The 72,089-nt window shown below is 40.5% G+C and overlaps 1 long non-coding RNA gene across 1 annotated transcript; it reads right to left on the bottom strand.

Annotated features, from left to right (window-relative positions):
- Positions 1–46,390: 46,390 nt before the first annotated feature.
- Positions 46,391–68,476, bottom strand: LOC122237597. The gene is made up of 4 exons (XR_006216172.1): positions 68,429–68,476; positions 58,313–58,406; positions 50,876–50,987; positions 46,391–46,573 (listed from the first exon to the last, which is right to left on the bottom strand). It is a non-coding gene; the product is annotated as an uncharacterized LOC122237597 (long non-coding RNA).
- Between the last annotated feature and the right edge of the window lie 3,613 nt (positions 68,477–72,089).

Raw genomic sequence — 72,089 nt, 5'->3', positions numbered from 1 at the left:
ACTGTTGAATAGTCTTAAGTTTTCGTTGTTTCCTCATTGAACACTGACAAAATGACCCATTTCAGGGAGGGAGGATTCCCTTGGGAGAATCTGAAGGATTTGTCTGCAGAACAGACGTGACCTGCTCCTATAATATCCAAACTTTACCCCCCCCACACACCGAAGCATGTATTTACTTGCACTGTTAATTCCCAACATTTTGGTATTTTCCTCCTTTATAAAAACATGTCGAACTCTTTTTTCCATTGCGCATCTAGAGTACTGTCTGCTCAAACTCTGTGTCTATCCATCCTTCCATTGTTCCTTAGTGGAACACTGCCTTCATTCCCGGTGGTCATATGTCCTATTGCAGGGCACGGTTTTAACCTCCTTTGCTACTAAGGGTGGCCAGCGAGGTATAATTTAAGGGGATGAATGGAATGTGGGGCAAAGTTCTTTGAGATAGCAAACTAACTGACGTGAATCCATTTGGTCTTCCAGTTCTCCTCCTCTCCTCCGCCTTCCTGTCTAGAAAATATACTTGATGGCTGCTGAAGGACAGACATTAGACAGTAAAAATGGCAGAACAAAGTTGGACTTTACATATCTAAGGACTTTAAAGAACGTCATCCCAGTCCTGGACTGTGCATGTTATACTAGTAGAAAAGCAAATAAACAATGTGTTTAGGCTACTGAGGCTGGTATCTGATAATGATAGTCAAACAGAGTCCTTAGGCAAACGTGTTCCCATGGCCGTGGCTTTCTATTATGCTTGCTGTAACTTCTGTTTCTCACATGAAACTTGTGTTGAGTAATCCATGTTTTTTGTCAGAAGTGCTTCGCATAGTTCTGACAAACTATTCTGTACTATGTAGCGTGGTGAGTTGAGTTTCCTAATGTCTCTGAGACGATGCACTCATAATTCAAACTTAGGTCTGACTCAGAAACCCAGACTTCAAGTTCTACTCAAATACTTCACATATTCACTGCATTTTATTACATTCTATTATATTCTATTTCATGTGATTTAACCATGTGGCTTAAAATAACATAGCACAAACAGCTTCACGCTGGCCTCACCTATATTTAATGTGCTTACCTTTATCAATGAGTCCAGAGATGCTCAAATAAACTGGGCAGAACGTTCTGGAAAGGCGATCTTAACTACACGTGGTCCCCACCCTGCACAACCACGAATAGATTGTTTTCCTTCTCCCACCTGGTCACAATGCTATGACCTAACCCTATGAGCAGGTCAATGTATTTTACCCACCATTCATCGGGAATGACTTTTAAAATGATAATCACAACATAGCCAGTGAATTTTTTTTCTTTATTCTAAAAATCGATTGTTCTTATTTATAAATGGCATATAAATATATCATTTTCTGGCACCATCAGGTAGAATGTTATATATTGTAACTGAAACTCCCCCACTTACTACATGTCTAGTAATAATACACATCCATGCATACAATTACCCATATTTTACCAAACTTTACTTATAGCGATTCCTAGCAGCATTAGCTAAATCAGCACCATCATCCCTCACCATATTATTTTATTTTATTCTTATAGTACTTTCTACATCTTCCATAGTAAGCCTTTGTCAGTCTGTCTCTCCTATGAGATTTTAAGTTCTAAGAAAACACTGACTTTGTCATATCCATTTCTATATGTTCAGCATGTAGGACAGTGACGGGCACGTAATAAGTGACTATTGCTGATATGCTCATGAAATGAATCATTGCAAACATCTGGAAGACTGTATTTAACAAGTATCTTTTGGTGTAAACACAGTGAGCTCCATTTTATCAGTAACAAAAGTAAGGTGGAGAAAATTGAAGACTCTTGCCCCATTTCAAATAAGAGATAAGCAGAAGTTTAGAATTTGAGCCCAAATCTCTGTCTGAAAAATCTCTGTTCTTTGAATTGTATTGGGAGCAGAACTATCCGGAGAGCCTCGCTGTTAATGTTCAAAGAGCCCTTTCCTTTCTCAGCTGTTTATCATGCTATTCACACTCCTTTAGTTGTGACATCTGGCGTTACACAACTTTTATCTCTTGCTTGATATTTCATCATTAGTGCCTCTTTCCACCCTCTTTCCTCTCAACCCTGAAAGGGTTATCAAAGGTGCCTCCCTGCAGGCCCAGCCGGCCCCCCACATGCACCGCTGTGAGCTTCCCCTTCTTTTCTTGACAAATGAACTAAATTTGTGAGGTTTGGACTTAAGCCTTACTTTAGCTTGGCATTCTCTCCTTTCTTTGACTATCTATAGGAGCTAGGTTTTTGTCTTGTTTTGTTTTGTATTTTTCTTCTGGTCCTCATTCCCCTTCATCTGATCTATGTATGGTCTATATTGTTTGATTCTGTAGATGATACCAGACACTTAGCTTTTTGAGATGGATGGATTTATTCTCTATCTTCGGAGTTATTTTCCATGGCCATTTTATGAAACCAAACTCCTCCACACAATCAGAGCATTGGTAATGCAAAGAACGTCTCCGTTTCCGCTCTGTGGCCTGGAGATAACCGCCATTAGCTGTCTTAACTTTTATGGCAATTGTTCTGCCATTTTGATGCATGTGTGCCTCCCTTGGCATCTTGTGGGTAGGGCTGCCTCCACTTGTTTTGGTGGTCTCTCTCGTATTGTAGATGTGTTCTTAAACTGCGGTTGGTTCCCTAGATTTTTTTTTAAAAACATTAAGCTTCCCATCTGAAGAGTGTATTCTTAGCTGTAATCTGCTTTTCTGATCACAGAGTGGCCTTCTAGGGTTTGCTAGTCTGTCTTAGTCCATCTGCTTTCAAATTAAACAACGTCCCCTGAAACTGTGACCTTGTGAGTAATTACCAAGAACAGGCTTCATAGCCGTCATCTTAGTCACTTAAACAAAAAATCCTCCACCTCTGAAGGAAAGAAAAATACCCTCTAAGTAGCACCTATTCTCTCAGAAAAGCACGCAGCATTTGGATTAAGGTGTCTTCTTTCTTAGAAGGTGAATATATATCACTTCAACCTAATTCTTCACCTAAAACTGTTCCATAATCATGCATCCATTTTCTCCTTGAAGAATGTGATTCCTACACATCTGTTTATGCCTAAAATGAAAAGCCCACCATCTGGAGTCACTCGAGTCCCCTAAATCTTGCCGAACATCAATGCGCTCTCTCTGCCCTGTTGGTTCGTTTTCATGCTGGACCTTATGGTCCCCTCCTCCTCTCTTCAGCCATAGCTCTCTCCTCCCAGGGGTGCCCCATCCCAGCTCTTATGTGGCTCCCACCACTGAAAAGCCGCCTGTCCCTCCTCCCCAGCATTCATGCTAATAGTGTATTTAGTTCCTCTGTGCATCTTTTTTTTTTTTTGAACTTAAAGGATTTCATAATTTACTAGTACATTCATCACATTTTAATTCTCATTGTTGAGTGACTGAAATATCACAATGTAAACTTATTTAGACACAGTTATTTAACACCCAGAAAGGAAAGTATATGTCCATATATCTAGATAGATAGATAGATAGATATATTGATGACATATAGATATATGGACAGATACACACACATATGTATATACACACACACATTATATATATATATATGGAATATATATATGAAAATTATATATATATATATATATATATATATATATATATATATATGTGGAAATTAGAATGTGTATTTATAAATCATCCCTAAATATCTAGGGGAAAATATAAATCATTTTTATCATTTTTAAATCTGAAATATATTGAGGGTTATATGAAAAAATGTTTTGATCTACAAAATGGATAAGTAACAACATTTTAGGCTATTCTTCATATAGGTAATTAATGTAAGTTATTTGTGCAAGGAAAAAATGTATGTACCAACTGAAGTATATAGGTCAGGGTGGATTGTGGGAGAAGTATAAACCAGAAACCTTTCCTTTAAAGATGTTTTAAAATTTAAATTTGAGTTTTTTAACATGCAGTATTTTTTAATTACTGCACCCAGTGAAAGGCTAGAACTTACAAACTTGAGATCAAGAGTTATATGCTCTATTGACTGAGCCACCCAGGCACCCCTAAACCAAAAATATTTTTGGCAGTGATTGAGCTGATATACGCAAGGGCATGTGCCTCCGTGCATCTTCTACTCCTCAGCTATTTCCCCTCTGACCATGAGGTGGTTGCAGAAGTCACTGCTTCCTCATGGTCCCCTGGTGGTGCTGCCAGATCTTTTCCGGCGAAGCCTCCCTTTCTCTAGCTTGGCTGAAGAGCAAGGTTAATCGCCAGTCTCTCTCTTACTTTGGCTCTCTTGTCTCTACTCCTCTTTTTTTTTTCTTTATCCCTCTTCAGCTTGCCCTGATTTTTCCTCTTGTTCAGGGCCCCCACTTTGCAGCAAGAGCCAAAGCTCGGGAGAAAATGCTTGACTTTATCCAGTCAAAGCCCTCCACAATTTCCATCCTCACCTTTGCAAGCTCCTCTTTCCGGCTCGCTCTCAACACTGGGCTCCAAACCTCACAGTCTTCTGGCCATTCCCCCCTAATTCTGGCCCCAGGATGTTCTGTTCAGTTTTCAGGCCCTCCCACCCACCTTTTAAGCTCAGTGGATCTGGGTCTATTGGCCATTTTAAAGAAGTGGAACGTGGGGGACAGCCTTTTTTTTAATATTTTGTTCCATGGTCTGCAGGATCACAATCTAAAAACTAAACAAACCTTCCAACAATGGCAACCGTAAGAAAGCATTTTATTTGCAATTTGTTAGAATACAGATCTCAGGGTGGTACAGATTTCTTCCTTCTTTAAATCAATGTAATGGAATTGGTAAATGAGCAGACTTAGTAGTAAATTCTACAGCCCTTGACAAACTTCTGTTTAATCCCTACAGCTATGGCATCAATTGGGTCAAGGAGTAATATTTCCAAATTTGCATTTCATTTAAAAGAGAGAGCACATGCCAGAATTTTCTCCCACATCTGCTCTCCCAGCCCGATCAGTTCTGCAGCCTAGGATTACAATAAGGCCCGATCATATGAGAAAAACTCAGGGAAGCTGTTCACTCTTACTAAGCTGTAACTTTTAGAAATTAGTCTTTAGGTACAAGATAAAAAGGACAAGAAAAAAATAATTTTACTTTACATATCATGCCACACTTCCCCCTAATAATCATGTCATTTTCAATCCTTCATGGTTATTCAAACAGGCTTTTGAAGATAAAATAGACGTACAATCAATTAAACAAAATTTCTGAAATCTCCTTGTAATTACTGTATTCTCACCTCTTTTATATTGTTTCTTCTGCCCTTTTGATGTGTTGAAGACTCCTCTTCCAATTTTAATTGCTAGTTCTAAGTTCATTGTCACTATTGGGTAACTGCTACATTGAATCAGCTGTCTCCCAAGGAGAGAGAGGTAATTCAGATTATCTCTGCTATTTAAGGAAATACTTACCAGGAAGCGAATTCTACTATCATGTCTTTTAAAACATGATGCTTTCATGTTTGTAAAATTTTAAACGTTAAAGTTCTGTTTATTATGATTATCACCCCAAAATAATCCCTTTGGGAAAGCAGTTGATAAATTCTGCTGAAACTGTGTGCTATCATTAGTAACAATGGGATTTCTCCACGATCCCCCTTTCTTGTAGCAAGTATGTATCACCTTCCACATTTTATAAAAACCACATGTAAGTTACATGACGCAACAGGTGGATATTTCCTCTATTTAAAAGTTGTAACAAATTTTAGGACAGGTGGGTATTTCCCCATAATTTATTTAAAAATTTCAAAGTCTCTCTTGTCGCAGCATGCAGACTGTCCCTGATCTCTTGAATAAAGTGGTGATTAATTTCTGAACAACGTACAGGATCTGACTTCAGCCCAAAGAAACGAGCGATTATTGATGTGTCCAGCTGCGCCATCATGCTTTCTAATGATCTTGAGTCTATCAGTTGATTTCCAGATGCAAAATTAGGCTCTCCAAACAAATGTGTGGCCACGTTGAATGTAGAAGGTCTGTATTGGGGATGAGGCTTTTCTCTGTTTTACACCCACGTGTCCTGTGAACCACCTTTCCCTTTCTCTGTCCGCTCTGACCGCATGCTCCATGAGGAGTTCATTTTCCCCAAAGAGTGCCTTAGATGACAGTCATTAGAAAGATGTGAGACTTCTTCCAGCTCTGCCAGCTTTGAGGCTTGGTTTCAATCGCTGTTAATGAAGGTATGATTTAGTGGGTGGACAAATGAGTATCAGGAAGAAGGATTAGACTTTACATGAGTTTCCTAACCAACCTCCATAGAAGCTTGTTATGCATCTCAGCTGATCCGTTTGATTCCATGTTTGGAAATTATCCCTGAGAATAAAGGGATATTGAAAGTCCTCAATCCTAAGACATACTCAGGCATTTTAAAAATAAGAGCTATACGATTTCAGCATTATTTTCCCTCAATTCCAAAGTTATGTTAGTCTACCATTATGGTAAAAAATAACTATTCTTTTAATGCCAGTGAGGGAATAGTATTAATATTTAATGAAGTAGAGGTTTCTGGGTAATGATAAACTGTATGTTTTCTAGTAACCCCTCAAGACTTTTAGAAAAGCCATAAGAGAAGCAGAACTTTCAAGTAGAGGGCACCCACTGCAGATATGGAAGGATGGATTGCAGACCAAATAAATAACCCTGCTTCCATAACAGTGTAGGAGAAAAACCTTCCTCCCCTCCATCCTCGGTGTCCTGCAAACCCCACTCTGACTTACTGATTTCACGAGTGGTAAGAGGTGTCTAAAAACACCATCATAGTGAGAGTTGAGGAATGATAATAAACTCAGTTTTAATGCCCGATAACTCAGCAAACAACAGCAAAAAACTTAGTAATAACCATAAACTATAAAGAGCCACTGTTGGCCTAATAGCCCCCTGCTATTAGAATTACCTTCAGAATGATCTTTCCATGGGGGAAAGAAGGCTCGCATGCTTCTGAGCCTGTGAAGTCGGGGCACTCACTCACCTCAAGTAGAGTCACTGTGAGCCAGTGTTTCTGTTCTGCTGGACAGGAACTGGTAACCAAGTGTTTGCTAGAACTCTAATTTTCCTGGTATGGGTCTGGTTGAAATGAAAGAAAGACTAGATTTCTGTAGGCTTGGAAATGGACTAAATTTGTACAGGGAATTCTTCATTAAGGAAATGCATCGTTCCTTCGGGGTCGGGGGGAAGCTTTGCACACACCCGGGAACTTTGGTATGTGAATGTTTGAACACACAGCTGCAAGAAGTATGTGTTTGAACACGAGAAACAATTCTAGGTTTGTTCTTTCTAGAACCAGAAGTCAACATTGGATATACCACTGTTACAAACGAGATATTTGTTGGAAGGATCTGAAAATAGGGATAAGCTTCTCACTCTCCAGCTTCAGGAAGGAGAGTACAGTGCCTTAGTACAGAGGACACCAAGGATGGAGACAGTGGTCCAGGTGTTTTGGGGAGGAGACATGGTCAAGCATGGAGCAAGCTCTTATTTTCAAGAGAGTTCTCAAAGCAGATTATTTTGTGGGTATTTCTGAAGCCTACAGTCAGGATGCAAAGTGTGAATACTCTTTCTGTCAAGATTTATTTCCTTCTAGAGATTGGATCTTGTTGGGAAAAATTGTTAACTAAAGACTATTGTTTGTCTAGATGTGGTCAATGGATAAAGGACCTATTGAGGTTTGTCAGGAAGCATCAGTACGAGAGAGATACTATATCGAGTTACAGCTGCCTAGATCAGAATAAGGCTTACTATTTTATTTCAGAAAATGGCTAGTTGAATTTCTGAATTGGTTTTTTGGTATGTGTTAGCCTTAAGGAAATGTGCAACAGTCCATACAGGTTTAATTGGACATACAAACTGAGCTCCAGTGAAAAGCTCACAGATGATTACATTTCTACACACAGGAATTAATCGTCTTGTGGTTCTAGTTGACATTGGGGGAAAATTGTATTATACTTTGTCTCCCTTCCTAGGTTTCTAAGTTGTGAAAATGTAGACTCTTATTTCATTCTTTTACTGGTGATCTAGTTGTCTGGAATACAAAATTGAGAATGCAGACATGGCTATTGAATGTATGCAAAATAAACGTGTGTACATCTCACACACACACACACACACACACACACACACACGGATACATATCTATGCCCGTTTTTATGTAAAAATCTCTGCAGCAATAATGTGATTAGGGAATTTCTTCTAATAGTATTTCAACAGGAGGAAGGAGATACAAATCTGAATGTAAAATTTTAATCACATATAACCCATAGGGTAAGACATACGAACCTAGAGATTATGTCTTTATTTTTTTGTGACCTGATCCCTGAACTTTAAGTATGCTTGTAAGTTTTTCATGGTACAATTTAATTTATCTGTGTGGCACAGTCTTGTGTGGAAACGTTCTGTGGCATCTTTACTTCCTGATAATATTTGTGTGTGTGTGATTTCAGTGGGCTTAAATTGAAGTAATAAATATCAACCCAAGCATCTCTGAGAAGTCATTCAAAATTCAGAGTTTTGTAATGGGTCGTGCAATTTCTAAAATGGTTTCTGATACTGGATTTTGGTCATACTAGAAGCCAGTTGTTGGGGTAAAGCTTCACGGTGTCATGCTTCTCTGATCTATATGTATGCACCTTGAAAATCCAAGGGAGTGTGTGTGGTGTGTGTGTGTGTGTGTGTGTGAGAGAGAGAATGTGTGTATTCAGTCAAAGGATGGCTCAGAGGCCTCAGGAATGGAACAGTTGCTTACTCCCACCCCAGCGCAAAGGGGTGGCCTGTGGTGTGAAACTGCCACTTGGCTGAAGAATATGAATACGGACAGGGTGGACGTTTCTAGGAGAGAGAGAAAAGATCAGAAGAGAAATTGCACGCAGTAAGCAAGTGCACAACCACACTACTCAGTGACAACATGCAGGAGGAGAACATAGGCTCAGATCGTGGTTCACTTCGAAGAGAGTTGTGCATTCTCTCTGCCTGAGCTCTTCTCCCCTTACAGACCTTCCTGTCTGAAGTTCTTGTCTGGGTCTGTGCTCTCATGTTCTTTCCCCATGTCTGGCCCATTTCCATCTGTCAGCTCTCCCCAGGAAGCTATTCTCTGAAAGCTGAATCTACCTTGATCCCCTCTAACCTTCTTCCCAAACACACATCCAGTTACCCCATCAATTAGACCACTGGATCCCTTCTTGTCACTGTCATTCTTGTCTAGAGCCAAGGCAGCTTCTTAGCTACCAGTGACTCCTGAATCCATTCCTCCAGCCTAAACATCTCTGGTGAACTCCAGAATCAGGCATCCAAACTGCCCACTGGACATCTCTGCTTGGATGTATAGTAAGCATCTCAAATTCAACATGCTAAAATGAGCGATTCCTGCCACTCTGTTTTCCAACCTTTTCCTTACTTAGTCTTGTTGCCCAAAGTTTTTGAAACCAAAAAGTCTCAGGTCATCCTTGGCTTCCCTCCCCTTCTCTCCTCCCGTATCCTGTCCACTGGGTAGTTCTTTGTTGAAAACAAGGATGGCTGGTCTTAGCCCCCATCGAGATTCTAAGTATGATGTATAGATTTTAGATCTCTTTCTAATGGAAATTTGACAAGTCCTATCATTTGCAACTCAGTTCTCCAAAACTGTTTAATGTGATAAAATTTGAGGACCAGCCTGTTACTGGTTAGCACGTGAGTTAGACATTGTTTTTAGCGTTTAAAATATTCCACATGGCAGGCTTATGTTGAATTAGGTTTTAAACACTCAGAGGGAATTACGTACTTTAGATCTCTATATATTTTGACAATATGTATGATTTTAAAATGATATAGCCTTCAGAAATTGTGAGGGCAAACACTGTTACTATATGAATGAAATTACCCAGGATATGTAAAGTGAGTATGTAGTATGCGTTATAGATGCTATAATCTCTCCATTGCAATGACGTCTTGCTTTGACATTATTTCTGTTAGAGCCAAATTGAGAATTAGAATTTCTATCATGTATCTTTTTCAAAGTTTTGGGTTACTAAAATATCCCATGATTCTATTTTCCATCCCTAAAACAGTAATAAGACAAGTGGTCATTTGGGAAGATATTTGTCTAAAAAGATATAACTAACAGAACTGTGGAATTTGTCTGGATACTACATTCACTTGTTTAAGGTAAAATGTACAACCTTTTCCAATGGCAGTGTAAGTCTGTCTTTCTTTAATAAATCTATATGCAGACATTAACCACTTGTTAATATAATTTATACCTTTAAAGGGTAGCACTCACTTGCAGCTCTGTGAGTGTTCTTTGTTGGTAGTTTAAGGAATTACTATGGATGATGCTCATAAAACACCCCAAATGAGGCCAAGGCCTTAGTTTCCCTATAAAGTGTGAGTTTGTTTCACGTGGAAACGGATTAGCGATGTACGACAGTTGTCCTTGAACCCAGGATTTCAAAGTGTCCTCACCTTTTCCATGGTTCTACTGCGGGAGAGTAAGGAACAACCAACCCCAAGATTAAAGTGCCTTCACTGGGGCTCCTATCTGCTTACCCTCTTGGGTATTATAGATAGTTTAGGAACTGGTTCCTTATTTCAAGGGAAGACTGAATAGTAACACTAACACCAATAACAAATATGTACAGTGTAGTCTTCCAAAGGCTTATATACATGTACATATACATCTAAAGCCCTCTTCTAAAGGCTTTTGACCCATGAACCCATTTAATCTTTGCATCAACACTTTGAGGTAGGCAATATCATTTTTACCCACTCTACAGATGAAGAAACTGAGTCCAAAGAAGTTTGTGACACCTCACAGATCCACTCATTTACCAACAGACAGATCTGGGTTTCCAAGGCAAATTGACTGGTTTTTACCATTTTCCCAAGTTTCCGTTGGGCAAGGTAAGTTCTGGAGAAATATGACGTTAGTTCACAATGCTGTCTTGTATGCTTAAAATTTGCTAAGACGAGTGTGGTTTTCTGATTATTTAACTTGATAGAAGGATATAGTTAGAAATTCTAGAGAAATGCATATTCCTCAAGCAACTGTTTTGAAACCTAATCATTTTGTTGTCTAACGGATACGCAGTGACTCATTGTTGAGTTTAAGTCACAATTTGATAGCAGACAATTTGAGATTAAAGTTGCTACCAAGTTGCCCTTAGAAAAGTGACTCCCATGAGAAATTTATGGTTTAGATTTCAGTCCTGTAAAAAATTGGATTTCTACCTGTTTTTAGAATAACTGACATGGCCAGTATTCATCAGCTGCCTGTAGAACCATGCACATCTGAGCTCAGGTCAACCTGGGCCTGGGGAAATCACTCCAGACTCTTGAGAAATATTTTTGTTTGTGGGTTCCTTTCGTTCACATTTGATTCACAGAACATACATGTTTTCTTCTTCCTGAGGGAGGTAAACTATTTATCCCCTCTCAGGAAAAAATAGTGGCTGAGAAATCTTAATTCATCAAATATTTGCATCCTTAACAAATGCAAGCATGGGAAGGCTTGCAAATAGCAACTGGCCAGAAATAATACACAGTCTTCACACTTGAGAACTTAGTCTAGAGATTCTTTGTTGTAAAGGCATTTATAGATGCACAATGAGGATTTTATTTACCCTGTATGAACCTTGGAAATTATTTAGGCAATGTTATATGTTCACTTTTGTCAGAAAACATCTTCCCTCTACAGATCGATCAATCGATCTAATTATATATAAATATATATAATTATATGAGATCGATCGATCTAATTATATATAAATATATATAATTATATGTCATACTGTGTGTGATACATAGTATATTTTATATAATATCCAGAGTTCTCTTATAGAAATATTTCTACAATTCCTTTTTTCCCTTTCTTGGCTAAAAAAGATTTTAAATGCTTTTAAAAATAGACAACCTACCAATATTTTTAAAGAGATTTAAACATCACAGACTGGAATAATATGATATTGCCCACGGAGCAGTTTAAGGTGCTTGATTTATAAAGAAATAAGTATTGAAAAGGCACCAAGCCAGAGACTTTCCAGAGCGGACCGTCCCCCACTCCTGCTTCTTTTGTAAAGAGGGAGAAAATGAGGTCGATTGGTACCTTTTGATAAATTGCCTACAGTGAATCATGGTGAGGGATAAAGTGTTTCCGTTTTTGTTTTTCCTTGAAAGAGGTGGCATTTTAACTAATAGGCGTAACTTCAAAGCATTTAAATATAAATAAAAGTGAATTTGCACATAGAAAGAGAGAAGAAAGGAAGAAGACACAAGCACCAAGGGAGTTTTTACATTAAAAAGAAAAATTCGCCTGGGTAAAATGACGGAAGACTGAAGTGTGGCTACAGTTCCTTAATGGGAAAAGCAGGTTTGAAGGAAAGTGGAAACAGGAGTCCAGAAATGGTCTCATCAGTGAAGTGAGGTGATCGCTGCTGAGAAATGAATCGGCAGGTGGATTTTAGCACTAAGGGGAAAACTTCCCATAAGCAGAAAATAAAACAAATTTGCCAGAAGTAAGCTTTTTAGAAATGTTTACCAAATGTACATTTAATAATACAAGCTGCATTGATTTTATTTTGTTCATTTGTATGGAAGAAAGGCTTTCACAGTGTGTTTGCTAATACAGAGCAATAACATAAAAGCTGATACGCTTTTAAACATGATCAGACTTGGGGGACCTGGGGGGGGGTCAGCCAGTTGAACTTCAGACTCTTGATTTAGGCTCAGGTCATGATCCCAGGGTCATGAGATCCAGCCCCATGTTGGGCTCTGCGCTAAGCATGGATCCTTTGAGATTCTCTCTTTCTGTCTCTCTGTCTCTCTCTCCCTCTCCCTCCCTACATCCCTCCCTCTGCCCCTCTCCCCAGCTCATGCATGGTCTCTCTTTCTCTCTAAAAATAAATAAATAAAAATAAATATAATCAAACTTGCTCTCCTCAAAGACTATATGCTCAAATCTATGGCAGATCATGGACCTTCAGTATACAGATATTAAATTATTGTTTTTGGCAAAATAAGAGGAAAACAAGTTTCAGAAGATAATCATATGACAAAACATAATTTGGCCACTTGTAAATAAGCAGATCCTTATGTAATTTGAAGTATGAAGTTAATTCCCATCCTAGACATGATAGCAATATCCTTTTCAGTGGCTATGTCTTATTTTATTTAAAAAAAAAACTATATATATATATATATATATATATATATATATATATATATTCTACCTTAGGAATCTTTGTCTCTCTTACCCTGGTCTGTTCTCAGTTGTGTTGGGGAAAATGAGTTAATTGGACCCCGTTACCCAAAAATCCACTGAAAAGGTTTTCTGAAGATGAAAGAGATACACTTTTTTTCTTCTGTAAATAAATATAAATATATAGAAATCCTCAACATTTCTGGAATGGTCCTTGAGAGTACAAAAGACTGAGCAAGACTTTGGTGAAAACATTCCTGAATGTTAAATACTGAGGAGCTGGTGTACCAGTAGTCAGTTACCAAGTCGAATACTTTGCATTGACCCATGTCATAGGCATTTCACTTCTGTCCCTTCAGAACCTCAGAGAGGCAGCAGGTACACAGTTTATCCTCTTCCAAGTATTATTCCCAGGACTCTGGCCCCAGGGAGAGTGAGTTAAATGAGGTCCTGCCCTGGTGAGGCCAGCATTCCCTCAGGATAAAGAGACCACAAGCAATACAATGAATCCAAGACACCTAAAATACATGTCAAAGTGATTTAATATTTAAATTAAAGATTAGGATAATTTTAAGGAATTTTGTTCCATTCCTATTTTAAATAATACAAACCATGTTGTTGTCAACTCCCTCCCCACAAAAAAACAAAACAAAACAAAAAAACCCAAAACAGGAGGTAACAAATCAAGGTGTTTGTAGTGTTTATAATGACTCCCTTGAATATCAATCAATCTTCTTTAAATTGATGAAAATCACATCACACTCCTACTTGGTTCAAACCATGAAGAATCGATAGGAGTGCCATGTTTTTGTAATTTATGTTCATATCTAATATTCTATCCTTAAGGAAAGAAATAACCTTTCCTAGCATTCTCTGCTTAAATCTTAAAATAAAACTTCCAATGGAATTAGCACAATTTGCACCCTGTAAGTTGGACACTTGCTAAGACTCAAGAAGCGGGACCAATTAGTTTAAATATCCCTGGCGCTAGTTTAACTTCCTCAAACTGAATGCAGGACCTGACAGGAGATTGAGACAATTGGTGAATAAAAACTGGCTAAAATAGTACTATTGGGAAAAAAAAAATCTTGTAAGAAAAGCTGAAGATAAATGATACCTTTGTTTTTATTTTTCTATTTTAGAAAGAGGGTGAGAACGAGCAGGGGAAGGGCAGAGGGGAAGAAAGAGAATCTTAAGCAGGGGCCACACTCTGCATGGAGCAGACGGGGCTCAAATTCACAAACCGTGAGATGGTGACCTGAGCTGAGGTCAAGAGTTGGACGCTTAACCAACTGAGCCCCCCAGGCGCCCCATTTTCTTTTAATTTTTAAAAAGTGTTTATTTAAATTCCTGTTAGTTAACATACAGTATAATATTAGTTTCAGGCGTACAATACATGATTTGTTTTTAATGTTTATTTTTCAGAGAGAGAGAGTAAGCAGGGTACAGGCACAGAGAGAAGGGACAGAGGGTCCCAATCAGGCTCTGTGCTGACAATATGGAGCCTAATATGGGGCTCAAACTCACAAACCTTGAGCTCCTGACCTGAGCTGAAATCGAGAGCCTGATGCTTAACACACTGGGCCACCCAAGCGTCCCTGAATGGTACTTTTTTTAAATCGAGAGAAACGTAGGCTCCACTCAACTACAGACTTTTTCTATTGTTATTCCTTAAGATTAATTCCTCCTAATAGTAAGATTTCAAAAGCTGATGAAATTAACAAAGATTTAAAGTCCAAGTGTGTGGATTAAAAGCTCCAGGACCAATTTCCGTTCTAGCCCATGATTGAACTCCATTCATTATGAACACCTATCTTCACTACTCTTAATAGGGAACATGAGTTCTCTTCCCTTTGATGGCTTTTTTTTTTTTAAACTTTTATAGCAAGCCTGAAAGCTTGGATATAAAGCTCTGAAAAGGTTGGATATAATACTTGATGGATTTTTGGGACACTATGCTCTGTCTCAGTTTTTACTGAGAATTAAATCAGGCCAGAAATAGTTGTCTTTCATATTTTTCAGATGGCAAGAAAGCAGGATCTAAATAACGTGTGTGGGTGATTTTTCTCAGCATATTCAACGTCCGTGTATTGTGAAATATCTGTCCTATGCAATTTTAATTATCTTGCAACTAATTATATATATGAAATAATTTCTATTTAAAGCACAGTGCCTTACCAGGTCCTGTTAAACAGAGCGTAGGTCTCTTTCTTGCCTCCTTATGATACACATAATACTCAAGCCACAACTTCACCTCATGACACAATTTTGTAACCAGTTAATGCCTGTGGAGATCACTTATCTACCCCTTCATTTATGGTTTTCAGGAGTGAAACCTGGAGAACATAAATGTCTGTCTTTGTTACTCTTCTATTATTACCTGTCTTGTGAACCCTGCGAAGATCCTTCAAGTGTTCATCGTTACCAAGCTCTTGCCCAGGTCTTTGAAGGGCAGTAGTTGGTGACAAGGGCCCGTCGGGGATCATGGATGGCAGGGGAGTAATGAAAATGTTCATATTTTCATTCGGGTTCATAATGTATGTTTGGAAAGTGAGAAATGAAATTGTTTCCATACAAAATAACAATATTAACATCTTCTTGGTAGGTTGAGATACTGGCAAGATAGGCTTTAAGGGCTGCAAATCAATGATTTCCAGCTAGGGGTGCCGGGGTGGCTCAGTCAGTTGAGCATCTGACATCAGCTCAGGTCATGATCTCTTGATCCGTGGGTTTGAGCCCCACCTTGGGCTCCGTGCTGACAGCTCAGAGCCTGGAGCCTGCTTCCGATTCTGTGTCTCCCTCTCTCTCTGCCCCTCCCCTGCTCATGCTCTCTCTCTCTCCCAAAAACAAATAAACATAAATATTTTTAAAAATTATTTCCAGCTGGGAGGGGGAAAATATTTGATTTTTGTATTACCTGAAGGTGGTCTGGGTTACAAATAGCAGAGAAACGCTGATCTGGATGGTCTGTGCTTGGATATCATGATAAGGACTCTTCAATATTATGTTCAAATGAAGAAAAATGATTTACTCCAGAACTTTTTAATTTCTACTAGTGATACCATATATCATATTTTTTTTTGCTTTGTTTTTCCTTCCATGGTAAATTTTCCTGAATATCTCCTGGTCCATTTTAAAAGCATGAATGTTCTCATTCTGTTTGCTCATATTCCTCCCCTTCCTCCTCCTCCCCATCCTCCTCCTCCTTCTTTTTCTTCCTCTTCTTCTACTAATGGAAGGGGTGTGTTTGGGATTAAGTAATGAATTCTTCTCTAATTTACCAAATGTATTTAATGTTTTAAATTGCACGTCTGTGTTTAATTCTGAGATATGATACAGAGAACAATTATATGTTGTTTCTGCCCTATAAGGGCTTTAATAATTTGGTGGGGTGACAGACAAGTAGTCACAGTAAAGGATGTGTAGTTTCGAGCTGAGTTCCGGTTCTCCGAGAGCGTAACGCAAACCCGACCCAGCCCTTGACCATGAGGCGCTGGGTGGTGGGGCGCTGCCTGGGATATCCCCTCTGAAAAGCCTTTCCTCTACCCGTGACATTTGACCTGGAAGCGGAAAATAGCCAAACCTCTTAGCACAGAAACTTTGTTTGTAAATATAATGTGTAACTAAAGTATATATTCTTTCATTTCTAAACCAGAAATCATCACCAACTTACCATAGATACTCAGGTTTTGAAGTTTCAATTTAAATGAAGAGCCTGGAAATAATGCCCTAATTTCAGAACGGCAACAAGTGTAAACATTTGGAAATATCTAGACAGTAATATGAAAATACTTTTGATGTCAACGAGGAGTACCAAGTTATTGCTTCTTTGGTTTGCTGTCTACCTAACTGAAAGGAATACTGAATTTTAGGTAAAGCTTAGTGAAAATAAGTGCGTAATAATCCCCCCCCTTCAAGTTCACATGCCTCTTGAATTCTATCCACAGGCCTCTTCAGGTAAACAATCTGACACAAAAAACTTAATGATTCCTTTTAGCTGAGTTTACTTGCCTGTGGGACTTCCACAATTTCGATTCAGTATCTAGACGGTTACCTTGTATGCAGCACTGGGATATTCTGAATAGTTTTATTCATCTTTATGTTTGTACTTGGAAGACTGATATCCAATATAGAGGTCCAATACCCATGCCATTAAAATTCCTACACAAAATATTTTTGTCCTGGGTGCCTGGATGGCTCAGTCAGTTAAGCATCTGACTCTTGATTTCGGCTCAGGCCATGATCTCACAGTTCCTGGTTTCAAGCCCTGTGTCAGGCTCTACACTGACAGTGCGGAGCCTGCTTGGGATTGTCTCTCTCCCCCCCTCTCTCTGTACCACCCCGTTGTGCTCTCTCTCGCTCACTCACTCACTCTTTCTCAAAAGAAATACGTAGACTTAAAAAAAAAGTTTCCCCTAGACAAATTACAGAAACTTACTTGCCACGATGATCAAATTGTAGGGGAGACATCCAGACTATATTTTATTGTAAACTTGGTGTAGTCAATTGAAAAATAACCTCGTTTCAAGAGTATTATAAGACATCAGGTCCTCTGATAAAGAGAAGTCCTGTTTTATTACTGAAGACAATTCTTAGGTTATTTTAACCGTGTGACATGTCAACATAACAAGTTAAAAGTATTCATTATTAGAACCGCATTTATTGAGATTCTGTAAAGCACCGAGTGCTACGTTAGATATTTTAAACCTCACAGAATGCCAGGCCAAGATGAAGGAGCTATTTTACAAAGGTGGACACTGAGGCTCGCAGTTTTCTGGCTCCCATGGTTATTCTGACTCTTGGTGTGAAGGCATTTAGTAGAAACCATGCACTGAAATTAATTCTGTTCAGGGGCACCTGGGTGGCTCAGTCAGTTAAGTGTCCGACTCTTGATTTCAGCTCAGGTCATGATCTCACAGTTTGTGGGATCAAGCCCCATGTCAAGCTGTGTGCTGCCTGCTTGGGATTCTCTGTCTCCTTCTGTCTCTCCTGCTTCCCTCTCTTGCTCATGCTCTTCCCACCCCCCTTCTCTCTCTCTCTCTCTCTCAACAAAAAAGAAAAGAACATAAGCTGCAAAACAGCACTTGACAAGGTACAAAGCTCCTTCTCCCCTTTCTCCCTGTACTTTGGACACAAAGGCCTCCGGGTGGAGAAGATCCTTATGATGGCAGAGTCTTTCTTCAAGCACCTGGGGGATGTGCTGGTTCCATTTCAAGTTCCCTATAGTTAATGTCAACATTTTGTGAGTACTTGAAAGAACAGCTTTCAGAGAGAACTTTGTTGATTTACATTTATGTAAATTTAGTTGATGGACTTTGTGGTTGAGACCCTCCTCTGAATTGCCACTCTCTGTCTTCTCTCCTACATGAGAAGGCTGGATGTGGGGGACTAAGAATGGTGGCGGGAGGGTGGCTTCTCCCCCTCAGTCTGCCTTTCTCAGCCCCGCAGTACTCAAGCCCTCACGATAGACAGTTCTTTCTCTTTCCCTCTTTATTCATCCTGCCTGGTAGGATATCCCGTCAATTCTCTGGGATAAACATCAGTTAGAACCTTGCCTGTGGGCCCCAAGTTGACATATGTTACTCCATAATTAACTTTTGCTCTTTTGGATGATACTTTCTTTAACCAAACATATTAACCCCCACCTCCAACTGTTCTTTGTTTGAGTAAATGTACCTATCAGTCTAGTTACAAAAATCATATAGTAGGAATCCTTTAATTTTTTTTTTTTTTTTTATTGCTCTTTCCCCTCCAAATATCCATCCACAATCCTGGAAGTTCTGCCACCGAAAGATTTCTCAACACGTGAATTCTGTCCATCTCAGCTACCAGCAACGTACTCACTTCTCCTCAAATGCATGGATTTGAAGACATGTTAATACAACACCTACCCAATAGACCAGATATTGTTCTAGCCCCAAGAAATTCAACACTGAACAAAAGCGATGCCAACTCTCATGGGGTTTACAATAAACGTTTATCGATGACCTTCTATTTGTATCATGCATAACAATAATTCTATTGGAGGGAAAAACACTGCAGTGGTGTTTTGTTCTCAGTATCAAGTTCTGGTATTAATTATTCTCATTTCTTTGAATGTGAGAAGGTGGAACCAAAGTACTTTTCAGTTATCTCGCTGACTCTCACTGACTAGGTTTCAGGTAGGCTGTGATGAATTATTAGCACGTGAAACAACCACGGTACAGACACTCACAGCTTTTGAACTATTCTTTAAGGAATTATAGCTCTTGACTTGATAATATTAGTGTTCTCTCTGCCCTCATTACTTGCATTATGTGTCATTTATGATAACCATCTTTGTAATATTCCTTTCTCTGTCGATTACAACGTGATTATTTTAAAACAACTTGTATTGTTGCATATTCTCAAACTGTGATGTTAACAAAAAGGTTTTAGGTTTTCAAATGTCAGTCAACCTAGAAAATAGGCCAGATTTCACTGCTTGAGATCAGAAAAACGAGACAAAAAAGTAAGATAAAGTTTTCAAAAGTTGTCTAAGAAACTTAGACAAATATTTTACCAGAGTTTTTTGTTTTTTTTTCTTTTTTTCTGGCAACTAGGTAATTTAACAACCATTAGGATTTTGACGAACGTGTTTTGGGTTTTTTTTGGACAAATTTCTGAAGCTAGTAAATTGGTAAGGTAAAAACTGTTATCATTCAAGACTATATACGCTCTAATATTTTGTTTTTTACTGAGTTTCAAAATACTTTGGTTAGTTCTGGAAATGATGGAGCAAGCAACAGATTAATTCTTAATAGATGATCAAGGAGAGTTCCAAAGCTTAATGTAATTGATATTGTTGAAATGAGGAAAATACCAGAAATTCAATTTTTTAGCTGTATATCACTATGTGAAGTATAATTTTAATCATCAACCTTCTCTTTGCACAGTCCTGATGAAGATTGTATTTTCCAAAATGCACAGGACCTTGACATGTATAGGATCATTAAAAGTTCTTCATATAGCAAGCATTTTTCATTTTTATTTGAACACGTATTTTCATAATCTCTCGTGTTACTATTTTCATTGATCAACTTCTTCATCTCACAGGGTTATCTTTTGGGGGTGATTTGCTACTTTAACAAAAAGTGTATCCGTTCTAACTGCATCAATTTATATGAAAATACCACTTTTCTAATTTGTAAAAGAGAAAAACGTGGTAGAACTTCAGCAACCCGTGTCCTAGGATGTCAATATCAAAACGTGAAGCAGAACTCCTCTCCCTCCCTCAATTCCTAAGTATTATTTGTATTGTTATTCATCATCCATTGCTCTTAGATGCCTTCACCCAGTGCCTGGTGAGTATTGACAGCGTCATAATTATCTATCAAATGAGTGAAAACATCAGGCACTGACGTTATTTACACTTCCAAAGAACTTGCATTTACTTTGCCAAATGCACAGGACACGATTGTAAGAGGGGGGTTGCGTATTATTTCATGACTTTTAAACCAAATCGCTAAAGCACAACGCGGTCAGCGATGTAAGTCACTTGATGGGACACGATATTTTCGTCTTTGTTTAGTCTTCTTGCTACAATCCTCGCGTGGTGCTCAACAAATTCAGGAGGCCCAAATAGGAACAGTTTTCTTTCTGATCAGTATTCATTTCTGCTCACGTTCTGTTTTTTGTTTTTTGTTTTTTTTTTATTCTCTTTACGAATTGTGTGTGTGTGTGTGTGTGTGTGTGTGTGTGTTGTTGTTGTTGTTGTTGTAATTTTAACCAACAGGAATTACGGTGTTAAGTTCTTGAGAGCTTTCTCTCCAGCAGCTACTTTATGGCCCTCCCTAATTTGGAGGATGCCACCCTGCTAGAAATGGTGAAAAGAAAGCTCTTTGGTGCTTCCTCCCCCTGCTGGCTGAGTTCCATATTACAGTCTGAGGTCTTTGTATTGTAAATTCATCTGACACAGAAAGCTTCTAGGACCCAAGGGTACTCCCAATTTTCTCTTGGTATTTGTTTACTTTCAAGTTCTTCCTTCGTAAAACAAAACAAAACAAAACGGGTTTAGTGCTATGGTCGCCTTGTTTGCCTCTCGATTCAAACAAACCTATGTTAAAATAGCATAATAATAGAAGTCTCAAAAAATGTGACGATGGAACGAGCAACAAGGGATTGTTAATTTTATTAACTTAATAATTACATTCTGATCATGTCAGAAAATGTCCACATTTTAGACATGTATGTTTCTGTGTGCAGGAGTGGAACAGGATGCCTGGTGGCTGGTATTTGCTTCAAAATACCTTATCAAAGAACAGAGAAAAGAAAAAATTGATACTTGGATCAAAGGTACTATCACCAAATTTTGAAAAAAAAATTGATTCAGAGTAATCGGTATATGGGATTTCTTATACCAGTCACTCTAACTTTTTGCCTACCTGAGTTTATCTTTCAAATTAGAGTATAAAACATGTACTTCAGTGTGATTATTAGGAAACATCAACAGCTCTTCCCAAGTAGACATAAAATTCGTGTGCGTCTGGGACTAGAGAAGTAATTTAATTCTTCCCAAAGCTGGGAATATAAAACATACAAATAGCAGAGATATGGTCTTGGGTTTGAGGGTAATTTGGACATTTTGCTAGATTTAAAATGCCCCAGGCACCAGCCATTCCCTCAAAGTCGGTTCGCAGCTACATTGTGAAGCCAGATCAGAGCGAAAGGAGCCTCTCTTAGGAACGAAACAGGAAAGTGGGAACAGAACGCAGGGCACCAGGCCTGCAGAGGACAGGGAAGGGGGTGCAGAGTGGCTACAACACCCGGGGAGCTCACATCAGACCCCAGGTCACAGCCAGGGGGCCCTGCTTCCTATTCACCTCACTCCTGTACAAATTTATAATTTGTTTCCATGTTACACATTATGGGGTTTAAATATACATTTCATCCCAAGACGTTCATTTAAACAAATCCAGAGCAATGCAGTCCCTCTTAGAGTGACTTGCAAAGGCTCCTTGCAAAGGATTAGAAGTAGCATTTGCTTTCAAAGACGTGGAGGCTGGGATGCCTGGGTGGCTCAGTCAGTTAAGCATCAAACTGTGGCTCACGGCTCAGGTCATGATCTCATGGTTCGAGCCCCACATCTGGCTTTGTGCTGATAGTGTGGAGCCTGCTTGGGATTCTCTCTCTTTCTCTCTCTCTCTCTCTCTCTCTCTCTCTCTCTGTCTTCCCCTCCTCTGCTCATGCTCTCTCCCTTTCTCTCTCACAATAAATAAAAAAAAGAGAGAGTTTGAGAGAGAGAGGGGAGGGGCAGAGAGAGTGGGAGAGAAAGAATCCCAAGCAGGCTCCGCACTATCTAGCAGGGAGCCCGGCTCAGGGCTCCATCCCACGAACTGTGAGATCATGACCTGAGCAAAATCAAGAGTCAGACACTTAACTGACTGAGCCACCCAGGAGCCCCTCCATCATATTTTTGTCCGCATTACGTATATGTCTTAAGCATTGCCCTCAACTATTCTGCCTTGAATGGAGTCAAGCTCACAAAACACCTTTCTCAAGCCGCAGAGGCCTCTCTGTTAGATTTACTTAGACAAAGCCAGGTGTAAGCAGCCTCTTGTCGTCAGTAATAAGTACACTGATATAGAAACTGCTTTTCAGAGTAAACGCTGCACTTTTGTGAAGTGTCTTGTATATCTAAAAGCCTTGGATGTCTATAACTTGCAGAAGCTTAATTAGAGTTCTATTTGGAAGAACTGGAGGACATATTTTAATTAGATAGCTTTAAAAATATTTCTTATTCCAATCTTGCACTCACACAGGATTCCTCAGGTGCTGTGTTTCTAACTTGCATCTAAGTCAGAAAACAGGAGTGAATTCGAGAGCACTGACGTGACGGGTAATATGAAATGATAAATTCTGCTTCTTTGGGTGGTTACCATCAGCAGCAGCTGAAGAAAGAGAACGCAGGTACCTTCCTGTGAGTTAATAATGATTTCAAAATAAAGGAGTTTCAAAATCTTCTTTTTCAAAAAAAAAAATGTAATGTTTTATCTAATTTTGAGAGAGAGAGTGAGGGAAATAGAGTACGAGTGGGGGAGGGGCAGAGAGAGAGGAAGACACAGAATCAGAAGCAGGCTCCAGGCTCCGAGCTGTCAGCACAGAGCCTGACGCGGGGCTTGAACTCATGGACTGTGAGACCATGACCTGAGCCGAAGTCACACGTTTAACCTACTGAGCCACCCAGGTGCCCCTCTGCTTCTTTTTAAAAAACATATAAATGTAAAGGTCAAGAGATTCAGGTCAGGAAAATTGAGTTAATCCTTCAATTTTGCATAACTGAAAAGTTGCTGGGAAAATAAAACAGTAAATAACAGAAAATAAAATAAATAACTGAAAATAAGAACACTTTTTAAAAACTGAGGGAAAAAGTGACATTGCTAAACAAGCTTAAGTTAGAAGTCAGCATTATTCATTTTTTAATTAACAGAAGAAATGACTCAAAGAAATTTCTGAGCTGACAAATACACACGTGAAAATTTTGTGGTAAATTATTTTCATATGATGTCGGTAAGTCTTTCATGATGAAAGCAAGAGGGATTATTTCTAGGTGTTTGAAAATACAGTGTTCAAAACCTGTTCTGTGCATGTGGGTTGTGTGTATACATTTGGGTCAGAGCAGCGACTGATAACATCACTGGGGCTGAATGCCAGAGCAAAATATTCAGTATTTTGAATTTGAGGCAATTACTCCAGAAAGGAGATAAAACCAGAACTCCCTCATGATGGCAACTTTATTTCTGAGGCACAGATTAGTTTAATCCTCTTCTCTATTTTAAAAATATTCGAGGGGCAACTGGCTGGCTCAGTCGGTTAACGCTCAGGTCATGATCTCACAGTTCGTGAGTTCGAGCCCCGCGTCGGGCTCTGTGCTGACAGCTGGAAGCCTGGAGCCTGCTTCAGATTCTGTGTCTCCCTCTCTCTGTGTCCCTCCCCATCTTGCACTCTGTCTGTCTCTCTCTCTCAAATATAAATAAACATTTTTAAATTTTTTTTTAAATTTAAAAAATTTTAAAAATTAGAAAAAACTAATGAAGAAAACTCTTTGTTTATTGCAAGAGGTATTTTTTTCTTTAAAAAAGAATAAAACAGACTTGCTAACTACAATCAGCCTGGTGTTAAGAGGATGATAGTCTTGAGAAACTTTTTCCTTTGGTGTTCTCCAATTAAACGCTGATACCTGCTTAATCATTTAATGTCGAGGAGGTCAAGATTTGTCTGACCAACACAGGAAGGCGACTCTGAGGGTAGAGAGCTTCTAATGTTAAATCACAAAATCACAATCCTTTGAGGACGGAAATGGCTCCTAAGTAAGTAATGGGAATCTTTTTGTGAAAACTACAACATTGAAGGAGTAGCCTACGTTTTTATTTAAAGGTCTCCTTGTTAATGGATCCACTAAGAAAAGCTTTTCAATTATAAGCAAGTCATGGAGGGGCGCTTGGGTAGCTCAGTCGGTTAAGCAACAGACTTTGGCTCAGGTCATGATCTCATGGTTCCTGAGTTCGAGCCCTGCATCCGGCTCTGTGCTGACCGCTTGGAGGCTGGAGCTGCTTCAGATTCTGTGTCTCCCTTGCTCTCTGCCCCTCCCCCACTCATGCTTTGTCTCTCTCTCTCTCTCTCTCAAAAATAAATCTCTCAAAAATAAATAAACATTAAAAAAATTAAAAAAAAATAAGCAAGTCATGAAATATGCACATAAAAACACTACCAGGAAAAAATACCCATCGAATTATGTGTTAGAGTTTGGGAGTCTGGGGTCTGGAGGGGATTCTTGGTTAAATTTCTATCCGTCCACCTCAGTGGCTGTTTCCGCTGGCAGATCATTTCACTTCTCCGTGCCTGGGTGCCCTGCACTGTAATATGAGGATACGGGTGGTGGGATACTCCCCGGGTGTTGTGAGTATTAACTAAGTTAATATATGTGAAGTACTTAAAGATCTGGCACATAGTAAGTCCTCAGTAGCTGTGAAACCCACTTTTTAATGATGCGTTCCTGTACCAAGGGATATCTGTACCAAGGGTACCAAGTTACTTGTAATTTGTACCAGGTACCAAGTTATGTGATGTTGAGTTATGCCTGCATTGAGAGGTGTTGGCCCTTTTATACTGTAAATACAACTCTTCAGTTGCCTGTTGCCCTGACTGTCCACTTAGGGCAAGATTCTTCTCCCTTTTTGGCATTAGGCTTTTGTGGAAAGTGAGGAGTAGACCAGCCCTACCCCATCTGCAGGTGAAACCCTTGTTACACCATTTCTTGCCTTTTAGTTTTTCTCTGTACGATTCATCTAATGCTCGGTAGATTTTATTTAACTGTCAGGCACTTCACCTCAGAAATTGGTGTCCATTCGGTTTCTGTATCTCCAGGACCTCAGCCAACACTTGGGGAATGCATGTTTTTGTATGAATCACACAGGTTTTGTGAATGAGTAGAAGGCAATAAGAGATCTAAGGTATTAAAAGTCCCCAAAAGTTGGGGCCCCTGGGTGGCTCCGTATGTTAAGCATCTGACTATTGGTTTGAGCTCAGGCATGATATCTGTTGGTGAGTTCAAGCCCCGTGTCTGACCCTACGCTGATAGCTTTGGAGCCTGTTTGGAATTCTCTGTCTCCCTCTTTCTCTGCCCCTCTCCCCCCCACTCACCAAAATAAATAAATAAACATTTAAAACTGTTTGCCAGGGGTGCCTGGGTGGCACCGACTAGTCAGTTAAGCGTCTGACTTCAGCTCAGGTCATGATCTCACAGTTCATGTGTTCAAGCCCTGCGTCCGGCTCTGTGCTGACAGCTCAGAGCCTGGAGCCTGCTTCGGATTCTGTGTCTCCCTCGCTCTCTGCCCCTCCCGTACTCACACTCTGTGTCTCTCTCCTTCAAAAATAAATAAACATTCAAAATTGTTTTAAAAATTTAAAAAAAAATAGAAGTGCCCAAAAGTCAAGAAATCTCAAGAACTGAAGACTGTGCTGTCATTTTCCTCTATTAATTCAAGTTCTAGTAAATGTTTACTTATTTGTATGCTGATCACTGGACGAAGGGGTTGCAGACGTTTCGTTATCTGACCAGTGTTTATGACCACACGTGATGCTATGGAATCTATTACTAGTTTAATCTTTTCCTGAGCTGAGTATGAATTGATTTCTGTGAAAGTTTTCTTTCTTTTTAATATGTTCTGCACGTTGCGGGCAATAGTGTCGCAAAGCCAAAATCCTACCTCTTTGCCTCCTCAACTGGAGCGGGGAGTCGTGGCACCTCAGTGAGAACAGGGGAACAGAGGAGGGACCCCACCCAGCTCTGCAGGGAGAATGTCATCTTCAACAGGGAGCTGGGATACAGCCCATAGAGTCGCGTTGGGAAAAGCGTAGGGATCAGAATGCTAGTGCTCGGGGTTGCATGGTCAGTGTGTCTAAACCACTTAATCTGTTTCTCCATTTCCCCATCCATGGTGCCCCTGGAAATGGTGTAAGGAACAGAGAGTTAATAGATTTCATAAAAATCTATGGACTCAGTGGCCATACAAAGATAATTATTACCTTTATAAACATATTCTCATTCTCCATTTCTGCTGAGTCTCCTTTATTGCTTTTTTAAGGTCTATAGATTTATTTTGAGAGAGAGGGAGTGAGGGCCAGAGAGAGAGAGGGAAAGAGAGAATCCCAAGCAGGCTCTGCACTGTCAGCACAGAGCCTGATATGGGGCTCAATGTCACAAACCGTGAGATCTTGACCTGAGCTGAATTCAGGAGTCAGTTGCTTAACTGACTGAGCCCCGCAGGTGCCCCTGCTGAGTCTCCTTTACCATATGAGCTTAGATCACGAATCTTGGTCTGCTGTTAAATTTGGCAAGCCTGGCCTTGTCTATATATGGACTCACCTGTGTGAAAATATGAAAGGGTCAGCTGAATTGAATTTCAGGAGAAAAAGAAACTTTCCCTGGATGGCAAGATCATCCCATCTGCTTGTGATGCCTTTTATTTAACATGAGGCCAAAGGTGCCTCTTGTTGTTTTTGGTTTTTTTTCTCTTTCCATAATGGAAGCTACAGCTAAAACCACAGATGTTTCTGGGGAAAGGTAACCCCGTATCTCAAGTTCTCCAAAAAGATACAGAAGTCTCAGCTCTTCTGAAGACAGCCAGCTGGGGAAGACCAAAACTGAAGACATCATGAGGATACGTATGGGAAGGAAAGAGTAATGAGCAACAGGAAATGGGGGGAGGGAGTAAAGGTGGGCCATCTAAAGGTGTTGCCTTATCAGGAAAAGTACCATGTGAGCCAACTCTTGGGGAGGCCACTGTCACGATTTTTGACCTCCTACAAAGGAGTTAATTCCCCCTCCTTCCCTGTGTTCTGCCCCTTTCCTGTGCGGTGCCCCACACACCGCCTGCCCCAACGTTCAGTAGAGGACACCCTTATATCAAAACCCTCATGTGCGTTCATGCGTTCCTTCAGACGGGATTTGAATGTCTGTGAAGTATCGGGTGCTGGGCTAGGTGCTAGGGACCCCGAGACAAATTACACGGACAGGATTCCTGACCTCTTGGAGTTTCAAATCTGGCAGCAGAAACAGATGTTAGCATTCTTGGCCAACACCCCACGTGCTCGGACGTGGGTCCAAGCACTTGGTCTGCATGGACTCATTCTGTCTTCACAGGAGCCTTACGGAGCAAGTCACGTTCTTCTTATCATCACCCCTGCTTTACAGACGAGGAAAATGGGCCACAAAGGGTTTGTACAGCTCGTTCAGATTTATATTGCCAGTAAGCAGAGGGACCCAGGCAGGTTGTGCTCTTAAGCTGTTCTGTGGGGCCTCAGATTTCAAGATATAATCAATAGAGCAGCCTCACAAATAGATATAATGTGGCATGTTTTCTGTTGTGGAAACAGGTGTCAGTAGCTCACTGTGGGTGAACAGTTACATTTTTATTTGAATATTTTATTTATTTTTAAATGTTTATATTTGAGAGAGAGAGAGTGCATGAGCAGGGTGGGGCAGAGAGAGAGGGAGACACAGAATCCAAAGCAGGCTCCAGGCTCTGAGGTGTCAGCACAGAGCCAGATGCGGGGCTCGAACTCACAAACCGTGAGATCATGACCTGAGCCAAAGTCCAAGGATTAAGTGACTGAGCCACCCAGGCTCCCTGATTGGAGTATTTTAAGACGCAGAGTAATTTTATGTTCTATATCATCAGATCTTTGCAAGCACCTTGTGGTATAGAAAAGGCAGATTTGTGAATTACAACACAGCTGGTAAAGCTAGAAATGCTGTTTCCTGACCCTAAATCTACTATCCTTCCTCTGGTGATTTTATTTTGTCTTGCCTTTAATTTCCAAACAGTACGCGCATTATGCCAGTACCAAATGAATTAAGTACAAAAGAAGTCTTGGGGATACCTAAGGATTAATCTTTATGAGAAACGCGACCGCAAGGCAGAGAAAGAATATGCATCAAACCTCAAAAAAGACTAGCTAAATATGTTAGCACTTAATACATTTGCGGATCTTGTCACGAGTGTCCTTTCTGAATATAAAAATAACAACCTATAAGATACCTTTAATGACTACTTTATAAAGGTAGATCATTGATACTCATGAAAAGAGAAAAAAAAATGAAAAGAAAAGAAAATCATCCTGCCCAGACTCCGATTGTTGACCTTACAACCAAAGCATACTAAACACTTCATTTCAAAAGCATATAAATCAGGTGGAGTGACAAGAAATTCTATAAAACTACCTGCTTTGCATAAACACCCAGGAACCACTCTGGTAGCTGTCCTGCTTTGTCAAATACAGAAAGCCCTTTCATTTCCCTCCCCCCGCCATGTATTTATTAAAGTAGACATTGAATTTTAGTTTTTCAAGTCTTTCAGAATTCTCCTGTTAGATACAGGTTGATAGCCCTCCGGAATTACTTCTTTTTTTTTTTTTTTCCCACTGATTAAACGAATGCCAAAAAGTACTCCCGAGTAATATAGATCAGCAAAAATAATGAGCAAATTCTTTATGCCAGACCCTAAGGGTAAGAAGAAAAATACCACCCTTACCACCAGGAGTTCACACCTAGGAAGAGACATAAATAAGCAAACATAATTTTGCTGCACTATGATGAGTGCTGGAGGCGGAAAGAACGAGGGTTTTAGGGGCACCTTGTTTGTCAGAGTCGAGTGGTCACGGGAGATAAAGGTGGCAGGAGAAAATGGCACGGACGACCTACAAGGGAGGTCGGGCTGACATGGGAGGATGAGTTCATATGATCAGCCAGGGGAGGACAAGGGTGGCTGAGGGTGTTGGGGGTTGAGATGGTCCAGGGTTTTAAGCGATGGCAAGTTCAACGCCAGGGCAAATAGCATGGTTTTCACGGGGAGATCTGTAGGTGTGCACGTCCGGAACAGACGACACGCGTCACACTAAAAATTCTTAATCGTCTTCTCACAGGAAGTCGGGTGGAGGATAATTTGAAACATGAAAGTGAAATAGCAAGATGTTTATTTTTAAAGGATCACTCTGAAAGCATGGAAGATAAAGGCTGAGAGGAAGGACGACGAACTTGGAAAAGAAACACGCATCCATGAGGAGGCCTCTAGGTGCGCTCTCCTGAAACCTTGGCTCACATCAGAGTCAACAAAAAGGAAATACTTCTATCAGCCGGCAGTGCGCCGGGCACCCGTGCCCCAGAGTTAGTTCTCTCGGCTCTACCTCCTCACTGCACCGGTTTGTCTTTAGACCAGCTTCCCATCTTGTTGCAAGCAGGTTGAGGGGTGTTGCCTTGACACTGAGAACCATGTGGAGTCGGATGCTCTGGGCTGACATCTTGTACTTGTGCCCAAGCCAACTGTGGTAGAAGGAATGGCATTGCCACCCCTGGCTGCGACCAACTGGGATGTGCCTCTGCACCCAAGGATGAGGACAATTCTGTAGCGACATGGCTTCAATGGACACTAGAAGCAAATTAAGATTGGGGCCAAGGGGTGGCTCAGTCGGTTAAGCGTCTGACCCTTGGTTTCAGCTCCGGTTGTGATCTCACAGTTGGTGAGTTCCAGCCCCGCATCAGGTTCTGACTGTGTGGAGCCTGCTTGGGGTTCTCTCTCTCTCTCCCTTTCCCTCTGCCCCAACCCTGCTTGCTCTGTCTTTCTCTCTCAAAATATATAAATTAACTTAAAATTTTTAAAAATTGCACAAAAGCAAAGTAGGATTCTGTCAAAAAAGAGGGAAACGGGTGATGAATAGGAAATGGAGAATACCCCATAAAGTCTCTAAATTCGTTTGTGTATATATGTATGCATATATGTAAATACATATGTACATAAATGCAGTCTGAAATTCTTAATTAACTAATATATATATATATATATATATATATACATATATATATACACATACATATATATATGTATATACGTATATGCACAGATCTTCCTCTACTTACGAAGGGGTTATGTCCTAATAAATTCGTCATAAGTTGAAAATACCGTAAGTCAAGACACATTTTAATAAACCTGACCTTCTAGGCATCATAGCTTAGCCTCGCCCACCCTCAACCTGAATGTGCTCAGAACACTTAAACATTAGCCTACAGGTGTGCCAAACCATCTAACGCAAAGCCTAATTTATGATAATTTTCTATAATACATGCAATGTATTGGATACTGTACTGAAAATGAAAAACAGAATGGTTGTTTGGGTGCAGAACGGTTGTCAGTGTGTTGGTTGTTGACCTTTAGCGACTGTGTCCTTGCCGGGGATCCACGGCCATCCCCGCCCAGCTTCACAGGAGAAGATCTACCTACCCATATTGCAAACCACCTGCCCAGGAACAGATCCGAATTCAGAATTCCAAGTACGCTTTCTACTGAAGGCATAACTTTCATACCATCACAAAGTCAAAAAACTGTAAGTTGAACCATTGTCAATTAGGAACTGTCTGTATCTGCAGGCATGTGTGTATGTGTGTGTATGCTACACACATATGTATACATACAGTTCACAGTTATTAGGACGACGCGTATAGTCCTGTCCTTATATACACTCTATAGAGTCATACATATGCTACATATAGTAATATTGTATATGTGTGTGCACATATACACATACTGAGTTTACACAGTTAGTTATGGTTTATATATAGTAACCAATCACTACAGTGATAGAGGGGAAGACCAGAGCCATTCAAACAATTTTCTTTTCTTTTCTTCTCTTCTCTTTTCTTTTCTTTTCTCTTTTTCTTTCTTTCTTTCTTCTTTCTTTCTTTCTTTCTTTCTTTCTTTCTTTCGCAGCAAAACTCATCTGGTACAAAAGCAAACTCACTCCCCTCCGTCAAATCTGTCACGTTCACTCCACCTTGGTTACCCTTCAGTAGTTACCCCTCGAGGTTACAGTAACATTAATTCAAGTGCATCTCCCCGTCAGTACTGATTGTCATGAGCTCTAAGTAAGTACATAAATAAGTAAATAACAAATAAATAAGTAAATAAATAAAACCTACGACGAGAGAAGGAGAATATATGAGATCTCTTTAGGCAAGTTTACCAGCTGGTCTTCCTAATTCTTACTGTGGGATTTCAGCCAAGCTATGAGACTTTAGACTGTTCATTTTTATTATTGAAATGAAGAGGTTTGATAATGTTGTGCTGGGTTTTCTCACTCAGGAGATCTTAGGAGTCTGGTCCACGTAGGGCTAACCTTAGAAAAAGTTTCCATTATAACAAGCGAGTTTGGGAAGGAGTGGGAGAGGATGGAAAGTCAGGGTGGGAGAATGACTGGGGTTTGGGGAAGGGACAGAAGCCAGAGGCTCAGCAGGCTTACAAGTGACGTGGGGACCCAGGGGGAGCACGCTTCACTGTGGTCCTGGCTAAGGGTGTGAGCACAGCTAATTCCTGGTGCCTGGATGCCTGGAATGTTTGCTGTACCTTTTTCTCTTCCTGGAAGTGATGTGTTTCCCGATCCCTTGGCTAAAATAAATCTACTTTGCTCTTTGCCAGTGTATTCACAAAAGGCCACAGAGGGTCGTTTCTACAGATTTCAATATCTACATAATGAGATGAGCACAAAGAGATGAGGCCGAATCTGACCATAAATTGCAAAATGAACCACTGGGGTTAAGCAGCGAAATTAGCCGATGCAAAGGAAAAGCCGATGCCAAGCCAGTGTTATCTCCCCAGGGCCACAAGATGGCTTGTCAGTTTTACATTTGTACCCTGTAAACACAATGAACATATTTCCTGATTTATTTTAGTGGAGAATGGGTTCATGGGGAGAAAAGAAAAAAAAAGCCAAATATCTTTCTTGTGATATCCACAGAATCAGTGAACACGCTTTTTGAGTCTGATGAGGAAGATAGCATTGTCATTCACCTCAAGATAAATCTATTATATTTAAGACTGGAAAAAAAGAAAAAAAAAGCTGCCAACTTGAACGTGTTAAGATTTGGAATTTATAAATTCTTTAAGAAATATGAAATTTATCTTGGCTGTGGATATGTATATTCGGAAACCTTGAAGTAGTGTGTCTAGAAAATTCATTTAGACATAAAGATTTCTCTTACTGAGCAGAGGCACCCCCGTGGAGAATAATGGAGTGGATCCACTCACATGTAACACTTTGAACCCTACTGAGAAGGAAAAGTACTTACTGACAATTTTATCTTGTAAATTAGCAGTTAACCATATGTATAGATTATAATTAAAAAGTAATAGAATTTAAGACTCTGGAAACGTTGGGTTCATTTAATCTATGCCTCTGCCTTTAGGTCAGAGCATGTATGGTTTGGCCAAAGCAAAGATCTCCAAGGACATTCCTTGAGGATAATTAGTTATAACCTGAAGTAATTTACTTCTATGCTAAATCTAAATCACAGCATGTCTATACGAAACAAAAAATCCCTGATGTAGGAGCATAAGACCCTTGTCCCCTTACTATTAGGATCTGTCTCTACTCACAGAACACTTCATCCATCTGTTTTTGTTTATTTGCTTGTTTTGGTTTGTTTTTGCTCAACATACTTCCAACATCAAATGTGTGGTTTTTTCCCTACTTCAGGGAACAATTCTCCAAATCTCCACAGACAGCAGCAGGATGTCCTATCATTTAATTCAAGTCAGACACTTAACTACCTGGAGTTAGCATCAGATCCCACAAGGGCTCAATCCCACAAGGTTGCCCCCACATGAGATGCCGATTGAACATCTGGGCCACCTACTGACTGACCAGCTAGAAGTCTGGGATTCCTGTGACCTCCTTGGGTCTGATAATTTGCAAGAATGGGTCGCAGAACTCAGGGAAACGCTTTATTCACATTTACTGGTTTATTATAAAAGATCTAAATAAAAGCCAGATGAAGAGCCACATAGGCGAGGTCCAGAAGGGTTTCAAGTTCTTCTTGTCCCGGTGGAATTGGGGTGGGCCACACCACACCCTGTGGGCCCTTGACATGTCCACCAACCAGAAAGCTCTCTGACCTCATCGTTTAGAGTTTTTATGGAGGTCCCATTACATGGACATGATTGATCAAACCATTGGCCATTGGTGATTGACTCAGCCTCCAGGCCCTCTCCTCCCTCTAGAGATTGGATGTTCTAGCTGAAGGTTCCAACCTTCTAATCACATGGGTGACTCCTCTGGCCACCAACTCCTGTTTCGAAGGTCTATAGGGGTCTGTCCATGGAAGGTCACCTCTTCAGCATAAACTCAGGTATGGTTGACCGGCCACATGAATAACAAAAGGCACTCCTCTCCCTGTAATTACTCAGGAAATTCCACAGGTTTTAGAAGCTTTGTTCCAGGAATCACATGCTCTGTATGTAGATTTCAATTTCTCCACATCTTCACCACCGATTTTTATTTATTTTTATTATTACAGTCATCCTATTGAGACAGTATCTCTTCGGGGTTTTATTTGTATTTTACTAATGGCATGATGTTGGGCATCTTTTCTTTTTTTCTTTTTTTAAACTTTTTAAAAGTTTATTTATTTTTGGGGCACCTGGGTGGCTCAGTCGGTTAAGCGCCCGACTTCGGCTCAGGTCATGATCTCGTGGTCAGTGAGTTCAAGCCCCGCATTGGGCTCTGTGCTGACAGCTCAGAGCCTGGAGCCTGTTTCAGATTCTGTGTCTCCCTCTCTCTGACCCTCCCCCGTTCATGCTCTGTCTCTGTCTCAAAAATAAACATTAAAAAAATTTTTTTTAAAAAGTTTATTTATTTTTGAGAAGGGGAAGGAGGGGCAAAGAGAGAGGGAGACACACAATCTGAAGCAGGCTCTAGGCTCTCAGCTATCAGCACAGAGCCCAAGATTGGGCTTGAACTCGAGGACGGGGAAATCATAACCTAACCCAAAATGGGATGCTTAACTGACTGAGCCACCCAGATGCCCCAGGCATCTTTTCATGTTTATTGGCCATTCTGTATATCTTATCTAGAGAAATATAGAGTCACATTGCTCATTTTTCAGTTTAGTTCTTTGTCTTTTTATTCCAAGGTATATTAATATGTTCTGGATACAAGTACCTTATCAGATATATGATTACAAATATATTCTCCAAATTTGTTATTGTGTGTTCACATCTTGATAGTGCCTTTTAAAACAACATTTATTGATAATGATGAAGTCTTTTTTTCTTTTTTACTCTTCCTATGTTTTCATAAATATTACCTAACACAATGTTAAGAAAATTGCCTCCTATGTTCTCTTCCCTAAGATTAAAAAAAAATTCATCTCTTGCATTTAGATTTTTATTTATTCATTTTTAATTTTTTTAATGTTTATTTAGTTTTGAGAGAGAGAGAGAGAGAGAGAGAGAGAGAAAGTGTGAGTGGGGGAGGGACAGAGAGAGAAGGAGACACAGAATCTGAAGCAGGCGCCAGGCTCTGAGCTGTCAGCACAGAGCCCGACGTGGGGCTCAATCACGAACTGCGAGATCAGGACCTGAGCCAACGTCGGACGCTTAACAGACTGAGTCACCCAGGCGTCCCTAGATATTTTCTTTATTTTGAGTTATTTTTGTGTGCAGTAGAAGGTAGAGGTCCAACATCTTTTTTTTTTTTTTTTTTTTTTTCTGTAGCCAACTAGCCCAGCATCATATGTGGAAAAAAGTCTATTCTTTTTCTACTGAAATATCATGGTAACCCTAATGAAAATAAATGACTGTGAATATCTTATTTCTGATTTCTTTTTTCTATTCCTTTGACCTCATGTCTGTCTTCTGCCAGTACTAAGCCATTTTGATTACTACGATTTTGTAGTCATTTTATAATAAGGAAGTAGTTTTCTTCCAACTTTGTTCTTTATTTACAAGACTGGCTCTTCTAGGTTTCTTGCATTTCCAACTGTAGGATTAAGCTTGTCAACTCTGCAAAAATTGAAACTGGGATTTTATAGACATTGAATTAAATCTTCACATAACTGTGGGGTATATTGCCATTTTAACAATATTAAGTATTTTGTGTCATGAACATTGGATTTTTCCATTTATTTAGGTGTCTAATTTACTTCCACAATGTGTTATAGGTTTAAATACACAAGTTTTGACCTTTCTTTTAAGTTTATTTCTAAGCATTTTAATCTTTTTGATGCTATTATAAATGGGATTGTTCCTTAATTTCATTTTCAGGTTGATAATTGCTAGTGTATAGAAATATAAGTAATAACATTAGGACATATTAGGACAGATCCTCTGTCCTACAACTTTCTTAAACATGTTTGTTGTATCTAATAGGACTTTGTAATTTTAAGGACTTTCTATATCCAAGATTTTCAGTTCCCAATAGAGATAGTATAACTCCTTCTTTTCCAGTCTAGATGCCTTTTATTTCTTTTTCATGCCTAATTGCCCTGACTAGAAACCCGGGTAAAATGTTGAACAGAAGTGACAAGAACAGAGATCTTTGTCTTTTTTTCTGATCTTAGGGGAAAAGCCTTCAGTCTTTCTCCATTTAGAATGAAGTTACCTATGAGTGTTTTATAAATGCCCTTTATCAAGTAGAGAAACTTTCCTTCTAATCCTATTCTGTTAAGTGATTTTATCATGGAAGGGTGTTGGATTTTGTCAATTTTTTTTGGAGCTTTGTAAGATTGCATTAATTTTCATGTTAACCAACATTGCACCCTTGCATAAAACTCACTAGTTGTGGTATATAATCCTTGATAGATACTGTTGGATTCAGTTTGCTAGTATTTGTTGAATATATATTTATAGGAAATATTAGTCTGTAAGTTTTCTTGTCATCCTTGGCCTGTTTTTTTTGTTTTTTTTTTAAGTTTATCTATTTGTTTGAGAGAGAGAGAGTGAGCAGGGAAGGGGCAGAGAGAGAGGGAGAGAGGGACAGAATGCCAAGCAGGCTTCAGCCGTCCGCACAGAGTTCTATAGGGGCTCCAACTCATGGAACCATGAGATCATGACCTGAGCTGAAATCAACAGTCATATGCTCAACCTACTGAACCATCCAGGCACCCCATGTTCCACCAATTGTTTAAAGAGGAATCCACGCAAATTCTTCACAAACTTCTTCATAAAATAGGATGAAAAACTTCCCAATTTGTTCTATGAGGACAGAATTACCCCAGTTAAAAAACAAACAAACAAACAAACAAAACAGGAGTGCCTAGGTAGCTCAGTTGATTGAGCATCTGACTTCGGCTCGGGGCATGATCTCACTGTTTGTGAGTTTGAGCCCTGCAACACGTTTGCTGCTATCAGCATGGAGCCCACTTCAGATCTTGGATCCCCCTCTCTCTCTGCCCCTCCCCTGCTTTCACTCTCTCTCTCAAAAATAAATAAAACCTTAAAGAAACTGGAGGAATTTACTAGCAAATCTATCCGGGCCTGGGGTTTTTCTTTGTGCTAAGTTTTTTGGTGAAAAATTGAATCATATTATTTGTTGAAGGTCTATTCAGATTTATGTCTTTCTTTCTTTCTTTCTTTCTTCCTTCCTTCCTTCCTTCCTTCCTTCCTTCCTTCCTTTCTTTTTTAGTTTCAAAAGCATCTTACTCTGCTCAGGAGGCAATAACAAATTACCATAGACTGGAGAGAGTTGACAAGAAACATTTACTTCTCATATTTTTGGAGGCTGGGCAGTCCAAGATCAAGTCACCAGCAGATCCAGTGTCTGGTGTGGACCTGCTTTCTGGCCTGTTGACGACTGTCTTCTTCTTCTTTTTTTTTTTTTTTTTAACGTTTATTTCTTTTTGAGACAGAGAGAGACAGAGCATGAAGAGGGGAGGGTCAGAGAGTGAGGGAGACACAGAATCTGAAACAGGCTCCAGGCTTTGAGCTGTCAGCACAGAGCCTGACGCGGGGCTCGAACTCACAGACCTCGTGATCATGACCTGAGCTGAAGTCGGATGCTTAACCGGCTGAGCCACCCAGGCGTCCCACGACTGTCTTCTTATTGTATCTGCACGTTGGCAGAGAGTAGAGAGAGAGGTGGCCAGCTCTCTTTTATCCTTTATAAGGACACTAATCCCATTCATGACGATTCCATCTTCGTGACTTAATTATCTTCAAAAGACCCAGCTCTCAATATATCACACTGGAGGGTGAGAATTCCAACATACGAATTTTGGGAGGACATAAACATTCAGTCAAGTAGTGTGTGTCTTTTTAGAAATCTGATCATTTAAGGACGCCTGTGTGGCTTAGTCAATTAAGCATTGGGCTTTGGCTCAGGTCATGATTTCGAGGTCCATGGGTTCAAGTATCCTGTTGGGCTCTGTGCTCACAGCTCAGAGGCTGGAGCCCACTTTGTATTCTGTGTCTCCCTCTTTCTCTGCACCTCTGCTGTTTTAACTCAGTCTTTCTATCTCTCAAAAATAAATAAACATTAAAAAACAAAAATTTAAACAATAAGAAATCTTATAATTTAATCTGGAGTATCATATATGTTGGCATAGAGTTATTTATTTATTTATTTATTTATTTATTTTCTGAAAGTCTGGTAATCATATCTCCTCTTTCACTCCTGGATTTTGTAATATGAGTTTTTATTCTTTATTTTCTTGGTCACGATAGGTAAAGTTTTGTTGGTTTTGTTAATCCTTTCAGAAATCCAATTCTTGGTGTTTTTTATTTTCTCTATTGTTACTCTATGCCCTAGTTCATCCATTTATACTCTAATCTTTATTATTTCCTTTTTTCTTTTTTCTTTTGGTTTAATGTCCTTTCCTTCTAGTTTCTTAAAGTGTAATGTGTTGTTGATTTATTTTAGATCTTTCTTTTAATACAGGAATTTGCAGCTATAAATTTCCTTCTAAGCATGTTTATCTTTATTCACTGATTTTTTTTTTTCTTTTTTTGAGTGAGCAAGACCAAGTGTGGGAGAGGGGCAGAGAAGAAAGAGAGAGAGAGAAACTTAAGCAGACTTCATGCCCAGCCCAGAGTCCAATGCAGTGTTCCATCTCACAACCGACTGTGAGATCATGACCTGAGCCGAAATCACGAGTCAGATGCTTAACATCCTGAGCCACCCAGGTGCTCCCTAGAATGTTGTTCAAGTTTTCTATTTCCTAGTGGATTTTCCCCCTGGATTTTTTATCTATTATTGAAATTGTGAAATTGAAGCCTAAAAATTTTTGCAAAATTATCCATTTCTCATTTAAGTTCTGTTTTGGCTGTATGTATTTTTCACCTCTGTTGTCAGGTATATATATGTTTACCATTGTTATGTCTCCCTGGTGTAATGAAAAATTTATGATTATTAAATATATTTCTTTTATTATTTTTATTTTACAAACAATTTTTTTATAATGTTACTACACCTACTCCTCTGGTTACTATTTGCAAGGCACATTTTTTTCCATAGTTTTACTTTTAACCTATTTGTGCCCTTGAATGTAAAATGTATCTCTTTTAGATAGTTTAGAGTTGTTTTTTATCCATTGTATCAATTTTTATCTTTTGATTAGTCCATTTAATTTATTTATGCTTAATGTATTTCCTGATAAAGTAGGATTTATATTTTCTGTTTTCTTTGCCTTCAATGTGTCTTATGTATTTTGTTCCTCTATTCCTCGATAATAGATACATTCTTGTGTGCTGTTTTAATTTTCTAGTTGTTAATTTTAGGACACATTTTTAATTAACTTTCTTGTCCTCATCCAGAGGATTACAATTTGCATTTTTAAATAATCTTATTTATATTAATAGCAACTTTATTTAAGCAATATGCAAAAAATGTATCACCTGTGAAGAGCTAACCTTCCTATTTGACATTCCTGTGTCATATTTTTTGTTGTTGAAAAACAGACATTTTAAATAATGTAATGTGGCAACACTGTGCACTAAATCTGCCTATATTTAAATTATCGTCGCTGCTCTTTGATTATTTGGTGACTTTCCTGGTCTCATTCTGTAAAGTCTAATTTTTTCATATGATGTCTCTTAAGTCTCTGTTTTGTTAGCTTAATGGGAAGTGGATGATTGGACAGCTACATCAAAATTATGAATTGAAAATATTGAAGGGCACCTGGGTGGCTCAGTCGGTTAAGTGTCCGTCTTCAGCTCAGGTCACGATCTCATGGTTTGTGGGTTGGAGCTCCATGTCGGGTTCTGTGCTGACAGCTCAGAGTCTGGAGCCTGCTTCCGATTATGTGTCTCCCTCTCTCTCTGCCCCTCCCCCACTTGTGCTCTGTCTCTGTCTCTCTCTCAAAAATAAATAAACATTAAAATTTTTTTTTTAGAAAAAGAAAACAATGAAAATAAATCTGGGCTTTGGTATTTTTAAAATTATAAATATATTTGAAACCTTACTTAAAGATTAAAGTTTTGTTATTTCTTTTTTATTCATCTAATGGAAGTGTTTACAACTCTGCTTTAGCTTTCATTTTCAGCTTGTACAGAGACTCTTGGTCAGCCAGACATGAGACAATATGTTCTTAGGTCCTTCCTGGGCATACACAAGCCCTCTACATGCATGTTATCTCTTTGATTCCCAGGAATACATCATAACTTTTCAAACCCCTCAACGATCATCTGATTTCCAAAATAAAAATTTTTATTTTATTGCAAGCATTTTGTTTGCCATTTCGTGCAACTTTACTGTTAAGCAATCACCCCTGATTCCTTGTTCAACAGTTACCCTGGGCAGACGGTTTCTCACTGAGCAAACACTCAGTCAAATCAAATAAATACAAGCTCTATGAATGAGAATTTTCCTGGAAACTGCAAGGAAGGTCAAATAGTGAAAAAAAATCTGGGATTGGGGCCTTTAGGGGAGATCCAAGCTCATTTTACCCCCTTTAGTGACTTACTCACTACTGGGTTTCTCAATTACTTTGGAACTAGGGAGAGGGATATAGAAATAGAGAAAATTAAAATGACACAAAGCCCATTGCTTTTACCAATATCTAGACATTTTTATTTAATAAATAATCTTCTAGTTTTTGCTGCCTTTGGTTGACTTCCAGAATTCTGAATAGTTGAATGTGACCATTTAGCCTGTGTTGTCATCACTTTTATGAAGGAGTGGGATTTCAGAGGCCCTTACTCTGCCATTTCAGAAGGGCTCCCTATTATATTTTATTTATAGCTTTTATGTTGTTCAGCTGGGAACAGGTGTGAATGAGGTCAGACCCTGGGAAACAGTAGTCATCTATTGACTGTATCCTGACTATAAATTGGAATCCCCTGTAAGTCCTAAAAACAGTACTGATTCTCTGGTCACACGTATTTGCCTTAGAGGGAGGCTCAGACTGTAAGGAAAACTTTTCAGGTAAATCTAATGTGCAACTAGGACTGAGAAAAATAGTTTCAGGTAAAGAGAACGAGGTTTGTAACATCTTAGACAATGGTCCCCCCCCCCCCGCCCCCCGCTGCCCCCGGAAGGAGTAGAAGGTACTCTAGGGAAGTTCCTTCCATGGAGGGACCAAAAAGAGGAACTTACAATAAAAAGATATGTGGTTTAAAAGACTTAACTAGTCAAAGGGATATGATTTAGGTCCTGGGCCTAAATAGTTATAAACATAGGTTTTAAAACAGGAGATGATTTTAATTCTCTAGTTCTCTGAGTACTGTTTGGGATCCACATAGCTCTAAGGGAGGAAAGGAGAAAAAAAATTAATAAAACCAACTGTAATGATCACCCCCAAGGGAGCCCAGATCCCTTTTAAACCTTAACATACCTAAGTAAAACTAGAGCAGTACTCCACAATGAGGACAAAGGGCTCTAGCCCCCGATGGCCGGGAGCTTCTCAAAATGGTCATGAAAGTGTGAAGATATTTGGGACAAGACCAGGAAGATAAACACAGAATGTTCAAAACATCAGTAAGCTACATGATACCATTGCCGCTGTAGGAGATGGGGTATGGTGTGTGTTGAGGGATTTGAGGCATGTAATTCTAAAGGCATATACAGTAAGATGACATTTATATGATTTGGTGACTGACTGAAGGAAGGAGGTGACAAAAGTAAGGACTAGAGGGAAAAGTAAAACAAAAAGTTTAAGACTAGCTCAGAACCATGTAAAGATGTCTCTTCTGAAAAAGGAAATTCTTCCAGGCATTTGGGCAGGAGGAACAATTCAAAAAATTTTGAAAGGAAATTCAGGTTAGATTCAGACTTCAGGTAACAATTAACAGGAGAAGACAATGGAACAGTGTATAGAAAGAAAAAATAAAGGAACAGAAAAAGAAAGTGTGAACAAAGAGTCCTCTCAAAATGCTCGGGGTAGGCAGAAAAGATCAGCAAAATGTGATTGTATTAATTCTTAATATTTCTTGGAATGAAATGATATTGTGCTAGTTTGAATATCAAGGGAAGAAAGTCTACACATAGCATTTTATTTATTTTTTTTAAATTTTTTTAACGTTTTATTTATTTTTGAGACAGGGAGAGATGGAGCATGAACAGGGGAGGGTCAGAGAGAGGGAGACACAGAATCTGAAACAGGCTCCAGGCTCCGAGCTGTCAGCACAGAGCCCGACGCGGGGCTCGAACTCACGGACCGCAAAATCATGACCTGAACCGAAGTCAGCCGCTTAACCGACTAAGCCACCCAGGCGCCCCTACACATAGCATTTTAAATAATGAAAGCAACTGGGGCCCCTACACATAGCATTTTAAATAATGAAAGCAACTGGGGCGCCTGGGTGGCTCAGTCGGTTAAGCGTCCGACTTCGGTTCACGTCATGATCTCGCGGTCCGTGAGTTCGAGCCCCGCGTCGGGCTCTGTGCTGACAGCTCGGAGCCTGGAGCCTGTTTCAGATTCTGTGTCTCCCTCTCTCTGACCCTCCCCCGTTCATGCTCTGTCTCTGTGTCAAAAATAAATGTTAAAAAAAAATTAATAATGAAAGCAACCTGTGGGACAACTAAAAATAAGTGTAATTTCTAAACAAATCAGAGATGGGAAGGAAGAGGCCCTTCTAGGAAGTGTTAGTAACAAAATGCTCTCCTCTTTGACCATGTGAAATCATACCTGTTTTCTAAAGTGCTAAGATGTTGGGTGAAATACACACACTGCGGCTCATTCTTGTTAAAATTAGACTATAAACTTTCCAAATTGCCAGTAGGAAAATGTGTGCCCCTCAACACATGCATGGAAACAAAGAACAGAAATTACAATCTTTATAGGAGAAGTGACAAAATCAGGGAACATTAAAATCATATAAAGTGGCAAAATTAAATCAAGCACATCACCTTTATAAAGAAATATAAATGGGGGCACCTTGGATGGCTCAGTCAGTTAAGTGTCAGACTTCCGCTCAGGTCGTGATCTCATGGATTGTGAGTTCAAACCCCATGTCGGGCTCGGTACTGCCACCTCGGAGCCTGGAGCCTGCTTCGGATTCTGAGTCTCCCTCTCTTTCTGCCCCTTCCCAGCTTGGACTCTGTCTCTCTCTCATTCACAAATATCAATAAAAATGTCCCCCCAAAAAAAGAAATATAAATGGAAATATATACATGAATATAGATATTTGGATATTAGAAGGAAAAAGGGGGCGCTTGCATGGCTCAATCAGTTGAGCCTCTGACTCTTGGTTTCAGCCAAGTCATGATCCCAGGTTCACGGATCGAGCCCTGCGGCAGGGCCTGGAGCCTACTTGGGATTCTCTCTCTCCCGCTGCTCCTCTCCCCCACTCATGCTCTCTCTCTCTCTCCCTAAAATAAGTTTGTTTTAAAAAAGGAAAAATGGACCTGAAGTCATGTAAAATGTAAAGTCCAAAGATAAACAGCTTAGACAAAGTAACTTAAATGATTAAAAGGACAGGCAAAATAGTAGTGAATGAGAAACCCGTGATGCTGTTATCAGTCAGGACTAAGCTTAATTTAAAGGATACTTAGAAGACAAAGGATATTGCCCTAAGTGTCAGGTCCTGACAAGAATAGGTGGCCTGTTCAAACTGAAGTAAGTCGAAAGGTGCTTGATGAGGGAAATAGGTGTTAAAATGTGGGCAGAGGGGCATCCAAGGACCAGTGTGTGTGTTACCTCACTGCTAGCCGCAGCAGAGCCCAATGCCCTCAGGTGTAAAATTTGAGAAGGGGGGCAGTTAGATCTATGGGGAGAGACCAGACGTGCAGCAGGCCCACCCACAGATACCTTGAACTTCCAGACTCACCACCATCCGGAGCGACCCTCTGAGACGGACCCTGGTGAGCTAACCCAAACTCGCCTTCTTCCCTCTCTCCGATCTCTGGCAAAACTCAAATGAATAACAGAAGGCGACAGAGCCCAGTGAAGTCACCCCCACAGAGCCACGGAGGATGTACGAAGAGCAGAGCCAAGCAGTGGTTGTTCAGCACCACGGTAAAATAGAGTGCACCGCGCAGGGAGGGTACAGCCGTCGTCAACGTTTATGCCCACGTCATGCTGACATTTGAGAAGGCAAAAGTAGGAAAGCTCAAGGATGGCAAAATCACGGTTGTATGAGAGAGACTTCCGATTCATCTGTAACACATCAAATAGATGAAGAACTAAGATAGGATATAGACAACTGAAATTGAATTATATTCGTTATTATACCCTGTTGACAGCATATTCCTTATTTCAAGCATCTGTAACATGTTTTACAACACAGAGAGGAAAATCATCTCTGTTGAATAGAGGCCAACCCTGCTTGGCTGCTGGTGGCATGGCTGTAAGCAATGGGTCACATGAAAATGGGCTTCCCAGAAGAAAAAGATGGGGGAAAATCCGTATGACCCACCACCTGGAACATGGGGGATTCTCACAAACAAACAGCTGTAGGTGAGTCAGTGAAAATCCGCAAGCATCTAGAGAGAAATACAGTCCTCTATGTTTGGAAATCCAATATCAAAATTGTGCCAAGCCCATGATGGCTCTACCAATTTACACAATTACTGAGGAGAAGCACCGAGGCAGATGTCGATACTTGGGGAAATCGTTCACACCTGAGAAATGAACATCTCTAATGTTTTTCTACATTAATTCAGATTACTTTATATATTAGCTCACCAGCTTGTGGGATGAAAGCTCAATGAGACGCACATCGAAAGAGTGATGATAAATGATACCAAATTAAAGCAAGACTTCGAAACGTTGGCTCTGTGGCTGATTTGCATGTGATGATATACACAAGCGTGTTAATTTGTTTTGATCCTGCAGCACCCGAGCATGTTTTCCGCCCGCAATATTCACATAAAACGCATGAAATGGAAGAAAAGCACTTCAGGTTCTTTTTTTTTTTTAATTCAGTAAATTCTGACAGCTACGAGTCCACTGTAATTACTTAAAAGATCTTTAATGAGTTTACAAAAGCATATTGAACAGGACTCCAGAATACTGTGATTATTTTATAAACCTTTCAGCAGGTCTAACTTTATGAAAGGTTAGCACAGTGATTACCTTTAGCACTTTGCAATTTGCCATCCAATTTCACTGATATTATGTTGTCTCTGATGATCCCCACACAACCCAAGTTATTGTGATGTTACTGTCCTTATTGTACCTGAGGAAGCCGGGCTTGGCCAAATTAGGGACCTAGCCGGAGGGAAACAGCAGATAGGCAACTGGACATCAAGGCCCTCTTTTTTTTATTTTTAAGGCTCCTTTTTTAATTTCAAATACCCACCCTCTCCTACTAGGCGTAATTAACCAAACACGAGGACACCAGCTGTGGACAAAACATTGACATACAACAATAACAATGAAAAAACAACAACAACAACAAAAAAAAACACCTTACATCCCTAGAACACTATATAGTTTACTAAATGCACAGGCATACGTGCAGCATTTTATATTCATATCAATAACGTGGGAAAGAAGCTGGTGTTCTTGTGTAGACAGTTTTACAGGCTGGCGGGGGAGATAGCACCTTAACCTGACCTGGATGTAATCCACTCTGATTCTTCTTGTACCCTCAGTCTCACTCCTGCTGTCTCTTTATCCGTGTCTTTCCTCTTGATTGAGCATGATGAGGGACCGTAAGGTGAGCTGAGGGGACAAGCACAAGCTCACACCCCACACCTCGCCCAGGGTGGGACATGTGTGCTCCTCCTCAGGTGCTCCTGGCCACCCAAGAACAAAGGAGAGGAAAGGATAGAAATGGTTAACTGACAGAGACCACAGCCCTGCAGGACACGAGTCTCCATCAGTTTACAAATGTCTTAGTAAATTACAAGAGAAAGACCATCTTATCAGTAGCCTCACCTCCATGAAACCTACAGACTCCGTTTCCTGGAGCCCCAACATCACCCCTCCGTAGCGATATGGGGGGCAAAGGCAAGAAGGAAATGGCAGGTAAAATTAAATCTCCTCCTAACCTGCATCCCAACGACAAATACTTCTGGCAAATACAGAAAGAATATAACATTTTTCTGGGAACGCCCTACTGTCTTAATGTTAATGATTTGCCAGAGGGAAAAGCAACCTTAGCTTGACAATAGCTAGGCTTCCAGTAATCTGTGAGTCTTTAGCATATGAAAGTCTCTTTGGAAACTTCCCTTTTGACTTTACTGCCCCCAAGTCCGCAGTGTGTAACCAGCCATTCTGCACAACCCCAGTGCAGAGGTTCTGCCCAAGGTCCCGTCCCGTGCTTTAATAAAATCACCTTTTTGTACCAAAGACGTCTTCAAGAATTCATTCTTGGCCGTCAGCTCCGGACCCCACGAACACCCCATCACCCCAAAACCTCATGAGAGCTGACACTTTCTTTTGCACTGACTTCCTCTGCCACATTTTTGAGACTCAGATGAGGAGAGGGGACACGGATGCGTCATTGAGCATTGACACCGTCCCCAGCCCTGGTAAACCATAATTTCATTTATTTCATGAAATTTCCATATGTCACACATCTTGAGCGACTTGTGGTGGTGGTGGAGCGTTTAACTGAAGGAGTCAATTGCCCAGCATTTCCCGTATACTCTGGATTGTGCTTGGTGCCATGGGTGTGGCCGAAAAGTCGTTGCTATCCTTCAGGGCAATACTACCATATTAGTCTCCCCCGTGCTTCGCTGGTTATTTCCTGCAGATAAAACTTGCTTTATTAACAGGACCAAATTTAGTAAATTATTGACATGTTAAGAAAGATTAGGTGACACTGAAGTCTTTCCTAATTTTGGTTATGTAAAGAGTTAAGTATCAAAAAAGAGGTACCCACCCCAAACACAATGTCTATGCTAATAAGAATCATTCTTGATGGCTTTTAACGACTGCTAGCTCAATCCTTTGCTAATAGTCCATTGATAACTCTTTTGCAACTTGAGATGCTTTTTGTAAAATAAATTCCACTGGGCTAAATTGCTGTTTCATTTTTGAGCCCAATCTCAAAATATCTCCTTAGATCTGATAGGCTTTATGGGAGAGCATGGCATTTTTTATGCATTTACAATGAAAAATAGTTTGGATTAAATTTACATTAACTTTGCCCTTTTCAGCATTGCATAAATGTGCAAAATGCATTTAAAAGATAGTACTTAAAACTTGGGAGTTTGGAACCTTATTTTTAAATGTAAATATTTTGGCTCATTTTAGTCCCAATTGTTCTGACTTAGCTCGAGGTTTGTTTTTTTTTTTTTTTTTGGTTTTGTTTTGTTTTGTTTTGTTTTGTTTTCTTCAGGTCCCTGAAGTGAGGTCCGCAGTTCCCCAGTTCACTTGATTTGCAGACATTTGAACAGAGAAAGCTATCTGACTAAGCACGTAAAGTGTATTTTCCTCTCTGGCTCACATAGTGTAAGAAATGAAAATGATTTGCCTCTAGTTCTCTCTCCTGGCCCATTTCCCATCTCCTCCCCTGCCCCTTCCCCATCAGAAATAATTTGGAGAGGTTAGAAAGTAGGTTTAAAAAGTGGGAATTCAAAACAGGTTATTTCAGGAGGTACACACACTTGCGAATGTAGCCTAAAGCTCTCTTTGCTGGTACATCTCAGAACATAGTCTTTCTGTCCCCCTCATCGCTTGGAGTGCTGGGGGAGCCAGGCTAATGCTGCACATTTACGCATCGGGGGCTATTGCACAGGTAAGAAACACCCTTCCCTGGACACCCCCTTTCCAACGCTGAGCTATGAACCCCAATCCCTCCTGGTGGCTTTTCAGGCTCTTTTTCAGTCTTGCAGTGTCAGGACCCTTGGGTCAGCCCTGTCCGTTTCCACTGACACTCCATGCCCCTGAACCCTTCCTCCCCCTCTTTCCTTATCCAGCTGCAATTCCTATCCCCTCCCATGAACCCTCGCTGACCCTTCCTCTGTAGCCACGGTCCTGGTTCCCACACTGTCATCTCTCTGCACCTAATTAGCAGGGCCCATATCCAGTTTTGCCCCCAACCATAGCCCCAGGCTCCCGCCCTCACACCCCATTCTAAAGTTGACCTTGGCTCACCTGACCACATGTGTCCACCTGTCTCCACCAGCACCTGCAGGACAGACTCGAAGCCTTGGAGACGACACCTGTGCTGTGGGTCATGACCCCTCCCGAGAGTCCAGCCTCATTCTTACCATGTCCCATGCCCTTCCATGCTTTCTCTCTAAAATGTGTTTCCCAATGAAGATGCTGCTTCCCCAGGGAGGTGTCTGATTTTTCTCCCTTCCCACACTTCTTATGCCCCTGATCTCAGAGACCCCATAAGTTTTGCCCCTAATCCTCACTCCTGCTTGCAGATGGACCACCATCCCCACTCTTGCCTGCAAACACTTTCCCTCTGAAGTGCAACTACTCCTGTATTCCATGGTCACCCCCTGCTTCGCCTATTGAGAATCTGGCTTCTGGCTCTGAGTATGGCCGGGATGTTGTCACTCTTGATGAATTCAGCAGCCACACACTGTCTCACACGGGCTTTCCATTCGCTGATGGATGGTCTCCCCAGACACGCTGGTGGTCCTTTCCCACCGGTCCTCTGAACAATACTGTCAGAGCTCCGCAACTGTCCTTCCCCCGACTGAGAGGATGACCTTCTCTGACCACAACCTCCTACCTCTGATATCCCTTCTTCAAAGATGCCACTTTGAGCAAATATTTACTGTCACCAAGGCTTCTGATCCATTGGGCGATCAAGCTCTCTCTACCCCCTACCCAGCTCAACACTCACTCCCCCCAGATCCAGCTTTGATACCCTGGTCTCTCATTCATATGGTTCCTCCCTGTTTACACACTTCCAACTTCTTTGTCTTCAGTCCATAATCCCTAAACTAAATCTGTTTTTGCCAATTCTGGTGCCATCAAAATACCTGGAAACTGTTGGAGAAAAAATACACAACGGTGTTGGTTGCTTTCGTTTTATATTCATGACTACACAGTTCACATGGTCCCTTGTTGTCTGTCAGTCCTGCCATGTGTTTCTAGTCAAATTCTTTGCCATAAATGTTTCACGCATCGCCTGTCTTCTAACTACCACACCTCCCTTTCTCCCCTGTCTGATGGCCTTACTTCTTATTTAACTGACAAAACAGAAGAACATTGTTAAGAGTCCCTGTCATACTTTTCCCTACCTTCTCCTCCAAAGTCAGCTTTTTCAAGGTCACTGGTGAATTACATGTTGCCAAGTTCAATGGAATTTGTGTCTCTGTTTTACTCTGCCTTTCACCATTTGACACAGGTAACGACCTGCTTTTTCTTTGGAACACATTTTTAAGTTGGCTCCTGGGACCATACACGCTCGTGGTTTTCCTCCCACCTCACTGCCCACTCCTTAACATCCTTGATTACACCCCACATCTCTTCTTGTTCCCTAAACCCTGAATCGCCCTAGGGCTCATTTCTTGGTGCTCTTTTCTCTTCTCCCTCTGTGCTCCTGCACCTTTGAGCCCATAGTGGTTCTTAGGCTTTACATAGCATCTTCACATGGAACACTCCCGAATGTTACATCTCAAATCCCCATCCCTTTGCCCACCAGACATCTCCACTTGTACAGCTCATGGGCATCTGACTTGTCAAAAGCCAAGACATGTGGGTTGGGTAGAGTGAACCACCTCCCCACCAGTGATGTGGGTGGGATTCAAGGCCTCTCCCAGACCTCTTTAACTGAACCAGAGCCCACGAAGCAACCAAATCTGGGCTTTGGCAACTCTTCAGCTCATCTGTCCAGTCTCTATCTCTGTACTCCCCATCTTAATGTAACACTTCCCTCCATAATTGCCTTTTTTATACCATTTGACACCCCTCTGAGAGAGCGAGGTCATTTCCATTGTGTAGATGAGGAAACTGAAATCGAAAGGACTTCACTTATTTGCCTGATGCCATGCAGCTCATTAGTGAGAGGGAAGAAGGAGGATGTGGCCCAGATCTGACTGCCTGCAGGCCCGGGGTTCATCCCACCCCATTGCCCTAGGGTGCTTTGGGGAGGAAGAATAGCGTCCGTGGTGTAGACTTTGTCTCAGGGACACACAGTGCTAGATGAGAAGGTGGACACACCGACCCCAGGGATACCTTCCCTGGCTCTTTCCACACAACAGCCAAATGCTCTCATCCTCACCCTTAGTAATGAAGACTCCTGCCCCAGGCAGAGGACCCCCTCAGGTAGACCTGTGGATCTTGTGGAATGGCAGCTTGACCTTGGGAAAGAGATAGTCTCTTTGGGCTTCAGTGCACCCAATGGCAAAAGGATTGTGTGGATGTGTGAGGGTTCTCTCTGCACTTCTCAGCCCTTTGGCTAACCTCAGAGTCCTGAGGCTGTTCTTGCGCGCATGCTGATGAATGTATGCACTGTCTGTCCTTAGGAAGCCCCAGAAGGTCCTGCAGAATCCTGCCCCCACCCTCTCTCTGACCTCATCTCCTGCCACTCTGGCCCTTGCCTCAGCTTTCCAGCCAAGAGAGCTTCCTTGCTATTCCTCACATCTTTCACGGTGCTCCCAGCTAGGCCTGCCTGTTGGACTATCTCCACTCTCTGCCTGAAATGCTCTCCTTGGATATTAATATCCCTCAGCTCTTCAATATATTTTTGTTCCTGTTCAAATACCATCTTTCTTGATAAATCTGTGAAAATGCTCTCCGAAAAAGCACTCCTATCATTTTGTTTAAAAGTTTGTCTTCCTAGCATTTATTGCTACTGTAACTTATATATCTATTTGTTTACTTTTTATTGTCTGTCTCTATTTCTCTATTGCTCCATAAACATAAAGAGTTTTTATTTTTATTCTCAGCTATTTTGGGAAGTAATTTCAATAGCTTCTCAATAAATATTTGTTGAATGGATGAATAAATGTTATAGCCCCCACTGACCTTTACACTATGTGATATTAATGAAAATTAAATTGGCAGTTTGTATAGTCCAAACCAGTAGGGAGTAAAGAATTTTAGCACGGGGTCCAGTTAGAGAGCCATTGCAGTAACTCACCTGTAGGTCGATTGCGACCAAAATAATGACGGTAGAAGTAATGTCATAGGGCCTTTTTTAAAAATGGAAGACACACATTTTTATTTTGTTTTATTTGTGTTTTTACTTCATTCTCCATTTTCCACATTGAGAAGAACCAAATAAGAAAAGAGAAAAAAAAGACATTATCTCCAGTGATGAAATGGAATAGCTCTGACTTCCAATCAACTACGATATATATATATCTCCTAATATTGTAAATGTGAGTCAAAATAAAAGAGAGAACTTGAGACTTCATAGCTAAATCGTCAAACCTCAGGCGGAATAAAATATATTTACTTAAAAATAAGGACCAGTGTCCTAAAGGTGATCTTTAGTCAAGAGTTATCTTTAGGATATGGATGGACCATGAAAGAAATTTGTGCTGATCATCTTGAATTTCCTCGTGACACTTCTGGAGAGTGAGAATTGCCTGACATACAGTTTTTACACCATGGCCTTCAAGCTTAGGGAAGTTTCTATGGGCCCAGGAATGTGAAGGGAAGATATGTAAAAATTGAAGACATCAGTCTCTTACTCAGGGGTTTTGCTATAAACCTTACCAATTTCTTGAATACCAAATACTGAGGGAGATATTCTTTTGTGTCAATGACTAGTAGATAATTCGTGAAGAATTGTTTGTAAAAATCCTCAGTTGCCATTATGAACTGTGTACCAATTGTTTGCCCTCCGTCAAACTGAAGCACAATCTTACAGTTACGGAAATGAAAACTGCATTAGAAAAACAGAAAAAATGGAGTGGATATACAACAGAAAACTACACTAATTCCATGGAACATAGGTGACTGTTCGTGGGTAATAATGGGTTTTAAAGCAGTGATATCTTTGGAGGACAAAAGAGGTCTAATTCTTAATGTTCTCAAAAACAGGATAGAACAATGAAACAGGGGGACAAAAAGGTTGGAGATAAAAAAAAAAAGCGTTCCTGAAATAGTTTGTATCTGTAAATGGAAAGAACACTAAACATCCAATTTCCTATGGAGGTGGGGTACAGAATCACGGTAAGGAGTGAGGGAAGAGAGGAGAGCCTAAGTACTAATTTCCTCACTGTTCGTAGCAAGGAGAAAATCATATGGTCTAATGGTGAAATGTTCACTTCAAAAACCGTAGTGATTACAACCTTAATATTTTTTCATAATTTTTGAAATCAGAGGTACCATATCATAGTTTATTTTTAACAAATTTTGTCTGACACTTACAATTCATTCTTTTTACTACATCCCTATCCCTAATATAAATTCAATAAAAATTTTAAATTTTTAAATATTTAATTTTTTTTCATTAAAGATAAAACTTTTATTATTTTATTTACATATGCTACATTTTTTATATGAAATTTATTGTCAAATTGGTTTCCATACAACACCCAGTGCTCATCCCAACAGGTGCCCTCCTCAATGCCCATCACCCACCCCCATCAACCCTTAGTTTATTCTCAGTTTTTTTTTTTTTAATTTTTTTTTTAACGTTTATTTACTTTTGAGACAGAGAGAGACAGAGCATGAACGGGGGAGGGTCAGAGAGAGAGGGAGACACAGAATCTGAAACAGGCTCCAGGTTCTGAGCTGTCAGCACAGAGCCCGACGCGGGGCTCGAACTCACGGACCGCAAGATCATGACCTGAGCCGAAGTCGACCGCTTAACCGACTGAGCCACCCAGGCGCCCCTATTCTCAGTTTTTAAGAGTCTCTTATGGTTTGGCTCCCTCCCTCTCTAACTTTTTTTTTTTTGTCCTTCCCCTCCCCCATGGTCTTCTTTTAAGTTTCTCAGGATCCACATAAGAGTGAAAACATATGGTATCTGAACTGGAGGGTGTTATGCTAAGTGAAATAAGTCATACAGAAAAAGACAGATACAATATTTGATATTTTAAAATCTTATTTTTTGTCTATTCATTAGTCTACCTATCAAGATATATGGATCAATATGTAAAATGATGTTTAACACATTTTAATGACAAGTGCTTCTGCATAGTGAGTTTTATGGTGATTTTTTTTCTCTTTCCCTTTTTTTCCATCTAATTATACAAAATAAAAAAAAAAAAGTTGTTGAATAGGATGGAACTAGAGAACTATCAGGAAGTCCTAGGAATGATTTAAGATCAGTCAGCAAAGCAAGATCGGTCTTGATTATTAACCCAGGGAATCTGGAGAGGCTCTATCCTGTTCCCTTGATCAATTTTCCTACTTAGTGCACCAACACCACACTTTCTTACTTATTCTGAATGTAGAGTAACTCTTGAAACATTGCCAGTCCCCTGACTTTGTTCTTCTTCCTCCCTATTGTGTTGACTATTAAGCCTTTGCCCTTCCATAAATAAATAAATAAATAAGAATTAGTTTATTGATATCCACAAAACAACTATTGGGATTTTGTTTCGGACTGCATTCTATCTATGGATGAACGTGGGAAAAACTGACATCTTGACCATATTGACTCTTCCTACACATTATTATGTACTATCTCTCCATTTATTAATATGTTTATTGCATGAGAGTTTTACAATTTTCATTGCCTTAATTTGGGGCAATTTTTTAAAGATTTTTTTTTTTTTAGATTTTGTACTAAATTATTTCATTTATTTTGTGCTATATAAGTGGTATTGTGTTTTTAATTTCAAATTGCAATTGCTCCTTACTGGTATATAAACATTAATTGACTAATCTAGTATCCTGTAACCTTGCATTAACCATTTATTTGTTCCAAGAAGGTTTTATTTACTTTTTTTTTGAGATTTTCTACATAGACCACCATATCTACATAGACCACCATATATATATATATATATATATATATATATATAGTCTAAAATAATAAAATAAAAGAAAATTTACTTCTTTTTCTTGTGTAATTAAATTCTACGGGAATTACAGTATGATGTTTCCAATCTTAGGGGGAAAGCCTCTAGCTTCTTACCATTAAGGAAAATATTATCTGTAGGTGTTTCATAGTTGCTTTCTGTCAACTGGAGAAGATACTCCTCTACTGCTAATTTTCTGGGATTTCTTTTTTTTTTATCGTGAGTATTGAATTTTGCAAAATGCTTTTTCTGCATTGGCTAAAATGGTCATATGATTTTTCTATTTCAGCCTGTTGATGGCATGGGACAGGCCATCATTTCGGAATGTTGGTCTAGCCCTGCACACCTGGTGTCAGTCTCACTCAGTTGTGATTTATAATTCTTTTTACACGTAGATTTTGATTTGCTAATATTTCACTGAGAGTCTGCATCTCTCTTCAGGACAGATTTTGGTCTCTCATGTTTCTTTCTTATAATATCTTGTCCAGTTTTAGTATTATGGTAATGCTGACTTTACAGAATGAGTTAGGACTTATTTCTTCTGCTTCTGTTTTCTGGAAGAGATTGTAGAGAATTGGTATCATTTCTTCCCTAAATGCTTGATGGAATTCACACTGAAAGCTTCTGGGCCTGTGCTTTCTGTTTTGGAAGGTCATTCACTCTCTCTTCCCTTTCTGTAACAGAAATATGCCTTTTCAAATTGTCTATTTTTTTTTAATTTTTTTTAACGTTTATTTTTGAGACAGAGAGAGACAGAGCATGAACGGGGGAGGGGCAGAGAGAGAGGGAGACACAGAATTGGAAGCAGGCTCCAGGCTCTGAGCCATTAGCCCAGAGCCCGACGCTGGGCTGGAACTCACGGACTGCGAGATGGTGACCTGAGCTGAAGTCGGACGCTTAACCGACTGAGCCACCCAGGCGCCCCTCAAATTGTCTATTTATTGATGGTGTGCCTGGCTGGCTCAGTCAGAGTGGCATGCGAAGCTTGATCTTGGGGTTATGAGTTCGAGCATCACATTGCAGGTAGAGATTAATTAAATAAATAAATAAACTAAAAAAACACAAGTTGTCTAATGCTTCTTTTTTTTTAAATTGTTTAATGTTTATTTATTTTGGAGAGACAGAGAGAGAGAGAGAGAGACAGAGCTTGGGTGGGGAAAGGCAGAGAGAGGGAGACACAGAATCTGAAGCAGGCTCCAGGCTCCAAGCTGTTAGCATAGAGCCCAAAGTGGGGCTCGAACTCATGAACCATGAGATCATGATCTGAGCTGAAGTCAGATGCTCAACCAACTGAGCCACCCAGGTGCCCCTCTAATGCTTCTTATGTAAATTTCAGTTTCTTTCGAGGAACGGGTCCACTGTTTCTAAGTTCTCAAATTTCTGGACATAGAGTTATTCATATTTTCCTTTATTATCCTTTTAACATTCATGGGATCGGTAGTGGTGGGCCCTCTTTTGTGTCTGATATTGTTAATTTACATCTTTGCTGTTTTGTTTCTTCATTAGCTTGACTAGATGTCTATCAATATCATTGATCTTTTTAAGGAAAAATCTTTTGGGTCTGTTGATCTTTACTGATAGCCTGTCTTCAATTTTATTGATTTCTGTTATACTGTATCCTTTCTTTTCTCGTGTTTATTTTGGGTTTAGCATGCTCTTTATTTTCTAGTTTCCTAATGTGGAAACTTAGATTATTGATTTTCAATCTTTATTCTTTTCTATTACGCACATTCAATGCTATACATTTCCCTCTTGGCACGGGTTTGCAATATACATTTATAAGTATTTCACATCTACTGTCAGATAAAACTATACCACCTCAGAGGTGCTGTGGGTGTATCAGGTGTTCCTAATTCCTGCCTCTGTCCCTATAACATTGCTGTCATCCTTTTCAGCAATCCGTAAGCTAGAATTACTAAATACATCGTCGCTTTTGTTATGGCAAATTATCTGTTGTATCAATTAAGAATCAAATCAATAAAAGATTACTTTCCCTTCATTTATGCTCTCTCTCACACTCTTTCTTTCTTTATGCACTTCTATATAGCTAAGATTTGAGTTTCTGACCTATGTCATTATCCTTCTTCCCAAAGAAATTCTTTTAAAATAATTTGCAAGTCGGTCCTACTGGCAACAAATTATCTCATTTTGGGTTTGCCTGAGGAAGTCTTTATTTCTGTTTGGCTTTTGAAAGACAATTTCCCTGGATACAGTCTTAATTCTAGGCTAGTGGTTTTGCTTTTTGTTTTTCTTTTTACACTTTCTTCCTGCTTATTGGTTTCTGAAGAAAAGTCCCTGATAATTCATATGCTTGTTACTCTACCGGTAAGGGTTGATTTTCAACCTAAATTTCATTTTCTGCAGAATTGCTAGGCCTCAATGTGGCATTTTGGCATTTATCCTGTGTAGTTTTCTTAGATTTCTGATCTGGGATTCGGTGTCTGTCATTAATCACTTGAAATATTTCTTCTGTTCCTTTCTCCATTTCTTTTCATTTTTTTCTTCCCACATGCATTTGTTAGCTCTTGGGTGATTTCACGGTTCTTAAATATCCTGTTCCGTTCATAACTATTCTTTTCATTTCCTCCATTCTTCTTTCTCTCTGCTTTTCAGCTTGAGAAGCATCATATTCATACGTTGAAGCCCTAACTCCCAGGAGCTCAGAATGGGACTGGATTTGGGATGGGGCCTCTAAAGAGACAATTAAAGGTGAATGAGGTCATTGGGGTCAAGCATAGGGGTTGGCAGGTGTTTGAGGTTTGTTAGAGCTGTAGCTGGCTAAGGCTAGATGTCCTCCGGGGTGATGTCATTCTGTAGTCCTGCCTCGAGTCCCCCCCCCCGCCCCCGCCCTTTCTCTGGGCCCCCGTCTCCAGACGGAGACCTTCACAGGCGCTTCTCAGCTTTCCACCCAGTCAGGGAGGGCAGGCCACAGGGAGATGCCCAGCTGCAGGGGAGGGGCTGCTTCCCTGCCCCCCGCCCCGAAGGCTCCCTCAAACAGGTGTGCCCAATAGCCTCCTTTGAGGGCAAGGCCTTTGTTGATAACAGCTCTCTGGGCTTATTTCAGAAGGATTACTTTCCCCTCCCCCTGCTGGAGGCGCGAGGGGTGATTCTCTGATCTGAGCACTTGATGGGGCTCCTGGCAGAAAATCCAGGCAAGGCTTGGTGGGGGAAGCAGCTTCAGGGGGCCGGGGCAGAGTCCTGATCCCCCAATCCAGCCCAGGTTCAGGCTCCAGCAAGCACCCCCCACCCCTTCAGTGTTCCCAACGAGCCCCAGCGGCAGCTTCCTCTCCAGCTAGGCCTGCGTCTACCCGCTCGCCTGTGCCTCCTGTTTGCCTGGTGGTGGTTTGTCCCGTGACCTGGTGTCTTTGGGCGAGTCCAGGAAGGACTGTAGATGCTCAGTGCGTGCGGCTGTTTTCTTCTTGCGAGGGTGACCCTGGGGATTTGCAAGCCCCTCATCTTTCAGACCAGAGGCCGGAAGTCCATGGCGCTGCCTTTCCAGGTAAGTCTGACCAATACTTGGTTTTGATTTCCTGCTGTTATCAAACCGGAAAAGGTGGCTGAGCGTCTGAGTGTAAAAGGTAAAAGGCTGATTCACACTTCAAGGTGTTTACGACATGAGGGAGAATCGGTAGCAGGGAGGTTTGCCTCCTCAAAGGGGGGACAGGCTCCCCACCCCTAGCCCCTGGAATCGGCAGCGGGACACAGTGAGTCAGAGGCACTAAGGGTCCCTGTGCTTGAGCTGTGGTGGCAAAGCTCTGAGTAGCCCCCAGATTCGCGAGATTCTAATGCAGGACTTCTCAACTTTGACCACAACTTAGAATTTCCTGGAGATATTATGCAAATTCAAGTGCCCATAGGACACTCGAATTCAATTGACAATTATATCAGATTCTCTGAGGGATCATGATGAGGTTTATCAGTATATTTTAAAGCTCCATAGATAATGTTTACTCTCCAGGGGAGAATAGCAATTACTGTTCTAAAATATTCCAGGAACAAATTGAAATTGTGGTGAGCATTAACCAAGTTTTAAGTTAGGGTTTTTTTTTTAATGTTTATTTTTGAGAGAGAGAGAAATAGAGTGGGGAAGGATAGAGAGAGAGGTAGAGAGAGAGAGAGGATCCCAAGCAGGCTCTCTGCTGACACCAGAGAGCCCAATGCAGGGCTTGAACTCACAAACCATGAGATCATGACCTGAGCCAAAGTTGAATGGTTCACCGACTGAGCCACCCAGGTGCCCCCTAGGTTTGATTTTCTTTTTTTAATTAAAAAAAATTGTAATGTTTACTTTTGAGAGAGAGAGAGCATGAGCGGAGGAGGGGCAAAGAGACAGGGAGACACAGAGTCCGATGAAGGCTCTAGGCTCTGAGCTGTCAGCACAGAGCCCAACACGGGGCTCAAATTCACGAATCGTGAGATCATGACCTGAGCCAAAGTTGGATGCTCAACCGACTGAGCCACCCAGGCACCCCTCCTAGGTTTGATCTTTTTTTATGTTCGAGGCAAAAATGTTTGTTTACCCCATCCCCAGTGACATGCATGTGTTCTTGAGTGGAAACACAACCGCACACAAGCCCTTCTCCTTGATAGCAACTTACTGGTTTTTTGGTTTGTGGTGATTCACTTGGAGAGGTTACATCCCTCCACTCCAGAGTAAAGTGTCAATGGTGGGGCCAGCCTGTGGGTGGTGACCTGAAATGAGCAAATGCCATCAACATGATTCTTTTTTTTTTCTTTTAATTTAATTTAATTTTTTTTTTTTAATTTACATCCAAATTAGTTACCATATAGTGAAACAATGATTTCAGGAGTAGATTCCTTAATGCCCCTGACTCATTTAGCCCATCCCCCTTCCCACCACCCCTCCAGCAACCCTCAGTTTGTTCTCCATATTTATGAGTCTCTTCTGTTTTGTCCTCCTCCCTGTTTTTATATTATTTTTGTTTCCCTTCCCTTATGTTCATCTGTTTTGTCTCTTCAAGTCCTCATATGAGGGAAGTCATATGATTTTTGTCTTCCTCTGACTGACTCCTTTCACTTAGCATAATACCCTCTAGTTCCATCCACGTAGTTGAAAATGGCAAGATTTCATTCTTTCCTATTGCCGAGTAATACTCCATTGTATATACAGACCATATCTTCTTTATCCATTCATCCATCAATGGACATTTGGGCTGTTTCCATATTTTGGCTATTGTTTGACACATGACATGGTGGGATAGGTTAGGAACAGGCACTTATTCCCAAGACATCAATAAATGTGGCAGAAGGACTCCAGAGACCCTGGTGGCTGACAATAAAATTGGAGGTACATGATTTTATGAAGGGGACCTCATAGTCTCACACACACACACACACACACACACACACACACACACAAGCTGAACTGGTACCTAAAGAATGGGAATATGAAAAGGCACCAAATGGTCAGCTGTCCAGGGAACTCTGTGCCAACGTTAGCACAGGAAGAATGGCGTCTGCGGGATGTACTCGTGTGCAGAGGGCGTGAACATGAGCAAAATAAAGGGAATGGTGGCTGCTGTGGGTAACATTCTGATGCCAGGCTTTGTTAAACCTCTTGTACTTTGTGGGAACCATAGTGGCAGTATGGAAACATCACATGGGCAGGTTACAGAAAGAGCCGAGCGGGTGGCTTATCCTTAGTGTAAACCGTATGCGAACCCTCAATCTGACAATGCCTGGGGCAGTGGGAAGCTTGGGACTGGTTTTCTCTGGTTGCGACTGGACCTTAGTGGCAAGTCAGGGTGGAGGCTGGAGCCAGGAAGGAGCCGAGAGCACAGAACACATGTCTTCCAGCAGTCCTGTCCCCAAACATCCCTCCATCTGTGAACAAGATAGCAACTGTGGGCTTGACTTTGCTTTTTTTTCTTTTTAGTATCTTATCAACTAGCATTTCAATCTTGTCTTCTGGTTCTTCTTCTGAATCATAACCGTGATAGAAAATAGAATCCCCAGATTCTCGTGATGCCGGGTCAGACCGAAATACTCTCAGGGTTCTGCCCATATTATTTTAAAGGCAATTGTAAATGAGATATTTCCAAAATGCTTTCTTAAAATATTACAGTTTTTGTCGACTTTACACCCAGGGTCGTCTTTGTCAAAACGCATCATCCTCCCTAAGCGACGAATGCCATTTGTATTTTATTCTCTGCTCCATACGTAACATAGAAATCATGCCTCCATCCCGTCTGAAAATATTGCCCCGAACGTAATAATAAATACTAAGAAAAGAGGCATCTGGTTAGTGAATTTGGTGAATGCTGGCTTAAAGAAAGTTAAACAGGTTTTTCTTTTTTTTAGTATCAATTAATTTTATTTTTCTCAATATATGAAATTTATTGTCCAATTGGTTTCCATACAACACCCAGTGCTCATCCCAAAAGGTGCCCTCCTCAGTACCCATCACCCACCCCCATCAACCCTCAGTTCAACAGGTTTTTCCACCGAAAGCATGGAACACCCCAGCATGTGTTGTGAATCATGGAAAGAACACCTATTAACTAGAGCTAATCATGTTAACTATATAGTTGTATACATAACTATAATATATTGTAGAATATAATTTATATGTATTTCAATTATATTTTAATATATTATAAATACACTGATGAAATTAAAATATATATAAATATATTTCACATATACAGAATATATCCCTGAAGTCATTGGAATCAGAAACCTGTTTCGTAAATTTGACAAACAGGTGATTACGTTTGAGAAATCCATCCTTCACTTGTTTCTAGGCATGAATATTTCCTTTACAATATATTCAAGCTCTCCTAGCTATCGTACCTTTACAACGGGAACTTGCTTAAACACATGTGATCATCTCTTTTCTCTATGAAGATTTGCAGCCACTTAGAGGCCACAGATCCTGATCGTCACCACTGGGGTTCAAGCCACATGCTCGTCAGGGTTCTAGTCAGATGACCTCATGCTAGGGACTTCTGACTGTCAACACCCTTAATTCTCCGTGGAAGCAGCTGATAATCATGCTGCTTTAAGTGAGTTAGTAACACCAGGGAAATGAGAAGAGTTGCGGAGGGAAAGAGTTTGAAGTTGTTCAGCGTTTCACCTTAAGCTGCTGCACAATGACGTTTTTAAGAAGTGCTTTAACCATAACTCTCTATTTCCTCCTAATTCCCAACCGCATTGATAGAGTGCATTGAAACAGCAGAGAATCAAAATCAAGGCTGAAGGAGAGGGGGTAGACATTTCACATGGTCTCAATCAATACTGAAGATACAGAGGGAAAGAAAAGCAGAGGCTGGTTACCCACGGACGGGGATGGTGGGGCACCGCACCCAGGGGAGGGTGCATGCCTCCAGAAGTCCCGGATCCCCTCACATACTCACCCCTCGCCAACTCACGATTCCTCAGTTCAAACTTCACGCCGGTGATGTGCCTTCAGGGGCCAGTTTATTTGGGCAAACTGATCAATGGACTGTAGAAATCTTACATGTGCCAAAGTTGTATTAGGAAACGAGTTAAGATACTCCCATATCAATGTAAAGTCCATCATTAATGACATAGGTACTGATTGCTCGTTATGTGCTCACAGTCGAAATTGATCTGTTTTAATGCACAATCTTACTAAAATATTAGTGCAATACGTGTGCATGTGTGTGTGTTCGATTTCCTAGAATTTATAGACTATATTCAAACCAAATTCCTCGTTAGGCATTTAGGAAGTTTATAACAGGCCTAAGGAGTTAGGGCAGTAATAAGTTCATTTAAATCCATTAGAGATCCTCTGTGTAAATACCTCCAACAAAATAGAGTAATACATCTTCTTCGTATATAAAAATGTAAATGATAAACAGTGCATTTTATAGTCTGTGGATTAAACTATTAGGTGTCATTAGACTCAGTAATTTAGTAAACGAAAATGAGCTCAGAGTAGGTATCGTTTCTGATAGCAGTATCTGGAGTGTCTGAAAATATTGTTGATTCAATGGGAAAGGAACTTATCCTTTGTGATTTCAATTGTATGTGTGCAAATTTAAGGAGACAGAGACGGACTGGAATATGAGGTGGGTTACATAGTTTCCTTTTCCCTTGGTGCAGACTTTCTCCTCTTCTCTCGGGGCCAGTAGGGGCTTGCCTGCATTCTACTGTCCGTCACTACGAACTAGCCTGGTCTCCAGATTTCACGTACATGGAATCATACAGGACTTGTCTTTTTGTACCCGTCTTCTTTCACTTAGCATAATGTTCTTAAAGTTCATCCGTGTGGTCGCAACTATCAGAACTTCATCCTTTCTTACGGCAGAAGAATAACCCATTCTCTGTATAGACCACACTCTGCTTATCTGTCCACCCATCAATGGACACTTGGCTTGCTTGGACCCTTTTGCTCTCATGAATGATGCTGCTAGGAATGTCGGTGTGCAAATATCTGCTAAAGTCCCTGCTTTCAGTCCGTTTGCCTCTGTATCTTTTAGTGAAATCTGAGTCCTATGGTAAGTCTGTTTCACTCTTTGAAACACGGTTTCCACGGCAATCTACATTTTACATTCCCACCCGCGAGCTATAAGGATTTTATTTTTTCTCCTCCCTCTTTCTCTTTTCTTTTCTATTATAGCCATCTTAATAGGTATGAAGAGGTATCTCATTGTGGCTTTGATTTACAAAGTCACTTCCCTAGTGATTAATCATGCTGAGCATCTTTACTGGGCGTATCTGACTGTTTACATATCTGACCGCTGCTTTTGCTGATTCACAAAGTTTGTATTTCTGTTTTTACTCATCTTGAGGTATTTTCCCATTTCCCTTATGATTTATTGTTTGGCCCGTTGGTGGATTCTGTATCCCTTTAGTTTCCATATATTTATGGATCCCCCAGTTTTCCGTCTGTTGCTATTTTCCAGTTGTATTCCACAGTGGTTGGAAAGGGTACTTTGTATGATTTCAATTCATTTTTTTAAGTGGTTATGTAGTTGAGAGAGAGCGCGCGCACGTGCACATGCGTGGGGAAGGGCAGAGAGAGAGGGGAACAGAGGATCTGAAGCAGGATCCGTGCTGACAGCAGAGAGCCGGATGTGGGGTTTGAACTATGAGGTCATGACCTGAGGTGGTGGAAGTTGGATGCTTCAACGACAGAGCCACCCAGGAGCCCCTGTATGATTTCAAATAAAAAAAAGTATATCGGCACTTGTTTTGCAGCCTAAGTGACATGTGGTCTGTTGTGGTGAGTGCTCTGTGTGCACTTAGAACATGGCGTGTTTTGCTGCTGCCTGTTGGATGTTTCCAGAAACCTGTACATCTAATTTGCATACAGTGTTGTTTACATTCTGTTTCCTCACTGACCTGCTTGTTCTGTATTGAAAGTGGGGTTCTGATGAGTCCAACTGTTGTAGAACTAACTCTCCCCCTCTCTGCCCCACTCCCTCTCCCTCTCCCTCTCCCTCCCCCTCTCTCCCCCTCTCTCTTCCTCTCTCCCCCTCTCTCTTCCTATCTCCCCCTCCCTCCTCTCTCTCTCTTGAATTTGGTCAGATTTTTTCCTTTGCCTATTTTGGGACTTTGTTGTTAGCCACATGCAATTGTTACATATTCTTAATGGATTGCAACTTGTAACAATAGATAATATACTTCTTTGTCTCTTGTGACTTGTAAACTTATACTATTTATGTCTTTCCCTATGTCTGTATTCATCTTTTTTACTTAAAATCTGTTTTGTCTGCTAATATAATTCTTTGCTTTTGTGACCGTGTCCATAGAATATCTTTCTCCCTCCTTTTATTTTCAAATGTTTTGTCTTTGCATCCAAATACTCTCACACAGTCTATAGATAAGTGAGATTTTTTACTTACTCTGTCAATCTCTGCCTTATTTGGAGAGTTGAATCTATTTCATTTTAAAGTAATGTTGATAACAAATATTCACTTATACCATGTGGCTATTTCCTTATGTGTGTCTTAATTTTTTCCTTTTTTTTGTTCTATCTTCTATTATTCCCTTTCCTCATACGTAGTCGGTGTGTGTGTGTGTGTGTGTGTGTGCGTGCATGTATGTGAGATCGGTGGTTATCTTGGGGAAGCAGTCCACTTGGTCACCTTATATCAACCTAGTTCCAATGATACCAACTTAGTGTCAAAATTATGCATCACTCTGCTTCTGTACATATCTATCCCTCCCCCTTATATTGTTATTTTCACTGCTTACATCCTTCTGCATTGCATGCCCATTAATATCGATAGAAACAATACATTGGTTTGTGTGTTTGCCTTTTAAATCAGAGGACAGATGCTGGTGAGGATGTGGAGAAACAGGAACCCTCTTGCACTGTTGGTGGGAATGCACACTGGTGCAGCCACCCTGGAAAACAGTGTGGAGGTTCCTCAAAAACTTAAAAATAGATCTACCCTATGAGCCAGCAACAGCACTGCTAGGAATTTCCCCAAGGGATACAGGAGTGCTGATGCATAGGGGCACTTGTACCCCAATGTTTATAGCAGCACTTTCAGCAACAGCGAAACTATGGAAAGAGCCTAAATGTCCATCAACTGATGAATGGATAAAGAAGATGTGGTTTATATACACAATGGAATACTACATGGCAATAAGAAAGAATGAAATATGGCCTTTTGTGGCAACGTGGATGGAACTGGAGAATGTTAACGCTAAGTGAAATAAGTCAGTCAGAGAAGAGGACAGACACCATATGTTTTCACTCCTATGTGGATCCTGAGAAATTTAACAGAAGACCATGGGAGAGGGGAAGGAGAAAAAATAGTTTCAAACAGAGAGGCAGACCATAGGAGACACTTAAAAACAGAGTACAAACTGAGGGTTGATGGGGGTTGATGAGAGGGAAATGGGTGATGGACACTGAGGAGGGCACTTGTTGGGATCAGTACTGAGCGTTGTATGTAAGCGATGAATCACGGGAATCTACTCCCGAAGCCAAGAGCACGCTGTATACACTGTATGTCAGCTAACTTGACAATAAATTGTATTTTAAAAATATAAATAATATAAATAAAAAAAACCAAAAATAAATCAGAGGACAAATGAGGAGTTATAAACCCCAAATGCATAATATTAGTTTTTGTATTTACTTAGGTGGTTACCTTTGCCAGTGTTCTTTATTCATCCATTCTTCTTGTATTTAATTACTGTCTAGCATTCTTTCATTCCAACTTAAGGGGCTATATTAACATTTCTTGTATGGTTGGTCTAAAGGCAATAGAATCCCTTGGTTTTGCTTATTTGGGAATGTTATGATTTCTCCCTAATTTCTGAAGAGCAATTTTTATTTCAAATTCTTTGTTGAGGGGTTTCTTTTTCCCCTTTCCACACTTTAATTATGTCATCCCACTGTCTTTTGGCCTCATGGTATGTTAAGAGAAATAAGCTAGTAATAACACTGAGGATCCTTGTGATGAGTCACTTTTGTGGCATTCAAGATCCTCTCTCCTTGTTTTTAAGTTTTTATTTAAATTCTAGTTAACATACAGTGTGATATGAGTTCCAGGTGTATAATCAAGATCCTGTCTTTGTCATTGTCTATAACGTGTCTTGGTGGCTTTTGATTTAGCCTGTATGGAGTTCATTTGAGCTCCTTGGATGTTTCATTCATTTCCTTCATCAAGTTCGGGAATTTTCATTCATTATTTTTTCAAATGGTTCCTCGACCTCTTTGTCTGACTCTTCTCACAGGTTGGTCTACTTAACGGTGACCCACAGAACCCTTGGGTTTCATTCCGTTTCCTCCACTCTTTTGTCATTCTGCTCTTCAGACTCGATTATTTATCTTTGAGTTCACTGATCCTTTCTTCTATAGAATCAAATCAGTTGAAATTTGCTTATAAATTTGTCCAGTTGTTGTACTTTGTAATGCGAGAATTCCTTTTAGTTTCCTCTTTGTGATTTTTACCTCCTTATTGATATTCCCATTTTGTTCATCCATCATTTTTCTGGTTTACTTTATTTCTTGCCTATGGTTTTATTTAAATTTTTGAAAATATTTAAAACAGTTGATTTAAAGTCTTGGTCTAGTAACTCCAAGGTCTAGGGTTCTCCAAGGATGGTTTCTGTTCATTTCTTTTTCTTCTGTCTTTTCTTACTTCATCGTATGCTTTGTAATTTTGTGTTGTTATTGGTGTTGAAAACTGGACATTAGAATATTATTCTCTGGTAACTCTGTAAATCAAATTCTCTCCCCTCCTAGATGTTTCTCTTCTTGATGGCTAAAAGCTGACCCCTTTGTTCAACTAGTGTAATGTTAAGATAAAGACTTCCTTCAATCCAAGAGCAAAAAGCTAAGCGAAGCAAAACAAAACAAAAAAAACCCAGAAGACGAAAGTATTCTTCTATTCTTTGTGGCTTGACTTTGTCACTTGTGCGGAGGCTAGAGATCAGCTTAGGGTCTTCTCTGGTCTTTTGTGAGCACGCATCCTGCCCTGGGTATATCTGTGGTTTTCTAAACTCCCGCAGTACCCATGGGTGCTTTTGGATGTCCCAGTATCCCCAGAGAAATTTCCTCCAGGCCTCTGAGTCAACCGTATGTCTCGACCATTACCTTCTGCCCCACATAGCTGTGGGTCTTTCTTTGCCATCCAAGTGTTTTTGAGCAATGTCTGTCATTTTCTGCCCCCAGTGGGTTCTGTGTTCGGTGAAACAGAAATGGAAGGCTTGCATCAATCGTTCCGGTAGTTTCCAGACTGATTAGGATAGACAAGCAGAATGAGTTATGGCTCCCTCTGAAGCCAGAGACCAGGTTCCCACACAGGAGCCAGGGAGGGAGGTGGAGCAAGGGCAGCTAAGATGGCACAAAGCTTTCAACCATTTTCAAGTCATCTTATCCTTGATTCAGCATTTGTCTGATTGCTCTGAAGGTTTGGCTGTTTTCCAGAGTCCTGACCCTGTGGGTTCAGTTTCTGTGCACTTCTCCTCTTCTCTCTTGGGGGAGGGGAATTTGGAGCCATCCAGTCCTCCATTTTTCCAAAGTCACTCCCGTTGACTTCACTTTTTTTTTTTTTATGTCACTTCACTTTCAAACCCCAAATATCACAGTTTCCATGAATTCCCTGGATTCCTTCCACTTTCCCATGTTTTTGTGTGTATACAGTCAGATTGATCTAATACTCTTAGTGACAGAAATTAACATGATGAACATTACTTCACAATAACAGAATATTTATTAAATTTTCATGGGCTAAGCAACATCTATCTTCCTGGAAGATTGCAGGTAGTTTTGAAAAAACATCAGATATTTGGCAGTAAAATACATATTTGGGCTTGTCTTTATAAATCTGATACGATCTCCAGCATAGAAATAATCTGAATCATTTTTGTTTGCTTTTTTTTTTGAGATATAATTGATATATGCCATTATATTAGTTTTGGGTGTACAACATAATGATTTCATATTTGTATATATTGTGAAATAACCATCACACTAAGTCTAGGTAACGTCTGTGTTAATATGCTTTTTTTAGCATTCAGGAAAAAGAAAATGGTCTCACTGTGTCTTTCTATTTCTTCCTGTCCCAGCTCTCTACTGGTTGAGTGTATGTACATACATCCATGAATAGATGTACACACACACAGATACATGCTCCCCTACACATACATCCAAATATTTTATTGAATTGTTTTGTTTCATGAAGGGTGCTTGTCTTTGTAACTTTTCTTGTACACAGTGTTTTAATTTTGCTTCTACTCCATATAGTACAATTTAAAGGCAACATGAAGGGTAAGAAAGAATATATGTTGACAAATCACTAAGCTGTGACATAATAATCTGATATCTAGGCTTCTGTCTGTCAGATGCAATCATAAATAAAAGATAGAAAGAAGCAAGGGATTGCTTTTTAAGGAAATTAAATTGTCTTGAGAATATTTCAAAAATGTGACTTGAAAGGGCATATACATGACATAAGTATTCTTCAGATTTCTATTCATTCCCGAATGATACCGGGTGAGATCAATTGTGATGTTCTTGTCTTGTGTCTAAACGCTCATCCAGGGAATAAACTCCTATAGAGCAAAGGGCCTTGCTCAAATCCCCAGAGCACCTGCTTGGCAGACTGTGACTCAAAGCTTTCTAAGGTGATTCAGCCCTTCGCCGCACCCCCCGGGGCTCTCACGCGCTAGATGTAAGGTTCCCTTTTGTGTTATAAGACTTTTCTGTGTGATAATTAAGACAGCGACTAGTACAACATTTTTAGGCATCTGCCCATACACATAGCTCCTGAAGTGATGACTGTGGATGTCTTGAGGTTTTGTACATTCTCTCAGTGGGCCAAATGTCAAGACGCGAAATATCAAAGTTCTGGATTCATTGGAACAAAGGGAGGAAAAGCCTGCCACATTTGGAACTGAGAAATGGAAATCCGGTACCGACAGATAAAAGATGCAGAGCTGTCGTGTTTGTGTAGGTGGCTTTAAAGGCATTTTGCCACAACTAGTTAATAAATTTGCATATGCTTCTTCCAAAGTCTCTGGATTTAAGTAATTAGACATTAAGATTCTTATCAAGTAGCATTTTGCATTTTGTTCTGTTTCATGCTGTTTATGCAGAAGCCAATGGATATTTAGCCTCTGAGAAACCTGCATTAAATCAATATTACATTAGTGTTTTAATGGCATTAGCTCAATAGCCATATGCCCAGATATTGTCTCCATTCAGAAAGTTAGGAATCAGTAAATAAAAATGAGATAATTAACCATGAATACCTGCTACTCACATTTTATGTGTACAACATTATCTCTTTCCATTCAAAGCTTGACATTATTACCTATCATTCAAGAAATGTAAACCCACATTCCATATATTGCATAGCAATGGAGCTCTTGTGGTGACCTCACATATGTTTCCATGGTAGCATATTCATCTGAAAATAGCACAGCGCTTTGATTTATAGATGGTCAAAGATGGACTCCTGAATGATGCTCATTGAAAAGCCTAATTTCAAAACAAATTCTTAGGCTGGAGATTTTGCAAGGCAATATTAGAAACTAACACGGTGTTTATATTTTTAATGATTATGCATTTCTACTTCTGAATTTGAAGTAATATTTTCACCATCCAAATGCCTTGCAATTCGAATATTTACCGGCAAGGTAGATATTAGCACCAGAGTAAAGGAATAGAGTTTTGGCAACTTGCCATTCCCATTGGCTGCCTTGCCAACTGACCCCAAGGGTGTTAGTGTATTTGGGCTGTAGACTGGGCAGCTTAAATGATATAAAAAAGTTATTTTCTCATAGTTCTGGAAGCTGGAAGTCCCCAGACCATGGCCTGGTTTCCCCTGTTGGTGAGGACTCTTAGCTTGCGGACCTAGCCTTTCCTGTGAGCACCTGCAGGGAGAGAGAGAGAGAAAGCGTGAGCTAACAAGCAGGCTCTGGTTCCTTTTTAAAAGGACACTAATCCTATGAGATCAGGGCCCACCCTTAGAACTTCATTTAACCTGAAGTAGCCCTAAGTACTTTCTTAGGGGCCGATCTCCAAAAGTAGCTGTACTGGGTTTTGGGGCTTTAGCATATGAACTGGGGAGAGGGCCACAAACATTCAGTGCCCAACAGCAGGCCTCGTTACCCCCATCTTCTCCGGGCGCTGGTATCTGCATTGTCCATTCTAACAGTGGGATAGATTTGTACCTCCTGAGATCAAGCGGCATGTCGGGATCACTGGGTGATTGGTGTCACCGTAGATCATTCAGTTGCTCCAAAGTTAACTTTTAACTTCAGCAAAGCAGTAATAAACTAGAGATGAATATTGATTAAAAAAAAAAAAAAACACCAAAAAGCAAAACTCTTCTGCGGTAACATACAAGTAAAGGTAAGAGAGTAGATGTTTTCCTGTGTTTTGTGGGAAGGCTTTCACGTGCCCAGGACTATGAAATTGGCTGGAAACTCCAAAACCTCAGCATTCGCTTTGACCCTTCCCGGCTCCTTCTCACCTGCTTTGCTCAGTGAATCGGGGCGATCACATTCACTGACCCCAGGCCTGACCTGTTTCTACAGGCAAAAGACGTGAGGAAAGGGATGCCCATTACATAACCTCACAATATCTCCGAAGGATCCATACTTTTAACTCAGAGTCTGGATTGTTGAAACGATTTAAAGTTATTGTTGTCAGCAGAGACCCTTGGAAATCGGAATAATGCTTACCTGCAGCAGCATAAAATAATGTAAAGTACTCCACATGTGTTCTGAAAAACTCTGTATCCTGCAAAATCATGGGCTAGAACACAGGATTTATGAGGAAAAAAAGGTCAGCAACAACTCTTTTAAGCCCTTGGGGACTCCACATCCAGAGCCCTAATTAAAGCAATAATGATACTCGGGTGAGTTCTAGCCCTTTCCATGGCCATCACCCCTCAGAGCCATCACCTGTGCATCTTTACAGGCCCTCAGAATTACGGGGCTTTGAAGACATTGACTTCTAGTAGAGACCATGTGATCAAAGTGAAAACTCCAGCTCAGGGGTGACCTTCTTCATCAGTTAGTATTTGAATACAGGGAGAAATTTCCTTGCACCTTCTCTGTCTATCCTTACAGCTTCCCAGGTAGCTTATGCTGGAGAACGAAGACTAAGTCACCGATTTCTTGTACTGGAGTAGGATGCTTCTAGCAGATTTTGCATGTTTTTTCCTTCAGGTCTTTATATATTGCTGATGTTTTTATCTTTAATCCTGATCTGACCTTGAACCATAATCCCTTCAAATTATTAACGTGCCAGGAGAAATTGTAGATGAACCGGCAGGATGTATATAAACTCACCTTATTTTCCTGTGTGTATAAGTTAATTTGAATCAAATAACAGGGGCACGTGGGTGGCCCAGTTGGTAAAGCGCCCGACTTCAGCTCACATCATGATCTCACGATTTGCGAGTTGGGCTGACAGTGTGGAGCCTGTTGGGATTCTCTCTCTCTCTCTGTGCCCCTAACCCGCTTGTGCCCTCTCTCTCTCTGAAATAATTAATAAATATCAAAGAAACAACATAGGCAGCAGAATAGACTGTATTTCGGTGTATGATCAAAAATTAAAAAAAAAAAAAAGAACAGAGACACCATGTAATGGATAGACCACCCATTACCTTATGAAGATGGTCTATGCTTCATACAGCCCACTGTCCCAGAAATTAACACACACACACACGCCTGCAATCCCTGTTTCTCTATTCAGTGACTCACTCTCAGCTTCTTCATATGTGAACACTCTTGCCTTCTATTCCCCTTCTTTAGATTTCATAACCCTTCAGGCTCTGCCCTTGTGCATGAACCATTTCTGTCCCACCAATTTGACCTCCTTCTACACCTTGAAAGAGGTCGTACCCCAGCTCTGCACCAGCTCCCCGCTAGAACAGAGCCTCTGACCACATGGCTGAGCTTCTGCTCTTTGGCAGGAGAAGAGGGTTGGTTTGCGATCAGAGCAGGGAGTTTAGGAAGCAAAAGGTGGGCACTCACATTTGGAGAAAGACATTGAATTCTGAGTTAAGGAGGTCTTGTATTCAAGTGATGAGACATACTTAAACCTTTTGAATTGCTGAGAAAAAAATTTCTGGAAAAAGCATTCATTCCTTTTAATTCCAGCCAAGCGAATATGTGAAGGAGCCAATGAGGGTGTCTGAGAATAGAGGGAGAGTAGGAAAGACCTAAAGTACAGGGTGCCCCAGGGATGTAATGAGAAGAGTGGAGCCTGCTTCTCACTTGGAATGCTACCTGAGCATCATGTACCACAGGCTGAAGGAGAGGGTGCTGTGGTCTGAATGTGGGTGCCCCCTCCAATTCATATCTTGAAATTCTAACCCCAGTGTGAATACTGGGAGGAGGGGCTTCAGGGAGGTTCTACCTCATGAGGGTGGGGTTCTCACGAATGGGATTAGTGCCCTCAGGGAAGAGACCCCAGACGGACCCCTTCCCCCTCCCACCATGAGAGGACATGTAAGTCTGCCATCTGGACCCAACCACGCTGGTGCCTTGATCCTGGACCTCTAGGCTCCAGAACAGTGAGACTCAGCTCTGTGTGCTGGAAAGGCCCCCCAGTCGGTGGCACTCGGCTGTGGCAGCCCCAGCAGATGGGGGCAGAGAGTGGCCTCACCTGCCCTGGCTTCTCTCTGTACTGGTCACAGAAGACAGTGCTCTGCTGATACTCCCAGCCCTTTCCTTCCAGCCGGCTTCTCAAAAGTGGTCCCGTGTGAAATTCCACACAGAAATGCCTCCCTAGTCCTCCTGACTCCTTACCTTCCATTCTGATTCCTGAAAAGTCAGCTAAGGTATCTGATCTTCCCATTCTTTTAGTTCTTCTGCCATCACTTACAGGACTTTACTGTTTTCTTTTGTAAATAGGAATCTTAAATTGCGTGGGGCCCTGATTTTAGAATATAGGCCTGTGTTCAAGGT

The sequence above is a fragment of the Panthera tigris genome, chromosome B1 (genome assembly GCF_018350195.1).
Source record: "Panthera tigris isolate Pti1 chromosome B1, P.tigris_Pti1_mat1.1, whole genome shotgun sequence".
Taxonomy (NCBI): domain Eukaryota; kingdom Metazoa; phylum Chordata; class Mammalia; order Carnivora; family Felidae; genus Panthera; species Panthera tigris.
The sequence above is the reverse complement of the archived record's forward strand: the minus strand, read 5'-3'. Positions and strand labels throughout refer to the sequence as shown.